Source organism: Amyelois transitella, chromosome 2 (genome assembly GCF_032362555.1).
Source record: "Amyelois transitella isolate CPQ chromosome 2, ilAmyTran1.1, whole genome shotgun sequence".
Lineage (NCBI taxonomy): Eukaryota > Metazoa > Arthropoda > Insecta > Lepidoptera > Pyralidae > Amyelois > Amyelois transitella.
In genome coordinates this window covers 11028397-11090400 of record NC_083505.1, presented here as the reverse complement: position 1 = coordinate 11090400, position 62004 = coordinate 11028397, and the positions used below count along the sequence as shown (strand labels likewise).

Genomic DNA, 62004 nt, shown 5'->3' with positions numbered 1-62004 from the left:
AATTCCAGATTTGCTGACATCTGAGTTTCTTTAGCACTAAAGACTCGTGATATCATGTCGTGCTTGTATCAAATTTCATAAAGATACATTTGATTTATTAAATTAGGTCAGTTTCGATGCTTTAAAATATCTTCGTCAACATATTGTGTGTTCACGTGTTTCTCAATTAATTGTGACACCTGTCAATTAATTTTTTTTTGCAAATTCTTATTTGCCTTTTTCACGATTCAAGTGCTTTCGAAGGAAATGATTGCGTTATTTATTATTGCGCAATTTAATTAAATGTATCAATACTTTGATATAACACTAAGAAGCTGACTACTTTTATTTTAAAAAAATTGTTTGACTTAAATGCTCTCATCTCCCATTTGTTTATAGATAAAAAACTATACATTTATAAATTAAAATAATATAAAGTACTAACTTAAAAAAGAGATTTCCATTGAAGATGAGCCCTAAGTTAAAATATATAGGTAGGTAGGTACTTCGGCATAATAAAATATCTGTTGCCTAAAGATTTATTCGCGTAGAGGTTTCTTAAAATTCTGTTCTGAAAAAATAAAAATACCCAAAAATAAAGTACATAAAATCACGCCTTTTTCGCGGAGACTCCATCTTTCCACTCGCAACGATCTCTGCATACTTCTTTCTTAGAAAGTTCTATAAAGATTTTAATTCGTATTTTGTTTGTTTTTATTAATTTTGCTTAGTTATTATACTAGTTATTTGGTTTTATTAATTTTTGTTATATACCTACCCAGCGATATCTACCTAAATTATCTAAGGTTATTATTGCGCTCGTTGAGTATCAACGGGATGTCCAAAGATAGCGTCGGAAGTTTAATATCAATAGAGTTATCATTTCTCTATAGTCATGACACAGGGCGCATAATCATGCAATTTATCAATTACTAGCTCTTGCGCCGTCGCTTCCCCGAGAAAATCCAGAAATAAGTAGCTTCCCGAAGATATATTATTAGTGTGGATTAAGCAAAAATAATTATATGTAGGTATGTATAATTTAATGTAAAAAATGTATCGTAGTAATTATATGCACTGAGTGCAATGCACTCAGGTAATAAGTATTTAACTTGTAACTGTTTTTTTAGCTGGCAACTAAGTGAAAAATGGTATGCAAACAGTTATGCAGGTAATAGAGTCGACAATCTTGAAAAGACTGTAACGCCATGTACAACTGTAGAAATGGTTTAATGGCGAAAATGTATAGAATAGAATAATTAATTTGCATGATTCACATAGTTTTTACATATAAATCAACCTGCATGCAGGCGCGCAAATATTAATGATAGGTATAAACTCAAAATTAGGATTGAATTTGTAATTCAATTAAGTAATGACATGTTGCTAGTCCATTCCCTACAAGAAGAAACCCACCTTTACTAGCCTAACTTTAGTCGCCTTTTACAACATCAATGGGAAAGATATGCAGTGGTTTTATTCTTAAGTGCTGGGAACCAACGGCACTGAAAAAAAAATTGAAATGAAGTCACATTATAAATGAAAACTGTATTTATTAAATAAACTATTTCCGTTCTTCGTTCGGCCTAAGATAGTTGTGCCCTATGACGTCGGCTGGCGGCTTGCAACTCTTCCAATGCTCGGCGCTTATTGTGAAAGGACCCTCGCCTGATAATGTTACTGTAACAAAAATTAAATTAACAAACCTACATGTTTTATGTATGTGTGGCGACATTTATATGCCACAAGTCACAACAGCTAATTACGCGACGCTATCAGCCAATAACAACGAAGAGTCTAAATCGCGCAAGCAAAGATTTCACGGATTGGAACATAACTGTAACGGGAGCGACGTTCCGGGCCCTTAGTCGTGTGTACTGTCGGGGTCACGCCTACCCAGACATAGTACAGACGACTAAAGGAGATATAGGAGCCACCTTACATAGGTACATCAATCAATGCGAGGTAGCAACTAGCGGATCTACTTCTCAAAATTAATTTCTACTAAGTAAAGGGGTACCTTTGTATAACAAGTTTTCTCAAAAATAAATCCGATTTGTCAGTTTCTACAAATAAACAGACGAGCATTTTTTTTTAATTCTTAGAACGTTACGTACTACTCTTAACTAGATTTGTAAATTGACGTCCAGTGAAAATGCTGCAGTGTAGTTTGTTCTGCCGCTTCTTCTACACATGCGCTTTGGAAGCGGTAGTGTAGATATGATCAAATTATGTGATGACGTCACATAAATTAAATTTGATCATATCTAAGTGATATTTTGTATCGAATTTTGAAAAATATCTATACTATTCGCTGGTACCTAGATATTTGTAAAGACGTAGAGCAATTTTGCTATAATCATTTCCAAGGCGTAAGAAATACAATTTTTTTTTTGTTTTTTTTTTTGTGATATAAACTAAATCTTAGGAATATTTTTGAAACATTTTATCTTACCCGACATTTTCGGCACTAACGTTGTGTTGTATTTGCCGTCGTACAACCGCAAACTCCAATCGTCCCCTAGTGACGTCACCGTCAACGACGTCCCAGCCTCAACAATATCTAAAGTTAAGTTTGCACCCAAATACTTGATGCCTGAAAACAATCATAAATTATATCTATAAAATATATTTGTTAATGCTAATGACATATACATGTATAATCATGTCTATATCCTTAGCGGGGTAGATAGAGGCAAGTCAGGTACAGCTGTATGGCTTAGAGATTTTAATAGTGACAGGTGGCTAGCCTTTGTAGAAGAATTCCAAGCTAATTAAATAAAGTATTATATTACTGAAAAAAATCCGTCCTATTGACATCTCGCCTCGTTTATACCCTGGCCCATTTACACTTTGACCCATATATGTATATTAAAATATTATTATTTTCATAAGTAAAACTTAAATATGTGTTTTTTAAAAGTTAAATATTTGTTCTTTAAAAGTTAAATATGTCTTATTTATAAGTCAAATATGACTTGTTTAACTTTTACTTATGAAATTGAATCTCTCCTTTTAGTAATTTTAATTTTTGATTGACATGCTAATTACTCAGTCAGGTTACAATAATTATTAAACTTTGATTTGACGACAAAATTATGTTATAATGTGTGGTAGGTACCATTGCAAGGTGTAAATTATTTTTTTTTATAATAAAAATTATACCTTTAATCTTAAGCCTGCTCGTATTATTAGGTAGCTGGGGACGATATATCTGCAGTCTGTCAAGATGGATGCTAACACCTGCATAGCCAAAGACTAGAGCTTGAAGAAACCCGCCCATACCAGTGAGGAAGTTCACTGCCCCTATGTTGGGACGACGGTTTTCACTCCAAATCTACAAGAAAATACTTACTGAATACGTAATTTATACATATGTATATACATAAAATCATGTCTCTTTCCCGGAGGGTAGGCAGAGACTATTTATCGTGTAGCTACATCTTTCCACTTGCCACCATCTGTGCATACTTCTTTTGCTTCATTTACATTCATAACTCTCTTCATGCAAGCTCGGCGGTTTGTGACCTTGACCTGACCCTTTTAATTCATATACGTAGGTATTAAAAAAAATTAATCAAATATTGGTTTAATAAATTAACCAAAAAAAAAAACTAAGTCCTCTTATGTATCTATTAGAAATGTGGATAGTTTGGTTCTTTATTTATGATTTTCGAACATCGAAAGAAATATCGTTTTTTTTATTTATTCTAATTGATACCAGTTTTAAAGTTTTGAGAAATAAAACAAAAAGTTTAATTGGATACCTAACAAGAGGTTATTAAAAGCTTATGGGAAGAGGTTTGGGAAGTATCACATAACTTTTCATTGAAGGAAGTTTGAAAATAGAATCTTCGCAATTAGATACATCACAAAGAGATAATTTGTTCATTATTTATTTTGCAACTTAGACTTAGACTAACCTTAAACGGTTCTCTGACATATCCCTCATAACTCTTGTTGAACATTTTGGCAGCTTTACTATTCTCCATGAGCTGTAGATGACCAACCGTGTGCATGCTCCAAGTCATGGCCGGCCCGCTGGATCTCGTTACGGACGCGTAATATGACAGATCATTGGATTTTGTTGACCTGAAAAAGGAAATGACAAGATATGACAAATATTAAGTGATATTGAAGTGTCCCATAATCACTACATAGTATAAAACAAAGTCGCTATTTTAGTCTGTTTGCCTGTATGCTTAAATCTTTAAAATTACGCAACGGATTTTGATGCGGTTATTTGTAACAGGTAGAGTGATTCAAGAGGAAGGTTTTTATGTATAATTTTTTACGAATTTTGCACCCGTGCGAAGCCGGGGCGGGTCGCTAGTCTTTAATAAAACTGTAACTGAACTTTGTCTGTACATTGAAGATATTTAAGAAAAAAAATTATAAGGAGTCTATCTTAGGGTATTAACCCTAAGATAGACTCCTTATAATTTTTTTGATTTGACTCTCGCGACTTTAATTCACTCAGGCCGGTTTCATGGCAAGTAAAACAAGGGTGGCCGGTTGGGGGAAAACCAGGCGATGTTATACGTGAAGTCGTGGTAATTTGTTAAGGGAACGGTCAAAGACATGCCATTTGTAATATAAATAAAATGTAACATAATCACATTACTCTTTATATTACATAATTATTGCTAGATTCTAAAATTATTGATGGTGATACACAGAAGGCGATTATAACTATTTGGGTCTCGCTGTTAAATAATCGGGTCTATATACAACGAGTTGTTTTAAGGGATGTACAACCAAATGGAAAAAAGAAACACTTATCTATGAAAATATTACAAAAGTATGACTGGTTACAATAATTTAATTTTGTTTGTTCAAAAAAAAGGTTATGAAAGATCTATGACAATTTTACTATTATATAGAAAATACTTTGTGAATAAAAGGCAATCAGTTGTTATTTTATCATAATGTTCAACTACATACATTAACAACATACAATGTTTGTGATGAGGTCCCATAAATAAATTCAATTCAAAGATACAGATAGCATCGCTAAGTGTCTATCTGTTTGTTACAAGGTAGATAGTGACATGCGTTAATCTTAATAAACCTATCCTATTGATCTCGTTTCAAATGCAAGATGGTTAAGCAAAATTTATTATTCTCGATATGAGCAGATGATAACTTATGGACCTTCCATGCAAATTAAAGAACAAACATTTTACTTGTAGATTCAATCAACGGTATTGCACCATTCTCTCTCCCTCTTCTTTTTACTGCAACTTGCTGCTTGTTTCAATGATCTTATCTATAGTAAATTTGTGCAGGGCTTGCGGAAAAGCGTATGAATTTAAAAATTACTTAGTATTGAGTTTTTTTTAAGTAGTCCAGAGCCTAGATAAAGCACCTATATAAATGTTATCCCTAGATACCTTCTGTAAGTACAGACGTAGACCAGTTATAATTTTATTACAACTATAGAAACAGCTCTCGACGTATATGCAGAAAGCTGCAATATAACATTGACTGGACTGCATTCCTTGCGATCCACAAGTAGTTTAGCGGATGGACAACGGGTCTTGGACCTTACAATGACTCGTATCTTGTTTCTTGATGATGGGAATCATGTAAGTAAAAAAGACATTAACGCAATTCCTAGAATGAATGAATAAAAGTGTTGAATTTGAATTTGAAATGCATATGAATTTATATTTTTTACAATTACAAAAACAGTCTTTGTAAGTTATAAACTATTCGTTCCGTTATAATTTCAAGCTCGTCATAAGAACTTAAATATTTTATAGTCTTTTATTCCATTTTGGTAATTATTTATATTTGAGCTATCCATTAACTTAATCGGTTAATCAAACAATGTCGTTCATTCGTTTTAAAGATGTGGAGAAATCTTTCATGTAAATACCTAGTTAAGAATAATTCACCTTGACATTGTTCAAGATTTCGTTTTATTTCGTTATAATAATGCTACTGATACACTCATTTTACCTACAAAAGCGGAATAGAATAGAAAATAATAGAATTACAAAGTGCATGTGTAGAAGAAGCGGCGGAACAAACTGCACTGCAGCACTACAATAAAAAAAGTAAACGAAAATACTTACGCATTCATAGGATACTGCAATGGGAATCCTAACAACACAACATCAGCTTGTTTGATCGTCTCCCCTCTCTTATAGCCCTGGAATTGAGGATGATAGTCCAGGGTCTTATCATAAGGTAAGGCCAGGCTGAAAGCTATGTCTGCCCAGTGGTCAGGGTCTTCGGTGTGGTAGTAAGACTTGCATAGGCAGGCAACGTATCTGAAATTGATATTTCTGTTGTGAAATTAGGATAATTATGTTTAGAGTGGTTTAAATAAATAATTTGCAGGGTGATATGTATGTATGAATTGAGACTTGCGTAAACGAACAGTGTATCAGACCGCTTATACGAAATTGAAGTACAAGTATAGATGTCGTAAAATACGACTAATAAACTTGGGATTCTTATTGTTACGCTGGCAACCTGTCACTATTTGAATTCTGTGGCCTTCAGTCTTTTCAAGATCTCTCTTGGCTCTGTTTACCCACGACTTGATTTAGATGTATATAAAAACATCTGATTAGTACTGTAGCAAGCAATTCACAAATTGTCCCATATTTACCACCCGCCCCATATAACCAATGTTTTACATATTTGCAGCTTGTTGGATAAATACACTTGACAGTTCAAAAGATAACCGTTTATATAAATCTAATTGCAATGGCCTACCTGAATATTGATTAAAAAGGTAGATAGATAAACTCTTTATTCCACAAGTTACACAAAAAATAAAGTAAAATGATTACTTAATCATTCTTCTCGCTTATGAATCGTTGAAAAAAATAGTTTAAGTTTTTGGGATATATTCTTAGGATATATAAAATAGTATTTCACGGGTAAGGTATTTTCATAAGAGAAACAAGAAATAAATAATTGCTGTTAGAAAAGTCGGAAAATTGATTAGGTTAGATTAATTAATTAAAATTAATTAGATTTACAATAAGTCATATTTATTTTTATTTATAGTTTATATTATTTCATTGTACGATAGAAAAATATAGTAAGAAAGCAATTGTTAAAAATAAAATAAAGGTAGATAAATATACTTAGAGCAAATAATATTATCATTATTTTATTACATTTTCTACTTACTGTGCCAAATATAGTGAATATCCCGCCACGACGTTAGTGAAAGCTGAATTAGTCACATTGCTATGGTCTTCGTCAGGGCCCATTACATCTAGGAAATATAAAAAAAAAAACATGTTAATCTCTCCGAAATACGTAAATATTCTATGAGATTCTTGTTATTACTCTTGTGGGTGATGGGCTAGCAACCGGTCACTATTTGAATCTCAATTCCATCATTAATGCCACTCAGCTGACCATGGCTTTTCAGTCTTTTTCTCAGAATGTTGGCTCTGTCTACCCCGCAAGGGCTATAGTCGTGACTATAATATGTATGTTTGACTATTTATGTGTCTATGAGATCGTTCTTGATCGATTAACCTACTTGAAATATCATAAAGTCCTGTTTCGTAATTGATGAGAGCTCTAGAAGCCCAGAAGTCAGCAATATAGGAGACGAGGGGACAGCCGCCGTGCTGAAAAAAAAATGATTTTTATCATTGAAATAAAAACACATTGTCTAGAGAAGGATTGTTGCGGATACCGATTTTACCACACCCGCGGATGTGAATGCGGATGCGGATTTGAATAATAAATTTGAATTTGGATTACGGAAGTTTTCTTTTAAGTTGAGGAATAAAAACAATGATAAAATAAGTATTAACATTTTATTAATGTAAAGGAATATTTTCGTATAGGTATACAGTATATATAGTAAGTTAAAAATAATAGCATTAGACTTAATTAAAAGTAATATTGCCAATTTTTGTGATACAAGGTAGTTACGCAGGGATTCATTAATTAAATCAGCGCTACTAAAACTCGTAACGTGTATTACATCCTCATCCGAATTAAAAAAAACGCGATTACGGAAGCAAAGTGTCTTAAATGTAATGTAAAATATTATAGTGTTGGCCTGCTAGAAGAAAATTCTCTAGAAATAATAGCCCAAGAGCCCGTGAACGCCAGACATACCTTATTTTGTAAAAGCTGAAAGTTTCTGTAAATATGCCTCTAGTACAGGTAGGAACGATCCCCACCTATGGTACTCAGGCAGTGGTTGCTTTGGCAGGTAGCAGGTAATAAAGGTATACTTTTTTCAACCTGAAGTTCGTTAATTTGTAAAGCTCAATTTTTTGATATTTTATCCGTAATAATACACAAACTCGCGTTACTCATTGCCAGACACGTACTATGGTTGCAACCCCTTGCCAGACATCCCTAAACTATAATATTTTGTAACTCTACTTACGTCATTTTGTAAAATCTGAATTTAATACATATTTTTTGGGGAATTATTCAAACAAAGTTTCTGAAGTAGCCAGACATTTTTGAAGGTTCTATTATCCTGCCAGACGCATTGGAGTGAGCAAAAGATGCAAGAGTGCGGAGTATATGTAGTAACTGGATCGAGTGGGACAGTTTACTATGCGTATATAACCGTCCGTTGAACAATACAAAATAAACTAGGGATGGCGATCTAAGATCGATTAATCGAAAAATCGATTATTTGGAGCGAAAAAATCGATCTTTTTAATCGATCGTATACATTAAATCGATCTCGTGAATCGATCTCAGACATTCTAAAATCGAGATACGATTTTTTCTGTTTTGGTTTAAACCATACAATTAATTGAAGGGCCGTATTACAAGAGTGCTGCCGGTTGATTACTCAAAACCTCGCAAGATGGCTGTATGTGTAGTCTCCTTCGCCTCACTTCTCATCAATAAACTTGTTACGTTTATAAATTATAATCATATTCTTTAACCTATATGCGCCACCACCGTAATCTGCTGTGGCGCACATTTGGGCCGACCGTCCGAGACAACTTAAAACTCGATTTTAAGCTTAACATACATATCGTTATGGTTTAAAATTGTTTAATTTACATCCCAAACATACTTAGCAACCACAGACAACAGAAATTAATCTATTACTTTGAATAAAGGAATATGGGATTTCCACAAGTTGCTTGTCAAAAAGCAACTTTCTATGTATAATGCACTTGCACAGGAAACTTAGGGTTTAAATGACGAACTTAAACATTATTTATCACAGGCAGTCGTGGACCTGAAATATGATCCTATACATTACTGGCACGAGCTAAAAAACCATCAATAGCCATGACGTATATGACTATTGTGGCATCATCCGTTCCTTGTGAGCGCCTGTTTTCAGTTGCTGGAAACATAGCAAATGATGAGCGGAACCGCTTGGATCCCGGTAGATTGTTGTTTTTAAAAAGGTAAGGTATTAATCATTGGGAACTTTAAGTCAAATTATCTTATTGTTTTTGATTAAAAAAGATTTGAAAATAAATGTTTTGTTTTCTACCTGATTTGTTAAAAGAATTTGATAAAAAGATCGTTAATTCTAACATTTGTCTTGTTTTTTATGAATTTGATTTATACTTACAGTGAAAAAAACATTTTGGAAAAATATAGAATTTTTGAGGATTGATTCATCAGGTCACATCCCTAAAATAAACGACAGCTGATGCGCAATGAAACGTCGCAAGAAACCGAACACTCTGTCCCACTCGCTCCAGTTACTACATATACTCCGCACTCTTGCATCTTTTGCTCACTCCAATGCGTCTGGCAGGATAATAGAACCTTCAAAACTGTCTGGCTACTTCAGAAACTTTGTTTGAATAATTCCCCAAAAAATATGTATTAAATTCAGATTTTACAAAATGACGTAAGTAGAGTTACAAAATATTATAGTTTAGGGGTGTCTGGCAAGGGGTTGCAACCATAGTACGTGTCTGGCAATGAGTAACGCGAGTTTGTGTATTATTACGGATAAAATATCAAAAAATTGAGCTTTACAAATTAACGAATTTCAGGTTGAAAAAAGTACACCTTTATTACCTGCTACCTGCCAAAGCAACCACTGCCTGAGTACCATAGGTGGGGATCGTTCCTACCTGTACTAGAGGCATATTTACAGAAACTTTCAGCTTTTACAAAATAAGGTATGTCTGGCGTTCACGGGCTCTTGCTCTATAAGTAGTGCCCTTGTACTGAATTTCTCTTTATTTTAAGTTTTTTTTTCTTATTTTCCTTGATGTACATAAATATATAAATAAATATAAATAAAAGTGTGTACTGACCTCAAGCCATTGTTCGTCTCTAGTAGTCGCCAAGTACTGCCTGGCTGCGAACGATATGCAGCCAGTGATGTGCTGCTCAAATTCAGCTACCTCTGGACAACACGGCTGCGTCACTTCTATCCCGGTGTAAGCACTTTCCCAGGGGAATCTACACGGTAATTATTAATTCTTACAATGTATATAGCGATTGGATTGTTAGTCTTCTCGCTTGTGAAGTAAATGACGCGCTCAGGCATAAGCAGCGAAGAATCTAAATCGCGCAAACAAAGATTTCACGGATTGGAGCATAATCACAACCTGCGTTACCCTCAGGCATAATACCTAGCTTGGCGGAAGATCTTCCCTTTGGTGGCGGTCGAGCCGAATCATTACTCCCGATACAAATCTATACTAATATTATAAAGCTGAAGAGTTTGTTTGTTTGAACGTGCTAATCTCAGTACCTACTGGTTCGTATTGAAAAATTCTTTTTGCGTCGAATAGACCATTTATCAAGGAAGGCTTTAGGCTACATAACATCACGCTGCAACTATAAGGAAATAATGGAAAATGTGAAAAAAACGGGGAAAATTATTCATCCTTGAGGGCTTCAATGATGCCCATAATAACTATTCCAAGCGGACGAAGTCGCGGGCACAGCTAGTATATTGATAAAAATCTAAATAAGTACACATATCACGGTAAAGGTTTCACGATTCATGTTGACACAGTTTCAGAGGTAACTACCTCCTATATAAATTGCTTTAGCAAAATAAATATACAATTACCTATATCCTTTATTACTGGTAATTTTAGCTAGTTCAGCAGCCACGTACGTCGTGTCGAGGCGGTATTGGAGGAGATCGCGAGCGTACTTCGGATAAAGCAGCAGTATCGTTGGGAACATCCAGAACTCTGTGTCCCAGAAGTTATGTCCTGGTAATAATGTCATGGGGATGATAGAGGATCAAGAAAATAAGATTCTTAATAAACACACACACACATAATCACGTCTATATCCCCTGCGGGGTAGGCAGAGCTAACAGTCTTGCAAATTAACAGTCTACATTATAATTAGAGCCAACAACCTCGAGGACTAAAATCTCATGGAAAAATATTTATAAACTTAGGAGTCTTTTAGGCGTTGGAGTAGCTGGCACCATCTGAATCCCAGCAATATGAATATAGTCTTGATAAGAATGAAAGGCCATTTTGAGTTGTGCGGCTTTATGATGGAATTGAGTTTCAAATAGTGACAGGTTGCTAGCCCATCGCCTAAAAGGAGAATCCCAAGTCTATAAGCCTATCCCTTAGTCGCCTTTTACGACATCCATGGGAACGAGATGGAGTGGTCCTGTTCTTTTTTTTTTATTGGTGCCGGAACCGCACGGCACTTTTATAAAAATATGGTTAGAAAATTATTCATTATGCGATCCGCCGAAATTTTGTAGTTCCCTCTGTGTAGGTGTATCCACTACTAATTTAAGAATTTTCAAAACTAATATTTAAAAAAAAAAAACTTTGTCTTTTATTGTAACTGTCACACTTGTGTTTCGTTAATTAAAATAAAATCAATGGATTTTATTTTGCGTTACACTAGTCCCATGGGGCTACTGGGACTAAATCGTTTCATTTGTCCCACCATAGAACTACTCAATGGAACTAAAACGACCCAAGGAAGGTTAAAACAGAATTCAATTTGTAATTGTTACTTCTAAAATTCTTACCACGATACGATTTCGAGATGAGATACTTACCCTCATACATACATACATACATAAAATCACGCCTCTTTCCCGGAGGGGTAGGCAGAGACTACCTCTTTCCACTTGCCACGATCTCTGCATACTTCTTTCGCTTCGTCCACATTCATAACTCTCTTCATGCAAGCTCGGCGGTTTCGGGTACTTTTGACCTGACCCTTCACCAGGACGTCCTTAATTTGATCAAGATACGTTCGTCTAGGTCTTCCCACTCCGAACTTTCCCTCCACACTCTCCTTGTATATCTGCTTAGTCAACCTGCTTTCATTCATCCTCTCCATATGACCTTACACTTACCCTCATAATCGTCAAAATTGGACCCTCCTCTGGCAAGTCCCGTAGGACTCAAGCCGAAAAACTTCTCCGGACGATGATAACTCTCTTCGGAGGGCAAGGAACTTAAGTAGTAGTACCAGATACCGTTTACGATTTTAGACTGGAAATGTAGAAGAGAAAATTGAATTAACCAGTTTATCGTTTATATATTACCTACAAGATTTCCTTGCATACGTCACGTCTACTTTCCTTACGTGGTAGACAAAGTCAACAATAATGGTTTAATGAAATTTTTTTTATCAATAATGGGTTTGCACAGAATCTTAAATGCACAAGAAACCGTTTTACTGTTGTTTTCTTCTCAATAGTAATTTAGTTTAACCATTTTGTAAAGTGCCGTGTGTGTTCCTGGCACCAATACAAAAAAGAATAGGACCACTACATCTTTTTCCCATGGATGTCGTAAAAGGCGACTAAGGGTTAGGCTTACAAACTTGGGATTCTTTTTTAGGCGATGGGCTAGCAACCTGTCACTATTTGAATCTCAATTCTATCATTAAGCCATTACAGCTGAACGTGGCCATTCAGTCTTTTCAAGACTGTTGGCTCTGTCTACCCCGCAAGGGATATAGACGTGACCATATGTATGTAAGTATTTTGTAAAATAGTTTAAATCCTGTCGAAAAAATACGAACACACCAATTTGAGGTTGCCTTCAATTTCCATGCCGGCATGCTGGTAAAGCTTCCGCCAGTGCGCCACGTGTTTCGTGTAAAGGTCTTCTCCATCTTCCTGTAACACTAAAATTTTGTACCATTATAATCTTTATTAAGTATTTATTTATTTTATTTTTATTTATAAGGAAGACATAAAACGTTCAAATTAAGTATAAAACCAAGTTAGGTAATATATGCCTACAGCTCTTCGCTAATAATAACAAAAGCAATAAATAAATCGTTTGTTTTAATAAAATTTAATTTATTATCAGTTTTCTTATCTATGTTAAAAAATACAACTCATAAACCTCAAAATAGTTTTATCTTTATCTAGAATAATTAATGTAGAAGTGAATTTGTTATCCTTTACATCCAGACCTATTTTTAGTATGCTTATAGAAAAACCATTATTATGGAAAACTAACAAATAAAGATTGTAATACCACATAAACTATGTATATAAATATATCTTTTTCTAAACTAATAAAATTTTCAACACAATCAATTTAAATCATAAAAATACGAACTAACCTTTAATCAGTTCATCTCTCGCAACGGTTCTGTTGTGGTCCACGGTCATAGCAAACGTTATCACCCTTGACCCATGTTGGGGCACAACTAGGTGATCCGGCACTGAAGTCCAATACGCACATACCTGGAAATTAATCCGAGGTAAGAAATACATTTATATTTTACTTTAGTTCAAAAAGACTTCTCGTATTTTTAATTTGGACCAAGGATTTTCATCATTTTATCATCCAACAACTCTATCTCTTCCTCAGGTTTCATCAAACATTAGGTAAGTGTCTCATCATGTCTTTAACATTCTGTTGTCCATAGCACAAAAATGGTAAACTATTATGACAAAATAATTCATCAGAAATATATAAATATTTAGGGATTTAATTTTATCGGCACTGAGGAAAGAACTAAGAGTAGTTAGAACGGAGATATTAAGTTTCAAAAATTTGTACATTTATTAATTTGTGTATTTATTGTTTGAAACGACAAAGGCTTTCCTTCGAGATTTGTTTGTATGTAAACTCGTTATTGCATATAAAAAGAAACATAAAAAAATACAAAACAGGCATTGAATTTAGAAGAATATGTATAATGGCGAACTTATCCCAATCGGGATTTCTTCCAGTCAACCAAATTTCTTAGGTAAGGCATTTATTGGGACATGTTGCGAAATCGGGACGAGTTATAAATTTTTTGTCTGGATAATATCTAATTATCTCAGCAATTTGTAGTAATATTAAGGAACATTTATATGACAGCTATTTTGTCGGTATAAAATAGTAAAATCGATCAAGGGCATGAGGAAAAAGTGCTAGTAGGTAATCTGTGATTTTTTCAGCAGGTTAAATTTAACCTCTTCAGGGTTAGCAAAGGTTGCAGAGTTCAGAGATCAAATGGGTGTCGATTTATGTAAAAACCTGACGTATGTACCTAATCCATGATCCAAGGTCAAAGTCATACCCCGGGCTCCTCTCCAGAGTGGTGGATAATAACCAGGACTTAAACTAGGAGAAAGAAGACCAAGAACTACATTAAAAAACAAAACTATGTTATGTGACCTTACTGACCTCTACAGGATACTTCTGGTACTCATAATCTTCAGGTTCCCTGGTCTTCCCACAGGTGCTCCACAAGGTCCTACCTTCGAAGATCTCAGGGGTGTGGGGTTCAAACGCTATGTCCTCACTGTCGGGGCCCGGCATTTGTTTGATGGCTATCCAGATTTCGTGGTGCATAAAATTTGGGTCTAAAATGGAATAAGTATATTAAATGGCATTTAATTTTTGAATAGGGATGTTAAATTTAAACAAAGTAAAGCAGGTACTTAGGACAAATACGGACTACAAACAGCCATACATACATACATGTAATAGTCAATATCCCTTGCGAGGTAGACAGAGCCAACAGTCTTGAAAAGACTGAAAGGCCACGTTTAAATGTATGGAATCTATTGATTTAAATATAGTATCATTACAAACTAATTTAAACAAACTAAAACTAAATACAATTAAACCTAATCTAAGAAAAAGAAAACGAAACAAATTACGTTTAACTAGAGGCTGCCCGCGACTTCGTCCGCGTGGATTCAATCCCACGGGAACTCCGGGACAAAAGTAGCTTATGTGTTATTCGGGTCTGCAGCTACCTACATACCATATTTCACCGTAATCGGTTCAGTAGTATTTGCGTGAAAGAGTAACAAACATTCATAAATACATACTCACAAACTTTGACAATTAAAATCATTTCAAAGCATTCGTAGCGCATTACACGCCTAAAAGAATATTCACAGCAAAATTACCTGTATGCGGTTTTGCGACCACCTGAATCTGATTGACAATGGCTCTCGTGTAAAACCTGTGCGCGTATATCCTTTGCGTGACAATTGACCTATCTCTGTCCACTTGGACTTTAAAGACACCTTCTTTGGTATCCAAACTATAAACTGGACTGTACGGGAAATGTGTTAAAGTTGAATTCAGTCTGATATTCGCCCACCCAGGTATCCTCGCTCGGTGACTTTCACCTTTTCGTCCATTGTACACTCCGTTCATATAAACGGTGTCACTGAAAATGTTTGTTGCTATGTGACCGTTACCAATTGAAGGCATGAGACGGTCGTCAGCTGGTAGCCTGAAAGGTGATAATACCTTATATTACTGTACCTACCTAATATAATATAACTTTAATCATAAGTAATATAATAATAATTAAAATAAAGGTGTATTTTTGTGCCGTGTGGTTCCCGGCACCAATAGAGAAGAATCAAAAAGAAACCAAAAGAATATGACCACTCCTTCTCTTTCCCATGGATGTCATAAAAGGCGACTAATGCATAGAATTATTAACTTGGGATTCTTCTTTTATGTGATGGGCTAGCAACCTGTCACTATTTGAATCTCAATTCTATTAATAAGCCAAGCAGTTCAACGTGACCTTTCAGTCTTTTGATGATTGGTGGCTCTGTCTACCCCGCAGGGGATACAGACGTGACTATATTTAAAACATATTTGAAATGGTCCATTTCAAATTATTACTTTACTTAGCAAGTTGCTAAGAACATGTTAAAGCCTTTATTTTGTCATCGTGATCATCACCAATTTAGTGTTTCTACGTACGACATTTTTGCTGTAAGTATTTGGTAAGGTACTTAGAAGCACCTGGTTAGTATATGCATTGAAATTACTAATAGATGCGTAATTGTTTGTTGGCTACAGCTTTTACTAATTACTTTTAGTAGAATCGCCTTATAAGCATGTTTTCAAAAATATTTCAAAAACATTGATTTTGTACTTACTTGTCGAAAAAGTGTTGAGTCATTTATACTAGGTACTTACGCTAGTTACATTAGGTACATAAATTAATGTTAACACGAAAAATGTTAACTCGAATGTGCATGTCATCCAAAAAAAACATAATAAAAAGTATAATTTTAAACCGAGTAGGTTTACACTAATACCTAATGATTGTGATAACGAAAATTATTATTATTACAATCTGAGATTTTTCCCGGTCACATTCTAGGTTGTCTTCTACCTAGGCTCTGAAAGTAGCTCTAGTGGTTTTTTTTTACAAAGAGCGACAATTTCGAGGGCTAAATGCAAAAAAAAGCCTAATGTCTTTCCTAGTCGCGTCTTACGATGTTCAGAAATAGATTTGGGTTGGTTTCATTCAACTCTTTCGGAAATAATAAGTAATAGTAACGTAAGATACGTTTGTAACTAACCTGTGTGCGGAAAATACATGAGGATCTGTGCTGATATCGTCCGGTTCCTCAGATTTGTATCTATTGTGTTCTCTTCTTGCAGCTGTACTCGCAACCACCAAGGCAACGATTGCTGCGACCACTAAAATCCCCAACATCACAGCAATTTGTCGATTTCGCGCCAAAAACTGCCACATTTATATTTCTGTTGTCTATTATTTTGTTTTTAATTTAAATCATTCACTCACTCCATCCGCGTCGTTTTGGATTCACTCGCGTTATTTGAAAATGGAACATTAATAGGTATATCTAATATATTTTTTAAATTGTTTATGATCAATAAAATTTGTTTTTTTTTTAATTGATTATCACTGTAATAAATTTTGACGATTATAATTTTGCTCAATAATTATATACAATTAGACTCGTGCGCCGCCCAGAGAGTCATCGTTTAGATTACACGCTGACCTGTGTGAGTGTGACATACTTTATTGTCCTTTAACAATGATACTTATTATACTCTAGGGATGTGTTTGTTTGAATATCCTGTTTCAATAAATGAAAAAGATATAAGTGATGATAATAACGTAATGCAGCTGATAACATTTCATCCTATTACGATTTATTAATTCCAAAAAGAACCTGCAATTTATTTTACTTTTTTAATTCTCACCAACCTCGGTTGGCTTTTTTACATAAAAAAAGCCACAAAAAGAGGTGTGAATTTCCAATGAATTGTAAATAATAAAATTGCCCAAAAAAGTATCTGTAAATTAAATCAAGAAATTAACTCTCTTACAAACAGTTCAGAAGTTCAGAGGGCCAAAATACTGGAATATAAAAAGTTCATGGTAACCCGACTGTAGAAGTTGTAAAGACCAGCACGAAATAAATGTTAAAGAAAAAAAAAGTTTATCTTATTATTTAAACTCTTTCTATAACGATGCAACCCTAAAAATAGGTAGCTAGAGTCATCTCGTGGGCTCTAATTCAATTGTCGTTTCCTGATTGTATTAACTAGGGCCGCTGCTTAACATATAAGACAAGACAATACCAGGATCTTGAGATCAAGTGAATTAATTACTATGAAGTAGTGCGTTCACCTCCTTCGGATACATTATGTTTTTGAGTTAAAACAACGAGAATTTAGAACATACAAGGGCTCATTTCTTAAGTTACGGCTTTTTGGCGGGAACACAAACTGTTAGGCACCCAGAGCTAGAACATAATATTATAATTGTAAAGTTTATTATTTTTGGCGAGGGCTGACAAAAAATTCACACTGAAATTAATAAGCATGAAAATGAAAAAAGTGTTGATTGTGCTTTATACATATTTTTCTCAACAATTTTGTATCTCATTTTCTAGGTTATGCTTAAAAGTGTGGATTAATATTCATTACATAGGTAAATAAGTATTCGACGTGTATGACCATATTATCCGGATTTAATTACTTTTGGTGTGGTCCCTATAGGTCTTGAAGGCGGAGTGAATCTTTCAATGCCTCAGCGATGCACTTGTTTTGATCGAAGTCGGGGGCATCAGAGCATATAGTCATGCTCTGTTGCGCCTCATAATTTTATATGTTAGTGAACATATTTCGTTAATGAGAATAAGTAAGTTAAAAAATGGTCCTTTTAAAAAATCTTGCCACGAAAACAAACGAGTAGTTGAGAGGTACTAGGTGAGAGGAGATAATTTACTCTTTCGTATGTTATGTTATGTCAACTCTCGAGGGAAGGTAAAATTGAGACACCGCCGGAATGATGATGACTGAGTGAACTGCACTAAAACTTGGTGCTCTATTACGGTTGGCGTCGTGATGACTCAATCATGATGTCATTGTATAGAAGTGTAGCAACCCGTATCTAATTATAATAGTTTGGGTATTGTGCCTTAGCTTTTGGTGGTTACAAACTAGAAATGAATAGGTTTTTTTATTTGATGCCTTTATAAGTGTATAAAAGAGGAAACTGACTGACTGACATAACGACTCAAAACTCAACCCAATCAAAACTCTTGAGGTTACAAATTTCAGATTCTGAAAATTCCCGCAGTTTAGGTACTCAAGTTTTTTTATAAAAAAATAAATGATACTAACAGTCATATTAAGGCACGAATCACAACCCAATCCTGTGGCCCAAACGCTGACACTAAAAATTTAGTAATTAGATTCCATTGAACGTTGTAAACAACCTTTTTTTTTTTTTTTTTTACGAAGGGGAAATCCATTTACGGACGACCCCCCGGGTCTTCACCCGGGAGAGTGTGGGACTCCTGGCACCGAGTGTGCCAGACTACCGCACTAAAACCCCTCCGGCGCTTCCTTCCTGCCATTTCGAAGGCATCATGGGATCGGCTATGCATTCTACCATGATGCCCTCTGGCTCCTCGGTGCGGCTTTACCGAGGATCTTGCTTTATTGGGCGACTAGTAAGTTGCTAGTCGCCCATACTGCCCAGGATTAGTGGTCCTGTTGGGGGAGTAGGTGAGCACGGTAACGAGCTCGCCTTCTGCCACCCCGTCCACGTCTATGTGAGGGCGCGTTTGGATCTTCCTCCCGCGCCCTCTCAGCAGCCTCCTTCTGCGAGATGACGGTCTCACAGAAGGAAGCAACCGCCACCCAGTTCCTCTCGCTGCATAACATCCTGTCAACGACGTTATGCAGCGAAAGGTCGCCATCCCCCAAAACCTCCACCAGCTCTTGCCGCTGCGCCGACCACCTTGAGCAGTCTGCCAGAGTGTGTTGGGCCGTGTCGTCCGGCTCTCCACACTCATGGCAGACCTCGCTGCCCTCTTTCCCAATACGGTACAGGTAATGACCGAAGCAACCATGCCCGGTCATTACCTGTGCCAGCCTGTACGACACCTGGCCGTGGCGTCGATCCAGCCATTTGTCCAGCGATGGAAGGAGTGCCCCGATGGTGCGAACTCCGAATTCGGAGTTTTCGAGGTCACTCCTCCATCGCTCCCGTAACCTAGCCACGACCAGGTCCCACGTCTCCCTGCCTCTGCCGTCCACTTCTCTTTCGGCGGCAGGCAGAGCCCGCCACCTTGCCCTCTCCTTGTAGGCCTCCATGTGGGCCAGCGCGTCCAGTTCCCACGGTGGGGTGCCAGCTAAGGCGCAGGCTGCCGCCCACGCCACCGTTATGTAGGCCCTGCATATTCGGATGGCTACCACTCTTTGTGGCCGCCGAAGCAGGGCCTTGTTGGCAGCTGAGAGCCTATCCGCCCATATCGGTGCCCCGTACAGTGCCATGCTGCGAGTGACATTCGCGTACAGGCGACGGCACGGGGCACCCGGCCCTCCTACGTTGGGCAGCAGTCGGCTGAGTGCTGACGCTGCACCAACGATTCGGGGAGCCATTCGCCTAAAGTGCTCCCCGAAGTCCCACCGTGGGTCCAGTATGATGCCGAGATATTTGATGTTCGGCATCATCCGGACTCTTTCTCCATCTACAAGAATGGACGCGCCAGCCGGAGGCCTCCAACCTCTTCCGCCGAAGGCAATGGCCTCAGTTTTGTTGAGGGCCACCCTCAGTCCCAGCAGCCTGATGCGGTAAACCATCAGGTCTGCCGCGACTGCCGCTCTGCGTAGGGTCCCCTCCAATTCTTCGCCCCAGACAGCGACCAACGTGTCATCCGCGTAGCAGATGACCGCCATCCGGGGCAAAAGGACCCCGCGGATGGCCCAGTCATAGCCGATGTTCCACAGCAGGGGTCCAAGCACCGACCCCTGGGGAACACCGCAGACCATTGCCCTCGACGTTATCCTGCCATCTTTATTCTCGTAGAGCACTACCCTCGCCGTAAGGTAGTGCTCCACGGTCCTCCGTAGATAAAGGGGCACCCCGTGGAACCGAAGTGCCTCCTTTATCACCTCAAAGGGGATGGAGCCGAAGGCGTTGGCGATGTCAAGGGACACAGCCACGGCCCCACCCCCCCTCTCAGTTGCCCTCTCCGAGAAATCCCTCAATGCCCCGATCGCGTCGATGGTAGACCGCCCAGTCCGGAACCCGAACTGGCGGTCCGAGATGTCCGGCCCCCTGTTTTCAAGATGCCGGATGATCCGGGATGCTATTACTCGTTCGAGCATCTTTCCGGATTCATCCAGCATTACAAGGGGCCTCCATCCACTGGGGGAGTCCTCTGGCCGACCCTCTTTCCTCAGAAGGCAGAGCCGGCCTTCCTTCCATACCCCTGGGAACCGCCCTGTTTGGAGACAATCTTCAAATAAGTCCCTCAGGCGAAACGTTGTAAACAACCTTAAGGTTTACATATTATTATTATGTTTATTGATTTGAATAGCGAATGCCTAAAGTCCCACTAAAAGCGTACTAAAAAGTCTTCATTGTAAAAAAAAAACAAAGAAGTTAGAGAAGAAAAAGGAAATTGCTTTATTCTCTCTTTCTATAATTCTAATTTTCTCGTAAAATTTAACAGAAGGTAGTGGAAAATCAAGTAATAAGGCCCACGGCTTCGTTCCCTTTATAGTTCTTCATATCTCCTATTACGATTACATCTGTAATAATTACAGGTGTAATCTTAGTGAGATATGATTGACTCCAGTGTCGTTACCCTGTGGCCAGCCGAGCGTGGAGCCCCTCCGCCTCGCTCGGTTGCCCCTCGGTCAGCCACCTGAGGCTTGCCATTAAGACATGGGTTTTATGGCCATCTTTTGACTGAAATGTGTCTATGCCATGTTGAAGTTACAAAACTAGATAGGTATACGTTCTATCACTACAACTGTGTGTATCAAAACAGAAAGTCCTGTGGTCCCTGGTATTTTAGAATAGGATCATTGTCTGTAAAGGATAGGCTAATAAACTTATGATTTTTATATTTGGCGATGGGCTAGCAACCTTTCACTATCTGGATCCCAACTACATCATTAAACCATACAGCTGAACGTGGCTTTTTCAGTATTTGCTGGCTCTGTCTATCCCGAAAGGGATTAAGACTTAATTTATATGTAGGTATGTATCAAAACTATGATTTATGTCATCAATGTAAATCAATCAAGCTTAACAAATGTAATAAAACGGCAAAAATCATATTGGAGTGTTGACACCCTGATGAACCCTAAAAGATCAGCTATTAACTTATGATAAAGTCATTCAGCCTGATAAGCATTTTCTGGTTGACGCATAAACGCGTGACAAGTTGCAGGTAACAACTAGTTAAGAAATAAAACTTTTTGTTTAACTCTAAATGCACGAGTGGAGTATACAATTTTTATTTAATACATAAACGCTTTAGGTAGTATCTAGTAGGTAATACAAGTCTCGAACTTACTTGGAGGCTACCTCAATATGAGTAATTTGTTCCATATATATACATATATATGGAACAAATATTTATATATAAATTGTTGTTGAGGGTTTTCAATAACAATGTAGTTGTATGATCTACATTAGGCTTCATTTGAAACAAGCTCAACAAATAACAAGTATCGTAAACCAGGGTTATGTTCGGTAGTAAAGATACGTAATTGGTCTGAAATACAGCCTATTATTGTCAAGAGCCGTGGGCAAGACCAGCAAAGGTAGACTTTAGACCTACTTACAGCAAAAGTAATGTTTAACTTTGTTCATCCACAAATATAAAGGAAAGATGTCTGGTCTTCTGTCTGATACCGTTTCAAGAGTTCAACTTGCGGTTAAATACGCTTTCGATAAACCTCTCGGTGGTCGAACAGTTTAGGCACGAACATAGAAAAGTGTATGTAATGCGCAGGTTTAAATCCTAACAATTATTATCTTTTCTGGACATTAGTTCGACGGACCTGGATTGCTAACCTAGATTGCGCTTATGAGGTGAGTGAAAACATTGTAAATAAACCTACCAATGCACATTGAGAGGTAACTTAATACGTATTATATGTAACCATTATCTAATTATACTGGCAAGGTTACCCTGAAAAGGTTAAGGAGTTCGTATGGAGTTGCTTCGTGTCAAAACATGACTCACTCCATCCCGGATCGTGGTCACTGACTCCCAGCTCTTCTCCAGAGGTGAGGACGGAACCAGGAAGATGATGAGCTTGAGCTTTGCCGAAATCATTAATCGAAAGAAACTGAAAAGTATGTTTGAATATCTTAACGCTTAGGGAGGTGGGGAAGCACTAGAGAGTATTTATTACCTGAAATTACATCGTAACTTAGAGATTACATCAGTGAATTTCTAGAAAAGCGAAGCTCTGGGTAGAAGCTACTTAAATACAAGTTAACAATCTAATCACCCCAGTACATGTACTAGGATTCTCGGACTTACTATTAACGGAGATCACGCTCGGCCGCGCCGCCGCCATGCTCCACGAAGCATGCTGTTCTGACCACGTAAAGTACAGGTGCAATATGCGTCGACAGGTTTTTACTCCAAAATTCGTTGAAATCTGAATAATATAGTTAAGATTTCTTCTTCTCTTCCTCCTCCATTCTCACCTCTCTGGAGAGGAGCTCTTTGAACATGATCCTGATTTTAGTTTAATCATTATTTCACCATAAAAGATACAGGAAAACAAAGAAGAATAATACAAAAGTCAAGTTTCCAGGCAACCAAAAATAATTGATTTTTTATTTAGAAAAAAAAATGCTTTTCATAATTAGAATTCAGTACTAATCTTAAAGCACCAATGTTGAGTTCAGTCTTCGTAATGGTCCAGCTCTACGACTTTTTTTCCTTTTCCTAGGTAAAGTATTTTGGTAAAAAGAGATCGTGACACATCGAGTACCTTCTCCTTTTTCATTTTAGTTATACATTTTTATGTGTAAGAATATTTCCTATAGGAAGATGAATAATTATTCTGCATTCTTCAAATAGCATATGCAAGTACTATGTAAGTTTAAAGTTTGCTCTACAGGGGGTGTTAATTTTTCGCTTCCTCTTACACCGCCGCCCGCGCAACGTTTTGTTCGGCGGATATCCTTGTGGAAAAATCCCGTCGATTGAAGTTGATTTGATATGCAAAAGAATGACGACACGGACACTAGCTTTCGCGATGAATACATACATACAATCACATCCCCATCCCTCGCGGAATTCAGAATTCGGAAGCGAATTTACCCGTGAAATAACCTAACATTCCCTAAGTCTTAAAGCCATAATGCTTTATAGCCTTTTCCCCAGGGAACACGCAAACGGAAGCTAGGAGAGTGATTATAATAATGTTACAATTACAGTACGTTTGACAATATGACCTGTCATTACGGTGCTATGTAATAGGCGGCCATACAGCACGGCACGTGTGCGTTCGCGCAGTTCGTTATGGATCCGTAATGAGGCGGCAAAATTTACGACCCTATCTAAAGCTGGACCGATATCATATGTTCTGTAATACTAAAAAGTGATATGTCTGATTATATTAAATTGTATAGGGTTTCATATGTAAAATACTAGATACCTCAGCTTTACTCCTTACAGCTTCTAGTCTTCTAGCTTCTATAGTGTCGATTGTATATCGTCTGTCAATGTCTTATAGACTTTTTGACATAAGACTTTTTGTTAATTTTGTTAAGTATAAATATTCATATGAAGTAAGGATAAAGTATTCAGAAGCCAAACAACTGAACGTGGCTTGTCAATCTTACAAAGGCTGTTAGCTCTGTCTACCCCGCAAGAGATATAGACGTGATCATATAAATGTACGTAGTACATACAATCTATGGTATGGACATTGGATGTACATAAACTGGATTACGCCCACGGCATTGAAGCTTATACCATAGTGTTCCCTATTTATTGCTACTCGTTTAAGTTTGTTCTCATTATAAAAGCAGACCACCTTCGACGGCCATTTTGGTTTTCATATTGTAGTTAATTAATGTTAGAATTTAATCGACAAGTTAAGTGTAAATCGTATTATATTTCTTAATTGCTTGTTGATTAGATATTGAATTATTTATAAGTATAGATGTGAATATATACTTATAAATAATTCAATATCTATAGGTGTGAATGTAAATTTATTAAATACTAGGTAACGCAAAAAATATTGGAAAGTTATTAAAACAATTATTGTAATAATTTCTAGGGAAAGACCCAAAGTTCACTTTGATGAGGTCAAGTCTTTAAATTAGATATATACCTTTCTGTTAAAAAAATTGCATTAAGGGGCCATACATACTCAAATTTTTAGTAGCAGTTACGTATTTGTGTGTAGGTAAGTACCTTATAGCTTTACCAAGCTGGTGGTATTGATAATGTAGCCATTATCTTGGCAGAGACCTTATTGCGTGATGGGAATCAAGCTAAAGATTTGCTGAACGACCGGAATTTCAGGCCTGCACTCTATATAACTTCGAATCGAAAACTGATCGTAAAAATTTAGGTGAGTAAATTAAGGGACATTTTAAACAATGATAATTATTTTGTTCTTAATTTAACAGTGTTTTTCATTTGAACACGTCTCATTTCCGCAGAAAATATTCTTAGCACTCTCATGGATCCAATCCAAATGGTAGGACACGTTCGTGTAGGCGACCAGAGAGTAGTCAGCCTCCCTGAACGAGACTATGCCGATTTGGATGTAGTTGTAGATCACGAGGGCACTGCCTGAGTCACCGCTGAAACGAAGAATTACGCCTTTATTTTAAGAGTAGCTTACGTCTTAAGGAATCAAAATAATGATGTGTTATTTTCTATTAGTCTTTGTTGCCAATCTAACCTACGCCTCATGAAGAAGACAGAGCCAGATCTTAGCTGAATGATAGTTTGAGATTCTAATAGTAGACTAAAAGTGGTCGCCAGCACATCGCTTAAAAAATAATCCTAAATTTTTTGCCTTTCCCTTGATCAACTTTCCATATTTTTTTGATAGATTGAAAATGAAGATGGTACATTACAAAACACATACATTGATGCTGCCCCGTATCCTGAGATGGGTCCCGCGCAGAACACCCCAGCAGGTAACCAACCCATGCGTAGACATACTTGCGAACTCTGAACCAAAGTATCCACATGTTTTAGCGATGATTGTTCCTGCAGGTTCTCCTGTTAAAATTTACTAATAATTAAAATACATTTAATAATTATAAATCATAATAAAGCAAACTGCAAATCGTCAGTCACATGCTTACAAAAATTCAGACTAAGAGAGATTAGATCAGGTGACAGGTAAAATTGGAAAAGCATTTTAACTTTCCTTACTCCAACGCTTTAAGAATTGCGTTCGTTGTAAGTGCTTTTCACTTAGTTGCCTGTGATATCCTCATGTCATTCAAGTTGTTGATCCTCAATGGACAAGGTGCTGGAAGAAATCTGACAAAGATGACATATCATCGAACACAATGGGCCTTCTTACTAGTTCAAATTTGCTTGTATATAATTTAATACTTAGTACCTATGGCTCAAAATCACCTAATAGCTTCACCAAGCTGGTGGTATTACCAATACAGCTTGGTAAATTGCATGAAACCAACTAATCTTATTAATGAATATTATATTAGGGAATCACCCTAAACTTTTACTGGCAATTTCAGGCCTCTATTATTAAACTTTATTATGAAAATGTATCTTACATCAAATCCCCATCCAGCAACTGACGCGTCTTTCACTCTAGGCGGTGATCTCATCAAAATTATCCTTTTCACAGTTTTCAGTGGTATCACATTCTCTGTCAAAATAATGCCTAAATCGTTTGTCAATTCATTTTCATCATATTCCGGATGAATAGTAAATTTCTTCATAAGTGTCCAGTTCATGTGCTTAATCTTCTTGTTTCCGTATTTTATGAACAATTTGTATGTTGTTTTCTTTAAGCAAGTTTCTAAACAATGTGCAGCTGTCAGAACAATGTTCTGGTTTAGCACCGAGCCGCCGCATGTGGCTCTGCCTATACAAAAATTAAGTAAAAGTGCAGAATGTGGGTACTGTTCATATTCTGCATAACTACCACCAGTGATGTAAGGTACTATGTCACTTATAAGGTGGGTAATGTTATACACTATGAAGACATAACATACCCTTAAACTATACTTCATATTGTACAAGTAATAGGTAAAATACAAGGAATAAAATCACAACGCGTTTTCGAGAAAGTGCCGTTTTAAAAAGGCAATGTTTGTGTGGCTGTAATTACGAACATTTTATTGCTCCATCTCAATTTCATGGAACTTTCAGTCAGAATAATGAAAATTGTTAAAAAAGGCACCAAAACTTTACCAAAGGACGGTAACTTATGGTACGTTGGTAGTATTTTGGTTTTGGTGTAATTTTCAGGAAAGAAGAATAGGATGCCCTTGTTTTTATCTCCCTCTAAAATGTCATAGGAAACGACTTAAAGAGTCAACCGTAAATAGTGATAAAATTAAACATCGTACAAAAATGAATCTTTTGCCTGAATGATGACCAAACGTCAGGTCATGGTTATAAAAAATAGAATCATACAGTGGATTTGAAATTAAGAGATTCTCTGTGACACAAGGTAACTTAGGAGTTTAGCTGAGAACAATTAGCTTATGCTAAATTGAATTTGGAGAGTTGGAACCAATTACAAAAACAAATGTATCGTATTTGCAAAATTATTTTTTAATTTTAATGCGTTAGTCGTAGAACGATATCGTGTTGAATTTGAATCAGCCAAACAAATTTCATTTTTGTTCTTCACAATTTTTTTCTATTCTGTATACCTCTGAAGAACCGAAAAGCTTACATGTAGAGAGTTATGAATGTAGATGAAGCGAAGGAAATTTGAAGGGATCGTGGCAAATGGAAAGATCTCTGCCTACCCCTCCTAAAAAGAGGCGTGATATTATATATATGTGTATCTCTGAGAACACTTCTACTAATAATAAATTTGTAAATCAGTTAATTCCATTCCTCCCCAGGGATGCAAATGAAAAATTTTCAGGAAAGTGTTTATTAGAAATAAAACCAAAACAACATACAACATTTTTATTTCAGGAACAAAAAAGTGCCAATGCATTTTCATGTATCCAGTCCCAATAATATGTAACGTTTGTGTAGGCAACCAATGTTTTATCAGGTATTCTGAATGACACAATGCCAATCTGTATGCAACCATTGATAACCAAGGCACCTCCGGAATCACCACTGAAATATAATGTAATACAGGGTTTAACAATCAGTTACGATACGATGCAACTCAACCACATCGATAAATTGTAGAATATTTGGTTGGTCCTGTTATGGCATAAATTTTTGGGCACTTCAGTTGGGAACCAACCACGCATGGTTCAAGCAAAACGTAGAAATTGCCATGAAATTTAGTCTAGGAAAAAGTAAGAATAGAACTTAAACTAAAGAAAATATGTAGTACAAGGGTACTACTTATTCTAGAGAAATTTCTTCCAATAAGCCCAATTAAAGTATATGCTGGACAATTTATGTTGCCATTATGGCTATTGAACTATAAAATTTTAATAAGCTTAGTACTACTTATGAGTTATGAATCTTTACCGATCTGCTGCCCCTATTCCGCTGAGAGGTCCGGCGCAGAAAACTCCCTTAGGCATGAACGACATATTTTCCTCACATGCTTGTTGGCTTTGGATCAACGCCTTCGTGTGCTTCAATAATCCAGATCGTTTCTTGAATTCCTACAAATATATGATTTTCGGAGTGGTACAAGTGTATAAAAAATATGTTCGTTCTTAATAAATAGCAATTGCTTCTTATACGAGTATTATACGATTACGGATATAATGTAGGGTAACCACTATGATTACTTGATAAGAAAATGTCTGTAAAAATCCATTTAATATAACTAACCAATATGCCGATTGCATTTCCCAAAGATCGTGTTAAATTACTGAAATGAATTTCTGGCTTCAGACAACGACCACCCGACATATAAAATTAGCAAAAGGCAAAAAGTGTTGCATTTAACTGCAACTTAATTTACCAAAATACTGAGATTTCTATAATATAAAAAATGAATTAATTTACTAGAATGTGCATCAAATGTAACACTCACATCAAGTCCCCACCCGGCAACATATGCATTTCTCTCATTAGGTGGATACCTCATTATTATAACTCTCTTCACATTATCATTCAAAGGAATTCTCTCCTTTGTTCTCACTAACGCTATATCGTTGCTAACTAAAAACCGATCATATTGTTCGTGTATTACAAATTTCTTCAAAAATGTCTTACTCATTCGATCAATTTTCTTGTGCCCATATCGTACCTGGACTTTAGGCTCTTGCTTTCCAACACAATCTTCTAAGCAATGAGCAGCAGTTAGAACTAACTCCTGGTTCAGCACTGAGCCACCGCATACAAAACTCTTTTCACATACATTAATAATAAATAAAGAATGTGGATATTCATTATATTCTACAAAATCTCCACCGTTGACGAAAGCTTCCAAGGCACACTTGACAAATTTGTTCAGTGCTAAAAATGAAAAAAATAAATTACACATCATTATATCATGACCTCTGCCTGATTTCGTAGCCGTCGATGAAGCTATTATAAAATAGAACGAATATTTGGTTTAGATTGGCTGCTATTTTTATTGTGCCATATATTTTATCAAACATCCAGTCGTTAATTAAACTAGACTTTACATAACTCACGGCAACGATGCCTAGATCTAGAATATGAATAATTGTAATCATAAATAAGTATACTCATTTAAAATATAGTGTTGGTGGCACATGCATGAAAATGTTGAACAGAGAAATGCACAAACAGATGGTAAGAAACAGTATAGAAAAGAGAGATTTGCATTTGGTTTCAGGAGAAAAGAACGCTTAATGGTAATAGAGACAAAGAAATTTGACCATTTCATCAAGATAAACAAGTTAAAGATGGGTTATGGAATATATATCTATATTGATAATGTATGTACGAGTATATAAAAACATGAGTAGGACCTGGATGTTTATATTTTACTCGAATGAAAAATTGGTCAGTAAATTTAGCTGGTGAACAAAAGCCACCCTGCATTGCAAACATACCTAGTAGTGTATTGAAATTTTCCTATTACCAAGTCAATATTGAGGTACAACTCGTGTTAACATACTGGAAGTGGAAATATTTAATGGAAAACTAGACGTATATTGTAGAGGAAAATTTGAACAATGTACAAACTTTATAAAATACCTGAAGAATATTTTAATCATCAAACCGATATCTATTATTAGATACGATCTATTTAGTTCTTAATATTCTAATGTTTAAAGCATCACCAACGCTTTTGCTTTGTTTAAATTTGCAGTATATTTTAATACTAGATGGTTTTTGTTTATTACTTTTACCAAGTCTAAAAGCCATGATCCAAGCAGTGCTTTGGTTCCTCTTGTCAACACGGTCACGGAGGGAGTCTGTTTTACTTCAGAAACACTAGTAAGATTTTCTTTTTTTGTTACCGACTGCTATGACTAGCTGTTTTCGACTCCACTTTCAACAAGATTACTCAATCTTATAGGTGACTAAAAAGCAGTTTCATTTAACACAACTAGTTTGCTATCGAAGAAAAATATTTCTCATTCTAGCTGCTTTTCTGCACAAGCAGATTGTTAAAGACAACAAGGGAAACGCTTATGAACATCTCTATCCCATGGATATCGTAAAAGGCGATTAATAAACTTGGGATTCATTTAGGCAATGACCTAGCAACCCGTCATTATCTGAATCGCGATTCCATCATTTAGCCTTGACGAAAGTCAACTTCGAGTTCTAAACTTGACATTCTTCTTTTTGGCGATAAGATATCAATCTGTTACCACTTCATCTCATTTCCATAGTAAATCTTACTAAACACGGTCTTGTGACTATTGGCACTATCTCCTCGGAGCTGTAGATATGCGTGTGTTTTTCGTATATACAGCAGGCTCTGTAATACGGCTACTCTGACTCCGAAAGCATATCAGTTTGGAGCCTGTCACTGATCGTGTGAACCTAGCATTAAACTAGCCATGCTGCTTTGAATCATCTCGTTTGATGGATAGTAACGTTCAGGACACGACTTCCAGGATTATTTATACTTACGTCTCTTTGTTTGTCGACAGAAACAAGCTAATATATTTTTTGAATAAGCTGCCTTAATTTATTTTAAGGACTACTGGTACGCAGAGAATGATTTAGCATTAAGTTTATATATACATACATATTATAATCTCTTACCGAGTAGATAGAACCATTTTTTTTTTTCAAAACTGAAAGGCCTCTTATAGCTGTATGGTTTAATGATAGATTGAGTGACGGGTTGCTAGCCCATGACCTGAAGGCTGAATTTCACGTTTATTAGCCTATTCCTTAGCCGCCTTTTACGATATCTATAGGGAAGATAGACTTATCCTTCCTAAAGAGCCGGGAACTATAACAAGTTCATTTTTCGTAGAATAAAGGCTCAATAAATTTTTAAATCTCAATATCATTATTTTTGACTGCCTTTTGCCTCTCTGGAGGAGGCCTGGGTCCGCCTGGGACTGAGATGTTTGACTTGACTTCCAGGACCTTGCAGGGGTATCTTACATGTCTCATACAATATATCTAAATAATTATATCTGTTATAGCTTAACTAGCACAAGCCTCGAACTAATTGGTGGAAGCTTAGGTTTCTAGTGACACTGGTTTCACAAAGCTCCGAACATAAATTTTATTTATGAGGTTATTGACAGCATTATTTAAAAAGTGGAGTATTTTTTTTTTCAATTCGCCGATTCAGTTTCGTTGTAACAGAAAAGTTCTACAGAATTGACCTGTATCCAATCCATGAAGTAGGACACATTTGTATAAGTTACTAAAGTGTAGTCTTTAAGTTTGTATGACACGATACCAATTTGAATGTACTTGTTGATTACGAGAGCACTACCGGAATCACCACTGAAAATAATTAATATAAGTAAAGAACTGAAATAACAAACATTTAAATTACACATTCAAGACGCAAGGCAATCAGAAAAGATTTCTTTCTATTACAACCTGATCGTCAGATCATCTGCACCAAAAAGGCCTATCATCAATTAAAGTCAGTAAATTTTGACCCGATTTTGACTTTAAAGCGCGTGATTATCCATTTTTTTGTAGCTACCTTCTAAATCTGAATTGAGTCACAGATTGTGACAGTGACTGGTTGCTAGCCCATCGATAGGAAGATAATCTGGGACACACTATGTTTTATCTTCGTCAAATACGCCAGTGTACATACATACTTACATTTAATTATGTCTTTAACCCTTACGTGGTAATCAGAGCCAAAAGTCTCTTAAAGATTGAAAGGCCATGTTCAGCTATATGGCTTAAGAAAAAAAAAGGATAGATTGCTAGTCTTCGCCTTAAATCAGAATCCCCAGAAATGTATTATCCCTTCCCTTGATTGACTTTTGTAATATGCACGAAAGTAATGCAAAATTCTTACCGATTTGCCGCACCGATTCCTGTAATGGGTCCCGCACAAAATGTGCCATCAGGAATCGAACCCATTACTTGTACGCATGTTTTTACATCTCGCACTAATGCGGTTGTGTGTTTTAATGCATGTGATACCACATTGTATTCCTATTAAAAAAAATATATTATTATGACTTTAATTTTAAGTGTGCATCAGCATTTCGATTGATACGATAAAATACTAATAATTTCATTTATACTCCTCTTGAAAATTTGATAATAGATAGACTAGGCCCTTACATTAAACAAAGGTTTAAATACTAAGCTATCCAATACTAAAAAGTAGTAAATGCATTAACCTTTTAGTCGTCTTCTACTACTTTGTGAAATGTAATTTTCTATTTTCCTCTACCAATAACATCTAATTTATTACTTTTCTGCAATTGGCAGCTTTTAAAAATAAACAGAAATATTTGTAAATTACACAACAGAACGAAATCTAAACACTAACGTTTGCTAGCGTCAACCTATGCATTACATTAGTAGGAACATCACCAATCACAAATCTCCTGCCGTACGTTGTCTATAAATCATCAGTCACTCAGTAATGTGACTTAAATATTTAGATACTATTTCGTTCGCTACTTACGTCCACTCCCCATCCCGAAACGTAGGCATCTGTTACTACAGGTGGCGATTTCATTAGTATGACTCTCTTTACAACGCTATCCAATGGTATTCTTTCCTTAGTCAATACTAGTGCTATATCATTCAACATATAGAAATCATCGTAATCTTCATGATGAACCGTTTTCTTTGTTGATGTTTGTTTCATTTCATAAATCATTTTATTGCCATATTTTACAAGTATATTGTCCTCTTCTATACAATCATCGACGCAGTGCGCTGCTGTCAGTACCAAGTTCTGGTTCAGTATGGACCCACCGCACATGGCATCTTTATGGCAATATATGACAAGAAGCACAGAATGAGGGTATTGATCATATTCCGCAAACTCACCACCGGTAATGAATGATACTAAATCACTTTTGGCAAATTTGTATGCAACGATGAGAGTAAAAATTCCCAAATAATTCATTTCTTACTTGGCTTATAGGTGGCCTAATTGGTTTTTACAAATGTTATCAAAGAAAACAAAACCAAATTGAACATGCGAAAATTATGAAATTATAAATATTCATGATTACTTTTAATGTTGTCGAAATGCGTTGTTGTTCATAGAAATGTTGTACATTGCATTCGCATTGATAAGAGATTAATTTTACACCGTTATTCTCCCTTTGCTTTCCAATTAGGTTTAATCAAAATGAATTATTATGACATTATGGGCAGTTAAACGTAAAAGTACTTACTTAAGGCTCGACTTTTATTTTATTTTGCTGATTTGCTCAAATATGTCATCATTTTGGTCATTAAAAGTTTTATTTTCATAATAATACTCGTAGCTTTTACCAGGCGACATAGATATTTCTAGAAAAAAGTAACCTATTTTGGACCCAAACAATAAATATTGGGTTAGATATTGAAAGCGTAACAGACAGAAGTCCGGATGGTCAGATTTTTGGGTGTATTTTTTTTAAATGTACCTATCTGTCAATAACCCAGTAGTGACCCATTACTTATTTCTACGTATTTACGATACATATCAACCTTTGAACAATTTAGGACTCACTATTTAACTTTTCAGTTACCAATGAAACATACATTCATAAAATTCCTTACCTCAGACAGAGATTATTAATTAACGTCATTAACTAAAAGGATTTGGATGGAACTTTACAGCAATAATAACTTACAGGATAACACATACTAGCATACGACTACTACTAATATAATTGCGTTCAAAGCCGGAGGTGGAAGCTAGTGCGATATAAAGTTAGAAGAAACAGTGCAATTGTAGATTTTATGATACCTATTCTTGATTTATGAAGTTAGCAAATGGCCGCCGGGGGACAGTTACGACTACCGCAGCACTAATGACTTCATTTCATGTATATTTATTGTACAAATAGGAAATAGGTTATAACAAATTATTATTAAACAGATCTGGGTTAGTATCTTCAGAGATATTCAAGAACTTACTAGCAATAACATATATACATATAGGCACGTCTATATCCCTTGCGGGGTAGACAGAGCCGACAGTCTTGAAATTACTGACAGGCCATGTTCAGCTGTGTCGCTTCATGATAGTATTAGATGGCAACCTGTCCCTATTGGAAACTCAATTCCATCTTTAAGCTATTAATATATCTGAAAGTGGCCTTTTAGTCAGTCGGAAGTGCTGGCTCTGTCTACCGTATAGATAAAGACGTGATTACATGTATATATATATATGTTTTCTTAAAAAGAAACCGCAAGAGAGTGCCTAATTCTCGTAATAAAACAAGTAAGTAATTAGGCATGATAAGTGCGCTTTTAAATCCACGTCCACTCATAATGTAAAGTTATTTCGTTGAACTTAACATGTATAATTCCGGAATATTATATTTATGTTTAGTGTTTAAAATCGTTAGATGCGAATTAAACCCTTTCATAACCGGCGGGAATTTCGTCAAATACAATAAGTACCCACACTCCGTGTATATAGTTTTTGCTTGTAATTTCAGATTTTTATGTGGGGGCTCTGTGTTGAACCAAGCAATAATATTAACTTCAGCCCACTGCTTCGAGGGGTGTGATGTAAAGAAATATGAAAAAGTTGAAGTCAAATATGGTCACGAAAAAATAACGAACATGAAATCTGTAAATATGAAGAAGTTTGTACTTCACGAGAAGTTTGATGACTCATCATTGATACACGATGTAAGCTTACTGTTGACAGTTAAGAATATACCGTTGAGTAATTCAGTGAAAAGGGTGGTTCTTATGAAGAGACCGCCTACAGCAGAGTACGCTTATGTTTCTGGATGGGGCATGGATGTAAGTATCAATATAAGGTAAAGTAAGGTATAACAATTGACGGCCTCTGTGGCGCAGCGGTAGTACGCTTGTCTGTGACACCGGAGGTCCCGGGTTCGAATCCCGGCCAGGGCATGATGAGAAAAGAACTTTCTCTGATTGGCCTGGGTCTTGGATGTTTATCTATATAAGTATTTATTATAAAATATAGTATCGTTGAGTTAGCATCTCGTAACACAAGTCTCGAACTTACTTCGAGGCTAACTCAATCAGTGTAATTTGACTCGTATATATTTATTATTTATAAGTACATATCCCTGAATACTCCTTTCGCTACATTCACATTAACTCCTTTCATGCAAACTCGTCGGTTTCGGGTACTCTTGACCAAACTTTTCGCCAGGACGTCCCTGATTTGATTAAAGTATAAAAGTCTAGCCTATTGTGTTCAACTATTTAATGAATTTTGTAAACAGAAAACCGCCTCCAATCCTTCGTCGGTAAAATTACTAATATCTTTTCCAAACACTTCAAAGGCGGTTAAAAATAATCTTTTTACAGGAAAAAAATAAACTGCAAGCGGCGATGAAGCACACATATGCCAGGATTCAGAAGACAGAGGTGTGTAAAAGCATGGGTTCGCTGCCGTGGGGCGTCTTCTGTGCAGGGCCCTTGACGGGAGTCGGCGCCGCTGATGAGTAAGTTCTTTCTAAGTACAACCATCACTACATATTATAAACTAACGTTGTTTTCTGTGTTTGTATGTTGCTATACTAATCTCGGAAAGTTGTGGACGGATTTTGTTCCAGTTTTAAAAAGGTTTTCTAGGAAGGTTTATATCAATAAATGTTACCCGGGCGAAGCCGAGACAGGTCGCCAATATTAAATAAAAATCAAATACAACATGAAATCTTGCGAGTGATTTATTCTTTGATTATCGATATGATGCGACAGAATTTTCAATAATAGAAGATTATAGAAAATACTGGTGAATGTGCCGTCGCAACTGTGAATTTGACAATACCTATATCGACTTATTTACAACTGCGTAGAGAACTGAATGCGATGCAAGAAGTCGACGCATTATTCCTTTAGTTAAAAAATATATGGCATTTCTATTGTGTGTATATAGTATGCGTAAATTTTCTTATGTCTTTCAGGGGTGACTCAGGCGGCGCTCTCGTCGTCAACGACTGCATACAAATCGGCCTAGTGTCATACAAAGTGAGGAAATTGAGTTTGGTCGCGTATACTAATGTTTCTCTATATTTGGATTGGATAAAAAAGCATGCAAGAGCATTAAGATGTAGTGGTTAATGATAATAAAATAAACAAAACAAAAATCTCTTTATTTCTTATTTATATTTTTTATATTTTTATAAGAATTTAAGAAAAGAACCACTTCATATCTTTCCCATCGATTTCATAAAAGGCGAATAGGGATAAGCTTATAAACTTGGGATTCCTCTTGTAGGCGATGGGCTAGCAACCTGTCACTATTTGAATCTCAAGTCCATCATAAAGCCGCACAACTCAAAATGGCCTTTCATTCTTATCAAGACTATATTCATATTGATGTGATTCAGATGGTGCCAGCTAGTCCAACGCCTAAAAGACTCCTAAGTTTATAAATATTTTTCCATGAGATTTCAGTCCTCGAGGTTGTTAGCTCTAATTATATGTAGGTATGTAAGCTCTAACGTTTTTTTTTATTTAAAAACAGCAATCATCTATTTACGAGGATGAAAAATCAAAGAATAGAAAAATCCTACTTGTTTATTTTTTTACCTATTTACCATTAGGTATAAGTATATTTAAAATATATATATATATGTATATTATAAATGTCGAAATGCTTTTTTGATGACATTTTGTTAAAGTCTACTTTTTTCAATCGTTTTCTTTCATTTCTTCCGAAGGGTGCGAAGCCGGCAAAAGCTCGTTCATTTATAGTTAATCTTCAAAATAATGGTGAAAAAACAAATGGGTAAAAAAACCACCAAGTGCTTACTCGTGTATTTTTAACTAAGTATACTAGGTAGAACCACAGCGACAACATAATTAATTCAACTCTATTCTTTAATAAAACAATTAAAAGCTACTTACACTTTGACTGATTAATGAATTGGAAAATGAGAACGTGGAGCCATAAAAGTTAAACGAAGAAAGACGTTTTCTTATCCGAACCACGCAGAAGTCATAATGATTTTCTATTTGGTCGCTTTATATTTACTTACATTGGTCAAAATTAGCACGGGCGGCTTAGATCCATTCATCACTGGCGGAGAATTCACAAAATACAATAAGTATCCTCATGCTGTTTTTTTAAATATCAGAACTCCATTTGAAATAGTTTGTGGTGGATCTGTCATTAACCAGGAAATCATTTTGACCGCTGCTCATTGTATGGATGATTGTCATAGAAGAGGCACAACAGTCAACGTGAAATATGGACATGAAGATATTTACCAAATGAAGTATGTGCGTATGAAGCAGTTCATAATACACGGTGACTATGATGAATCGAAATTGTTAAACGACATAGCCCTGTTATCGACGATGAGGAAAATACCACTGAATGTGGTAAAGAGGGTAATACTGATGAAAAGTCCTCCACGAGTGAAGTACGCGTATGTGTCCGGGTGGGGTAATGATGTAAGTTTTTCATTGTAGCGTATTCCTAACAAATCTTAACTGTTTTACTTAGAGCCTTTTTAGTTTGGCGTAATGAGATACAGGCTCTGCTTAGTTCAGACTCCAGTCTCTCACACTTTAATTGAATTTATAAAACTATACCTTACAATATAGATTGCTATCAGGATACTATCAAAAAATGTACTCGTATATTGCACGATTATATGGAATACCTGCTCAACAATTTTTGTCGGTGAAGTCCCACAGTTTAATGGAGAATTTTAAAAGTAGGGTATTGATAGTATCTATACCGAATTTCTACTCGGACTGCATCTTTAAGTTATTACCTTACAAACACCAACATGATTAAAGTAAAAATTTCAGGAATTCGATCAACTGCAGTTGACATTAAAGCACACGAATGCTTTGATGCAGACTGAGAACGTCTGCAAGACGATGGGTTGGTTGCCACCTGGCGTCTTTTGTGCGGGGCCAGTGACAGGCATAGGGGCAGCAGAAGTGTAAGTTTTATTATTTTCATGTCATTTCTTCGTCTTGGTTACTACATCCTCACCGCTCTGGAGAGAAGTCCGGGCTCCATTAGGATGATGATCCCGGATTGGGTAAGTCACATTAAGACGCTCATAATGAGAGAGAAATAATTTCAGTTTCCACTCGCTTCTAAAGTAAACTTGCAGTTAATGATGGAAGATGCCAAGAGATATCAATTGAAGATGGCAATAGCAAGATAGAAATAGTAGATGCGATTGTTACGTTATTTCTATGTTGATAAATCTCATGTCTTGCTCTAATCGTTCAAAAATGTCGGCACGGAAGATCATAGCCATACCTTCTGTGTGTTCATACGGCTTAGCTGAAGTAGACAAGTCTCTTTATCAGATTCCTTTTAATTCCAGAATGAGTTTATTTTCTATCGGTTTAGGTAACAATCAAATTTACTTAGTACAAACTTTATCTTGATACCAAATTTTCTATCTATTTGCCTTTTCCTAAAATTTGATGAGAAGATAATGCTTTCAATATTTAATTCACCTGTTTGTAACTCAATAAAGATTTAAATAATTAATATAACAATTTTTGTCGCACGCAGTCATTTTGTTGTTATTTTTTACAGCGGCGACTCAGGCGGCGCCCTTATTATCAATGGTATCATACAGATTGGTTTAGTATCATACAAAATGGATAGTAAAAGTTTGGTCGGCTATACTAACGTGTCATACTTTTTGGACTGGATAAGAAGGAATTCTAAGCGACTCTATTGTGTGGGTTAGACAAATACTTAATTTGATTAAAAAACAAATCTGTATTTCTATTCTACCAGTATATAGCTATATACCAGAATATTATATACGTATAAAACATTAAACAACTTCGTTTTATTAATGTTATTTATATTCAATTACTTTTTCTGTGTATTCTGTGAATGGGAGAGAGAGAACAATAAAGCTTTAAATAAACACCTTGAAAATTAATGCATTACCGTCGTTGTAAGATCATGCTCCAGAGCACTTAGTTAATAAAGATACAAGGTAGACGCCGACGTAGTGCCAAATAGAAGATTTCCATTAAGAAAATGTTGATAAGATCATAAACATTTACAATAAGAATATTAAGAACAACAAATGTCGATTTGTATTATAAATATTTATAATGAACATTTTTAACAAATTTTGGAGATCAAAATATGATTTTTTCTCGATCGTACACTTTATGTAAAATAATATACGATGTCTACTAATACTTGTTGTCTATTGCTATGTAAATTTATATCCTTACACAGAATTTTGCCTTTAATATAATATTATTTATTATATAAGATTAGAATAAAGAGTCTCATCTTCCTTCCTTACTCGTTCAACCATTAAAACAGAATTTCATTGAAATTCATACAAAAATGTGGTGATATTTTTTTTTTGTGAGAGAGGTTTTAATTTACTCGTTCATAACCAGAAGAATGTTGAATAAAAGTTAATTAATCAGAACAGCTTGTAATGGCGCTATAAAATCAATGGCAATACCGATTCCTAATAGCTTTTCACAATCCGTTCATCGCTTTACTTTACTGATGAATTCACCGTTGGCTTTGCTTTATGTTTTTGTTTCAATCAAATTGGTGAATTGTGCATTAGAACCGTTCATTACTGGTGGTTCCTTCGCAAGATACAGTCAATATCCTCACGCAGTTTACTTGCATATGAAATGTAAATATGCTTTTGTATGTGGAGGGTCCATTTTAAATTCAGATGTGATACTAACTGCTGCCCATTGCCTGGAAGACTGTGAAGGTGTTAAACATCAAGACGTTGAAATTAGATACGGACACGAAGATATAAAAAAAATGAAGACAACTTATTTGAAAGCGTTTGTACAACATGATGAATATGATGAAATAAGCGTTAAAAATGACATATGCCTATTGTCGCCTAAGCGTAGGATACCATTGAGTGATGTTGTCAAAAGAGTTATCTTGATGAAACACCCGCCTTCAGCGAGTTATGCGTATATAGCTGGATGGGGAAATGATGTAAGTATCATTGTTTTATTCGGTATCACTAATGGGGAACAATTGATAATGATATCTTTGCTTGGAACCATTTTATAGAAAAGTATAATTTACCTATATACTTACCTGATTGGCGAGGGGGAGATGATGAGGTGTTACGCTGTTCTCTCTCATTGGGTAACCGCAAAATATTTTAACCGACTTAAAAAAGAAAGAGGTTCTCAATCAGACCTTCTTTTAAAATCTATTTCTCTGAGACATTGAGCAGCTTCTTCTCCTATCTGTATATGAGCTTACAAGATGTTAGGAATCATTTCAATTTATCTGCCTTCAAATAAATCTCGCAACATTTATCCACAGGAATACGGGCATTTAAAGACTGCGTTGAAGCACACAAGTGCAAAGCTACAGAACCTAGCCGTCTGTAAAAGTATGGGCTGGTTACCAGTGGGGACATTCTGCGCTGGTCCAGTCACTGGGTTGGGAGCAGCTAATGAGTAAGCGATTGATAGAAGAAAGATCATTTAATTTCACAATGCCACTCAAAAAGAGGATTGATACTTCTTTTATTGTGTTTTCTGCTCTCTGTGATCTTTGCGTGGCCTCAGTTCCACCTTACGTCGCTATGCTTCGAGACCTGGAATCTCTCCGGCCTGCAGTGTCTTCAGTTTTAAGATCATTTTAAGTATTTTCTGTTTTAAAACTAACAAAAAACCTTTTGACCTTGTTTTAATTCTTCTTTCTATTTAAACACACAAAGCAATCATGAATTCGTATCTTATGATCTCGTAAGTCTATGTCAGAAAACACTAATCAGAAGACAAAACAGAAGATTCAGATATAGTGACACGTTACTTGTGTAAGGGCAGTATTTTGTCTTAGAGCACTCTAATAAAAGCAGCTTATAAGAACATGTTAGATATATAAGAAATACCTTTTCATTTCGAATTTCCTGCCCATGAATATACTTGTTCTCTTTTATGACTACTTATTTGTTTTTTAATGTTTCTTTTTTTTTCATTTGCGTGAACAAAATTTGTTAACATATAGTACTTACTATTTCTAATTAAATGCGATGATTTATTTTTCTTTTCAGAGGTGACTCAGGTAGTGCTCTTGTGGTCCACAACTTCATACAAATCGGTGTATTGTCCTTCAAAGTGGACGAATACAGCTTGGTAGCCTACACGAATGTCTCGTACTTTTTAGAACGGATTACTAAGAACTCTAAACGACTATATTGTTCGAAAAAATGAAAGTTTTTAAATTTATAACATGTTGTTTTTATGTAATGTTTAATTTTGTTTTCGAATTAAATTTGTTAAAGTTGACTTTTTGTTCTACTTTTTTATTCTCAGCTTCAATTCGATCTGATTCAAGTGATACAGCTAAATAGTATAGGTGAGTCTTCGCTTAGCTGACTATTGGCTTTACCTACCCTTGTAAAGGATAAATGCATGGTATACTGACAAAAAATATGTTTAATTGAGGCAAGGTGGTTATTAAATCTTTAATAATTCTATAATAGAAAGAATTCCCTGGTTTATATTCGTCAAGACAGAATTCTATGAATTTCACATTTCTTCTTTGTTGTTTGATGGGTTAACATTGAACATACATTGTAGTGGCTTTCCATTATTCCATAATGCATGACAACATGTACATGCAAACACATTGAGTGGCCACAACGCGCACTATGTACACTCTAGTTTTTACTACGCTTTTATTAGCTTGGGTTGTATGTATGTATGTATGTATGTATGTAACGGAATCTTTGAGCTTAATTTTCACTGATTTCTAAACGTCTGATCAACTTGGAACTTTGCACACGTATCAAGGACCGATGACAATGCAATATTTTGATAAGAGTTTCTCATTATCCTTATTAAAACCGCCAGGATTAATAAATTCATTTTTAGATCCTTCGTATGAGAGTAAGAGAGACAGAGATAGCACCAGTGCCAGTAATCTCCATACAAGAAACCAAGAAGTTCTGACGTATAATGAGTCAAAAAGAGATGTAATATATTTCCATATAATGTTACTATTAACCTGAGGCTTCTTTATTTCATCGCATTGCTCCATTTAGAATTACCATTAGAAACCATAGTAGAATTAGTAGAATATTTTAAAACAATAAAAAATATATAAGTAATAAAACAAAAGTAATAAATGAAAATTGAACAACTAAATTTACAAAAATACAAGAATAAAGTTACTACCTACAGAACTTTGCGATATTTAATACGTATTTAACATATTAATGCAATTCTTGAATTAACATTAGGTATCTTTTGCCTATTTATAATAGCAACACTGTAATACTCGTTTGGAAAATGAGTGACAGTTTTTTATGTCAAATAAGTTTTGCAGTAAGTTTTGATTGAATTCGATTCGAACACCTGTAAACTTTCTTTCTGTTGTTTTTTACCGGTGCCTGTGTATTTACCTATTTGCACTTTGTTTTGTGCTGATAACTTGTCGTTATTTGGAGTTTGGAATCTTCCGTTGAGTCGAGCTTTGTTCTTCCGGATATTCGTGTGATTTTATCATCTGAGATTGGACTCTGACTGTGTTTACTGTGTTGTGCAGATATTTTGAGATAGGACTCCTGTAAAAAGTACCTTATTATTTGAGATAGGAGTCCCAAGTTTGTGTTTGTTTTTGTGAAAGACAGATTTTACAACAAAAGTGCCACGATGTCTTCAGATAAACTTTGTTGCGTTCCTGGTTGTAAAGGCAGTGGAGGTATGTTTGAAATATTTTTGTTCCTGTATCAATCTGCCTCTTAATCTTGTGGTTTGATTCCTGGCAAGGCCACAATCGAAAATTATTACGTTTGCTGGATAGTCAAAAATATTATTAACAGTGATTTATCACTATAAAATTCTTTTCAACTGGGTTTAACAATCATCATACATTCATATAATCACGTCTATATCCCTTGCGGGGTAGACAGAGCCAACAGTCTTGTAAAGACTGATAGGCCACGTTCAGCTATTTGGCTTTAAGATAGAATTGAGATTCAAATAGTGACAGGTTGCAAGCCCATCGCCTTAAAAAGAATCATGATGATGAGAATATTATGAGATTTAATCCAATCAGGCCACATATAACTTTAAGAAAGTTAGTTGTGAAAACCTCCGGCGATGGGCGCATGGTTGCGAAAGTCTTTTCTAGTAAGATAGTTATACCAGAAGTGTTAACTTCCAAAAAATAATTGTATAAAAAAACTAGAAAACTACCCGTTTTATTGCAAATCGAACTAAAAAATAGAAAATAAATAATAGTTTAAAAAAAACTAAAAAACTACGCTTTTATTGCTAATCAAACTAAAAAATAGAAAATAAAAATTAATGACAAAGGAATTCAGTAGTAGCAAGTCGAACAATCAGTTATAGTCAGTTGTAGTAGTAATTACCTCGGATTAAAATTATAACAAAATTAAATTTATAAACAAAACAATTTAAATCAGAGTAAAAAGCGTGGGGTGCATTTTACTTCATTTTCATAACTCTCTTGTCATAAATATATGCTTATAGAATGATTTTAATAATTACTACATCAGGCACCCCACGCTTTTTACTCTGATTTAAATTGTTTTGTTTATAAATTTAATTTTGTTATAATTTTAATCCGAGGTAATTACTACTACAACTGACTATAACTGATTGTTCGACTTGCTACTACTGAATTCCTTTGTCATTAATTTTTATTTTCTATTTTTTTTTACATTATATTTTGTTATGTAATAAATAGTAACTTGTATTTTGCAATAACTTTTGTTAAGTATTTAATAATACTTATAACTTAGTTAAAAATTCAGACGCCAATTGAATAACTAAACCTTTTCTTACAAATCACTTACATATTTTGTTTCTTCAAGAAAATGTTAAACAGCTCCCATATTTTTTTCAGTAGTAGTGTAATATTTTCTCTCATAAGTTTTTATTTATAAATAAATCTATTCTGTCGATGTCCGCGTCATAGTCCAAACAGTTTTCAAGCATCACAAAGCGATGATAAGACACAAAATATTGATAAGACACAATGCAATTATTAGGGTAAAAGATACAATTTCCTACCATGAACTTATAATTTCATAGTTTACAATGTTCTTTAGCTTTTTTTTAATATTTAGGCAATTTCTTCCCAAATACGAAACATTCTGCAAAGTCGTGCGGGTGACTAAATCATTAGGACATTTCTACATCAGAAAAAACGTGTCACAAGTGTATCCAGTATGTCCCATGCCTAGTAGGCCATTCATAACTCAGTCCATTGACGCAGGCATTCATTCATTGTTCCGTATTTGTAGGCCTCCAGAGAATGCCAGGCTTCAGGGAATAGACGCTTTTGGGAAACAGGAAATACTAACCCTTTGGACTGTTTCTGTTTTGGATAAGAAAGTGTACTGAGTGAAGTACCTACGTAACATTAGGCCATGATTATCATAACGATGGTATAAAAAAATTGAGAACAAGCGGTATTTGCATTATTCTTAAGACATTTGGCGTTTGTACCGTTAATTTAATATCTGTGATTTGCACTCTAGTGTCGCCAAAGCATGCGAAGTTCTTGTCTACTTAAAATATTAAAAAAGTTAAAATTTTCATCCATGGAAATCATTTATGTATATCTTCAGATTTCATCAAGGTGTAAACATTTCCTTTCAGTTGAGATCTACTAAGCTTGATTTGGGTAATAAAGCTCTACCATGCTGGCCTAAATAATATGTTCTCGCAAACAGCGTAATTGTTTAACCTTTTTTGTCTACCTATAATGGTAAAACAAGTGTCACTTCATCCATAAAATCCGTTTCTTTAGACAAACTTCAGACTTTCTCACAGTGTCATCACTACCTTTCAGTCTAGATCTGCTAAGCTTGATTTGTGTAATAAAGCCTAACCGTACTGGCCTATAAATAACACGTTATCGCAAGTGGGCCTTGTTAACACGCGTCCAGCGGATCGGTAAATGAGCGATTGAAATGGCCGCGAAAGTTCGACACGTGTCCACTGCGAGTACTAACTGTTGTTAATTTGCGCCTGTATGTGTTGGTAAGGGTTGACCACACAGTGTTAAACTTGTGGTTTGTAATATAATAAATTGAAAAACAAAAAAAAATGTAAAACTGCACCTCTCCTAGTATGCTAAATTTCAAATCTCTAGACTCAGGGGTGTCCTCTTTTTATATATTTAAATAGTACCTAAATTCGAAATCAAATACGGGCATTTTTTTAAGAATTTCCCGGGAATCGATTAAAAAGATAGTACATTATATAATTAAATTATGAATGCCAAAGTATGCTTTGCATTAGCATAAAACGAAACGAGGGACAAATGAGATCTTTTGGAGACACTTTTTCAGCGTAAAGTGCTCTGTTTCACAGTTTCAAGTTTTGGCAACCTTGATTGCTTTCTACGTACCCGCACTATCTACAAGATCGACTGATTATCCCTTGTATTCTCTACTGTCATTGATAGGAAAACGCATTGGAACCTTTAGGCGTCACCGTAATGGCTCGCCCATTTAGATCCAGCGTTTGTTGTCAGAAGCTGTACAGATTTGTGTATTCAGATAGTGTTTAGTCACTTTGAATAAGTTTTGAGCTAAGTTTACGTGAATTCGACAAGTGAATTTATTAATGTTTTTGTTTTCGACATCTGGCCTGATTGAGACAAAATTTTATTCAATTTTTAGTGCACCAAACTTACCTCATTTATTGTTTTGCAACACTCATTGTTTGGTTTGAAGTAATTAACCGTAAATAAAATTGGTACCGCTTATAAGTAGATTATTAGGTAGTAAGAAAATTTTACAGATTTTAGGAAATTTTTAAATGTGTTAAAATTTTGTGAACTGTAATAAACAAGTATGTATTCAAACAAATTACTATACAAGACTAATTCACGTTTGTTATTATTATATTCTTAGTCCAGTTACACATAACTTAAATTATATTCTACCACAGCTTTCATTTTATCAAATAGCTACTGTTCTTACTAAACTCATATAATTTAACAATCTCAACCACTAACCAACGTTAGAATCTCAACAAAAACTGCAAAAAGCTTTCTTGGCCTGAATCATAACGGTGTCTTATAATGGCCCAACAGTTTGCCGCGCCGTGTCATTGGATCTTGAGAAAGAACGCTTCTTTTCATCAAAGTCGATTTCACCAGCACAAAAAACTAATCGATTTGAAAATGGAAGCCTAAAAAAATCTCCGCTGCTTTGGAAAATAGAAAAAGTGGCAGATAACGAGGTACTTGTTTAAGTTTTTGTGATTGGTCATTTTGTATTACTTGAACACAATGATATTTAAAAAACGATACTTTTCGTAAAAATTAAATAGATTTAAAATATAAAATAAAACACTAAAAAAATTCAAGAAATAAAGAATAACAGAAAATCAGACGATGCCGTAAAAAGTTGACAGTAAAAACTATGAACGCTTCTTAAGCTACTTTCTACAAGTAACTGGGCCAACGTTGCAGCATATAATTGAAGAGATTGCCCAGCAACCACGCCGAAGACTCACTGCTATTATAGAGTAAGTACATTTAGAGTCTATAATATAAAATAAAGAACGCTCCATCACCTACTTTCATCTAAAAAGGATCATCTATTTTATGTCCGCCGAAATAAGTGAACGGATTTAGGTGAAATTTGGTAATGACGATTCAGTGCATCATTTTCGCTGAAATTTTATATGATTGCTGCATCTTATAGTATCTTCCGATCGAGGCTTCGCCCTCGTGAAAAGTACCTTCTGTCCTTCCATACTTCATACTATGTATATATTTCATAGTGACCGATATATATATCATAACTTACTTTCACATTACAGTATATTATAAGTTGGATTGGAATAACATATTTTAAATATATTAACTTTCTCAACCAACTATCAACGTTAGGTATTCAACACAAGTGAAATTATTGATTTTGTATTGGAATTATTATAGTTTTTGTCTTCATTGTTTTTTTTTCATGTTAACAATTTCTTCAGTTTCAGTAGAGTCGCCCAGCACTAGTGATGCCACTAAGAGACCACGGGAATATTTAAATGAACCCGTGAATTCTTCCAGTGCCATTGCCTGTGCATGGTGCGATGTGTTCATTCTTCAAGTTATCTCCTTTTTCAAGTTTCCAATCTTCCTTCTTCTCAAAGTATCTTGTTTTCTACGGCGTCTGTCTTTCTTGTTCCCGATTCTTGATTAATTCTTCTTTGTAACGTGGGTATACTAAAGATATTTACTAAAAAATAATTATCCTTAATTAACTTGCTTAATTCCATTACCAACTTATAAATTACTGACATTAGTTTAGATACAAATAAAACAATAATATTTGACATTGCTGTGGTAGGTGTCTTCAAATCCTCGACTTACTAGTTTTGCCGAAAAGCATAGCCTACTTGTTGTGTGAGTATGAAGACATCCTAGCTAGCGACATGGCTGATAGACAAACTGACAAAAGGAGCGGCGCGCTGTGTGCACTGTGAACTGCTACATATACGAGTATGTATGTGTGTACTCGTATGTATTTTACACGAAAGTTGCGAATACAAGGTGTTATATTTTCGCAAATTTGTACTTTAAAATTATGGTTGGAAGATTATTCTAAAGGGGAATGGTCATCACTACTTTAAGTATATGTTAACGAACTAATAAAATTATTATAAATCATATAAACATACTAAATTGGCTTTAAGGAAATTTCACATTCATCACATTGGTATTCAGTGAGGTTTATTCATAGAAAGCAGGTGTGCAAAGGGTATATTAATAGGCCACTGATGGAGAGCCTATTCGCTTAGTGTAAAATCTTAATACCGACTTTATAAGGCCCTCGTGAATTTCTACGACAGGTGTGGCGTGGCGGCTGCAGTATGTTCAAAGCACGTGTGATCTAGAATCTACATTTGAAATTCTTGAAAAAAGATTGCGTTCATTTGATGTATCACATAGTACTATCAGCAAAGTAAATAGTATGGTACATTATTATAATATAACTTATAGTGAGTACATTAATTTAGTTACTTCACACTGTTTAAAAACTTCGTTTTGAAAAAAATATGAGTTCCATTCTTTCAATCATATAATAACACACGCAATTTTGCTTGCAGGTATATTTCAAAATTATCAACTTGATGACTTTCTATGAAAAATTCTAAACCGACGCACAAGTCGCAAAAGGGCTATTATTTTTATTTAAAGTAAACAAACATTTATTTCAGGTAATTACAAATTTTAATTAGTAAATTATAAGCAATACGTTAAAAAAGAGACACACTTATACGCTACAACAGACAAAGTAAAAAAAAAAAATATCAACAACATAAATCACCGTGTAAATATATTTTCCACCGGATACCCAGCAGCTGGTCTGCGAAGTAAGGACCAGAGGTTCTACAATGTACGCCCGGCCAGGTTGAGGATTCATTAGGAGATGGCAATCGGCCGGCCACAGCTGCGCAATTAAAATTAATGAATAGTACGAAAGCTGGAGAAGACATCTACGAGTACTCGCTGGATAAAAGTAAATAAGAAATAATAAGCTACATCATAATCACTAGGGTCTTTAAATGTTAATTAAAAAAATATTTTATTTGCCATAAAATAATTAAAATATCAATCGCATTATAACTTGCATTATGTATTTTTTAAACCGATTTTGCACAAAATTTCGGCTCTCTGTCCCGTTGATAACAAGCGCCTGAAGTCGTTAATTGCGTCTACAATAACCAATCATGTTGTCTAGAAAATTTTGTAGAGAAATCATAATAATACTTTGAATAACTTAATGCAGTTTAGCTCTGTAATTAAAATTTGCACCTTCTACATTTTGTAGAGACTGAATTTAAAATATTTTATTTATACATTCCGATGAATTTTGTCTCATCTGAGATTCTCTCGTTCAACAGATAACAAACAGCCAATATTTTTAACAATCTTTTTTCGATGAAAAATTCTATCCAGTGCACATATTTAGAGAGATCTATGTACGGATGACTCGGCACGTACCACGATATGTGATTCTGTTACTCAAATACCAGTTCCAAGTCACTTAATTGAACAAGATGTCATCGTATGGATAATCCACTGAACGTATACAAGCGATAATAGTAATAGTAAGCATGTATTAATACTAACGACAGAATAAATTGCAATATTAATGAGTTAACGCGATTAAGCGCATTAGGCGCTGTAGTCGAGTGCTTATTTCTTAATATATCGGTCTACTTTTTTGGAGAAATCTTTCCAGGTTCAGGCTGTGAGGCTCTGGAATGCTCTTCCTGAAATGATTAGGAGAGCTCCTAGTCGCTCTGCGTTCAAACATGCTGTGAAGGGGTTCTTTCTTCGGCAGATTAATGATGGGTCATCCTAATTATATATGTTATATATTTTATGTATGTATATGTATTTATAGTGTATATTATGTATCTTGTATGTATTTACGCATTTTTTTTTTTGTAATGTATGTATTTTGTCAGTATGCATGTGCACTTTATCGCACCACCAACTTAGTTTTTTCTGTTTGATCAGCTGGTTGACTGGTAGAGAATGCCAAGCGGCATTAAGTCCGCCTTTTGTACATTTTTGTTTTTGTGCAATAAAGTTTAAATAAATAAATAAATATAATAATTAAAAGTAATGAGACTATTTATAAAGAAAATAGTGAAGATAGTCGTCTTTTGGAAACTCAACGTAATGTATATAATAAAGGAGTCGGCAAAGAGAGATAGCATTAAAAAGAAGATATTTTGAATTAAAATACGTTCATCATCTGATGTTTGTTACCTACCTTGAAGGGTAAACCTTCAATAACAGCTCAAGTGATGTGCATTGGTGGAAACTCATACAGTTTGCATTCAATGCTACTTAATATTGCCAAGTTGTTACACCGTCCATTCATTTTCTGGCATTCATAAGAAGTCTAGAAACGCGATCGTACCTCCAACACTGCGCGTACGCACAGTACATGCAACGCCTTATAATTAGCAGGTGGCCAACTACGGGGCACAGTATACGAGCCTTTTGAATATACAGAGCATTTAAAATATACCTTCAATTTTGTATTATATATATAAATTGTCTCAGGTTTAATTGAAACAGACACTGATAATGATGATGGCTAAAATATTGTTCTGAATTATACTTAAAAGGAAAAGATATTACGCCCAAATAATATATAACAAGATATATTGTAAAAATATATTTACAATATATCCTGTTATATATTAGAGACCACTTACAATAAGGACTAGATTATACGCAAAAAAAGGAATTAACGACCAACCGGGCATGAATGCCAAACTTGATAAAATTTGCAATTTTCTTGCAAAGCAAGAACCTATATTAGAGTACAAAAATTATCAATTATAAGTATTCTGAATAAAAAGTTTATGCTTATTCACTTTAAGAATTTTGGGTGATCAAAATTTTAATGTGATGTGAATCAATTAAGACTGAAAGCGTTCGTATATCGTGTGATGCGTCTCTGCATTATAATCAGTCAGTCGGACGATAAAATCTCTTCCATTTAAATGCCTTCACGCGACAAAACGTCCGAACCCGACCACCGACACACATTAAATTATTTGGTATCAAGAATGGTGTGAATCTTAATTAATTTGGTATTTTAACAAACCAAAGTATTGTACCACAATAGTTGTGATAGGTAACCAGGTATATCATAATTCTCTTAATATTAGTGTAATTGAATCCTTTTCCACCTCTGAAATACTGATAATTTGAGATCATAACTAGATTTCTACTCTATATATAAACATAAATTCAATACTAATATTTTCCTTTCCATAAGTAATTTTTAATTTTCCCAGGGTTTTCGACACTTTCGTGCTATAAAACCAACAGATTTTACGGTTGCTTTTTGCGTAGCATCATCATTCTATGAAGATAAATTTAATGCTTAACATCTTATACTCAATGTCATGATACGATGAAAAGACGGTGCTTTCGATCTTATCAAAGAAATCAATTTGATTTATCTTAAACTCGATTTCACTTTGAAATTAAATCATGCAATAAGATCTAGAAGCAGTGATTCAGTCCTCTATTTATTTAATAATACTCGTGATTTCCGTTGAAACCTATATCGATCTGTTTATTGGAAAACCTATTTTATAGAAAACTTATCGGTGCATCTATAAATAACATGTGTTAGATGTAAGATACAACGCGGACGTCGCTGTTAGCGCGGTTTGACATAAATCCAGCAAAGTTTATCCTGTCGTACACCTATTTAATCTAGACGATCAGCATCATTAACATTTTGTACTATTATATTATTCTCATGAAAGTTAACTTAAAATAAACACATGTAGTTTTGCTAAAATCTTTTAATTATGACAGACAGATATTTAGCCAGTATTCAGGTAAACAATAATCAAAATTGCCACCTTGTTGATGTTAGTTTGTGTGCCTGAGACGAAAAGACTAGAAATCCTTTTTACCATTGCAAACATTCTATAAATATCTTATAATAACAATCATTTGGGTCTAAGAAATTATTTTATGGAGTTTAGTCCGGGTCGATATTTAATGCAAAATAGCCATTGATATAAATTTAAGAGAAACATCGTTAGTGGACGTAATTTAAATGGACACTGGGAACGATCCCATGGCGAATCACTTGCACAGCACACAAATTAAAGCGAATTACAGACAAATTCGCATAATTGACACAGAAACTTTTAATTTAAAAAATTCTTCTTTAAGTTGATGACATTATAATAAGAAGGCACAGATAATGTATTTAAAGTTGCAGATTAAGAAGAATTAAAAAAACAATTAAAAATTTATTTTAAAATTTAAGCATGATATAAGTTCTAAAATTAGCTTGCTAGCTACATTATAACATGTTGTCTTAAAAACAAAATAGGAATTTATTTTGCTTTATGCATGAACTCGAACGTAGGTTACTATCGGGATAGCTCAGTTCAATCTGTGTGAGTTTTTTTTTTAGTTGAGTTTTTGTTTTGTATTTAAGTATGTACTTCTGTTCCCTAGTACTTCAATATTAGACTAATGGAGGTTTCGCAACACGGACCGCTGAGATTTAATGCTCAGCGAACTCACGATTGCTCCAAAGGTACAGTACATTGGTTTGGTAATAATTTCGTTCGCTGGTATACTGAATCCAAGGAAACGTGACCTTCAAGTTTTGTGACTATTGTCTTTGTCTACACATTAAGGCGTTAATATGTTGAACTTCTGAAATCCTCTCCCATTTTTATTAATCTCTTTTTCCCATCATCGATGTTGGTCAGAAGTCCGCTCCATTTTTATTATTATTTTTATTTTTTATTATTCTATTATTATCTTCACTTCATTTTGTAAAGATTTGATAAGTAAATAAATAATTTTAAGAAATCGCGCTTAACAAAATTCTGAACGAAATTTTAAAAAGGCTTTTTCGGAAATTTTAATAGCCAACGTTCCAAACTGCAACGCATAGAAGTTGTTAATTTATCTTTATTTTTAGTAGAACATAGAAACTAAATACGCATCTATTAACGTATGACAATACACAAAATTGCTATCAATTGAATACAGTATGCAAATTGCATTGCATCGAATCGTTTAGGCGGAGACCAATAAATTTAGTCTTATCGGCGACTACAGTGATAAATCTAGTTATCTGATAATAGCTTTATTTATCTGCGTGTCTCATCACTCGCATAATAACGAATATAATGGGAAATCATGACAGTGCTGATAAGAAATGAGAACCACGAGTTTTGATAGATTTTATTAGGCGGTAACTTCAATTCAATCATATTTATAAGTTCTTAAATCCAAAATATTTCATCATCAAAATTTTCGTCATGATATTTTTTTAAAATACTGCTCTACGATACCAATAATCATTGTTTTTGATAAACTAATTTAATAGATAATTCTGAAGTGATTGATAGCCTAACTTGATTTTAATTTATGATAATTTTGTAAAAGCGACTTTTTTAAACAATCTAGACGTCTTTTTCAGGTTTTCTTTTCAATAAAAACTAGGTATTTAGCATAGTTATTTTCTGTTCATTCTATAGTTTAAAAAAAGTGAACTTATTTTTTTTTATTTTCCGTTTATCAAATTTCTTTTAGATCTGATGGAAGGCCATCACAAAACTCTTCGTCGAGCTAATAAATCCAAGCCACCAGATGTAAGCACGTAAAATTTAATGAGAGATCATTAGAATTAACTGTTCACGACACTCGCTGTCTTGGAGGTAAAGTATACGCTTGGATTCCGGATGTGACTGAAGAATTATTGATACTGTTTTACAAGTGATAAAATTGATCGCCTCGGCTGCATGTTCAGAGAAAACGTGTTATTTCTACTGAATGCACTTGTGTTTTATTTGATAAAAAGACCAGTGGCTCTACTTACTGACATTGATGTGGTATGTTTTATCTCTCTTTCCAACTTTGGTTTGACCCCGAGTTAAAAGAGGATAAATTATAAATATGCTTACCGCTTTTTATGCACTGACGCTTTGGAAGCTGCAGAAAACTTAGTTTTAAGTAATTTATTTGACGTCAACCAATGTTGTGAAACATAAAGATATTATGACAATTATTAAGTGATATGAAGTGTCCCATAATAAAGAATAAAATTTTTGAATTTGAATGTGACTTGGTAACAGTCGTGAATGACTACATAGATTCACGATTTAGTACCTCTTTGACCTATTTGTAGCTTTTTTAATATAAAATATAAATTTAGATTAAGCTTAATGTTAATGTGGAAACTGTTAATTATACACTTTTAAATAGTAATGAAAAATCAGTCTTATTCACTTAAATCTATTATTACACTCATAATATTTTCTAATGCAAATTTTCAATAACACTGCACTGATCTTTATAATATACAATTATCTTAATTGTAATTAAATGTCATTCTAAGAATTTTACAACCGTAAACCGTAAAATCAGTTAGTTGTATAATAACTTAAATTTCAACCGTAAATAAATGCAAATAGCGGCCACTCTACGAGTGCTAAAACATCTGTTCCAGAGACTACATACATAATAGACTTGCATTAAATTTAAATTTGTACTGTGGGGTACCCGGCATTTTAAAATAGGACCACTTCACATCTTACCCATATACGTCTAAGGGAAAGGCTAATAAACTTGGAATTATTCTCGTATATTAGAATATCAATTTAATCAGTAAACCATACAGCTAAACGTGGCCTTTCAGTTATTCCAAGACTGTTGGCTCTGTTTACCCCGCAAGGGATAAAGACGTGCCTATTTGTATTAAAATTTTGAGACAAGAAAGCGAGATAACATTATCATACGTCATGTGCATGAATAAATCTCGAATATCTAATTAAGGTTGTCGAGAAACGTGCTTCTGCTAACAGAATTAACGATGTGTTCGGAGGTGCAAGTTCATGCTACTTTATTATATAGATGGCAAGCCATGAAAACATAATATTTGTAATTTATTTCATTTAGGTTCATATGGTAGCTACACTTTGATTTAATATTAAGATTTATTTTAGAGGAAATAAACGCAAACAATTTCAATTTATACTTAATGTTACAGATACTATGTTCAATGAAAAACTTAAAATAATTCAAACAATTTAGTTTTTTGTCCGTATATAAATTTCAGTGAATTAAGAATTATCTCAATCTTTAGAAGACTGAATCTTCTTAAGCTTCGTATTGTCTCAAACTTAAGCACTCCTACTGTTAATAAGTGCAATAGTCCAAGACTTGAAATAATTATATGGGAGAAGAGAAAATATTTCCATTTAACTGACATTTAATGATAATACTAATATTTCCAATTTTATACGCATAACATTTATCTATCTACTATAATTGACCTTTCCAACATCTACTAACTAAGTGGTCTACATGAATGAGTAATGTTCTGCAGAATATATGATGTTCTGATAGCTCCACCGATTTATTTTCCGCTCAGCGGGGCTAGCTACTGGTTTGAAACCATACCGAATCACTAGTTGATAATCATTACTTGATAACTCATACTGTAATCACCTCGAAGCAGTAGTAATCTGTATATTTAATACCATTTTACTAGTTAAAACAGTGCTGGCTGAAAGGCCGTTGATCTAAATCTGTTTGATTAGATGTCGTAAGGTACAGATTTTGATCTATGTTTCAGTAACTTTGCTACCTCAGCTGAGCTTATGAGTCCAAGATTCGAATCAGACTTTTTTCTTGACAGTCTCCAGACGTTTGTTTACGTTTTGATTGCATACGATTTTTGTTACGGTAACTGAAATTTATTTGTATTATTTATTCAACAATACATATATTTTTCTGCTATAAATACGTCTATTATTTATCTAATTAAATATTATGCGGGGAAATATTATATTAATATATTCTAGAAAAGTCCCAAAGGTATATTCTATATCTGTGCCAAATCTTGTTAAAATCAGTCCAGTAGTTTTTGAATTTATTCGTTTCAAACATAAAACTACGAAACAAAACATTTTCCCTTTATTAGTAATGTGCTTGGATTAATTATAGTGATAACTGATATATCACACTGATTTAACTTTTTTACCGCTGCTTATCGATAAAATCTATTCAGAACAACACTACACACGTTATACCTTCCTCGTTTTGGTAACTTACTTTACTTTCTCGATCTCCTTAGTAATTATATTACTTCACACTCAATAACTTTCAATTATAGTAAACGGCCATTTTGTTTCCAAATGGTCCAATTGGCGACATGCTCATTAACGTTGATCTTATTTTAAAAGGTTGACAGAGATTCAGGTCTATAAAACTTTCTCTTGCGCATCAGACAATAGTCAGGTTTACGATCACGCCAACCACCAACAATTTGTTGGCTATTGGATTTGATTCGTTCTGCTATGCACTAAATACTAAACCTATGTTATGTCGAATAGCGCGCAAGATTTCTCCATGATTGATTTTCATATTGAGTTTCGAATACAACAACGAGATATCTTTTGAAATATACTTTATATAAATTTCTGTCCCAGTCCTTAAATAAATCATATAAATTGTAAAAGTCAATCAAGGGCTTATAAACTAGAGATTCTTTATTTTGGCTACGGGTTAGTAACCTGTCACAATTCGAATCTCAATTCTATTAAGTCATGCAGAACGTGGCCTTTCAGTTTTTTCAAGACTGCTGGCTTTGTCTACCACGTGAAGGATGAAGACATCATTATATGTATGTGTGTGTACGGAGTATCTTTCAATAACAAACATCGTGACATAAGATTTTTATATAGCTAAATGGCAGGCTTCCTTCAGAGCAGAGTGGAAGGAACCTCTCGAGCTGGTTCATAAAAATCGTAGAGCACGCCAAACGGGTTGCCCACAACTGGTTTAGTATTCACCGAGCGATGCCCCGGCGATGACATAATGATCTCAAATAGATTTATTGTCTCTCCCGTCATTTATCGGTTCAGTTTATAGATTTTTTTAATGTGATTTTAATAGAGAATTATACGAATGTTGTAATAGTTATTGTTTTTTTTTTTATATTAATGGTATTTTTTGCTTAGTTATTGCACTGTAATGTTGTACTTAGTAGTAAGTTATACTAAATGATATATAGATATCTTTTGTGTTTATGAATATCTTTTAACGTGCTATCTTGCACGTAGATAAACTTTTTAATCTTCTCATATTTCTAAACAAATTTTATAGATTCCTGTTATTTTTTTTTTGTAGTAATTACTTTACAATTGCATTGAAATCACATTTAAATGTAGAAACAACAACAACAACGTATGAAATTATTTATGACAAAATATATAAGTCAATGTTTATGTCATTATTACGATTTCTATAAGTCAAATTTATATGTTTGAATTTGATGTAGACAATAAATTACCTAGACATTCATATTATTTTTATGAAACAGAAACTATTATATCCATTTTAATCTTCAAGAACCCATTATAAAGTCATCATGTTGGATTGAGCCATTGAAACCAAAATTTAATCCCTAGTAAATTGCGGACAGATTTAGTGTCGCTATACGAGTACAGTCGACAAGAGAGGTGGAACTATAAGTTTAAATTGAATGGCTTATGTTGTATAGAAATATATGGTCTGGGCAACAAGAAAACTATAAAGACTAAAAGGGCATTTGGAAACATATTAATTTATTTAGAATCCACATCTTGGATAACAAAAGAACAGCTCTATCCGTTTGACACCGCATCTACCTACTATACTACATCCACATAAGGAAATCGAATGCATTTTCGTATATTTAATTTACGAGTGTAAAAAATTATATGTAAGGATTGAAGTTGAATATATTATTTACAAATATTTGTATTGAAATAAGAGATTATAACAATTATGTTTATTAAAATATATTACTGATATTAATAGATTTTGATGCTTGCAACTTGCAATTACTCCGACCAATGCATGTTGATCTTTTTCAAATCTATATGATCAAGATTCGAGATAAAGTTCTCTAAAAATATAGTTAGCACTGGAATATTTAATCCATTTGCTCTTGTTATTTACTTTAGGCAGAATAATTTATTTACTTGATTAAATTTAAAAAAATAAAAATATTTTGTTTTAAAGCATCTGTCTCAACTGTCAACGACTGTACTAGCATGACCGTAAATAGTCTAGTACTTGTCCGTTCACAGCTATATTTCGCAAAGCATGTGTTCTTGCCACGGGTTTCCTTGTACGTGACCATTATAAACATAAGCTGCTTACTCTCAAGACAGAATAATCTCGATTTATGAACAGAAAATTGAGATAGGCCTGTGGTTAGATTTTCTTTGAGTCCCGGAGAGAATAATAGAGGATTTCCTTAAATAGGTTAAATACTGACGCACGTGAGTGTGCATGAGTCGTTAACGAAAAAGGTTGAGTAAGCTACCGTACTTATACTATAAGATATCGTGACATATAATTTTGAATATTGCAACTCTATACGACTTTACTTCGAAATTTTTAACTGCATACTGACAAAGCATGTTGATACGTTTTTAATCGTATCAAAATTCTTTAAGCACCACCACGTCTGAAGTTAATAAGGGCATTTTGAAAGCCGTTAACTGAAATACCACCTCGATACAAATTTATTTCTTAATATCATCAAAGCTTATTCATAATTTTTAAAATATATACTATTATACGACCAATCATTTTCTTAGCTTGCATAACGTGACATAGATATTATTATACTAAGAAAGATTGTGATTTAATGTAAAATAAAGATTCGATCTAACGTAAATCTTAGTTTGCCACTATTACATTTGTCAGAAAGAACGGGCCCGGGTATATCCACTTAATACATTAGTAATCCTTCGCCAAAAAAGGAGTTAAAAACACAGCACTCAAATGCACGACTACAGAAGCGACTTTTTGCGACACTAAACCGAATTAATAAAAAGAGGTATGTAATTGCCGCTTCTTTCGAACTGAGTTGTTTCTTGTTGAAAATACGGTTTCTGGTTTCTACATATACTCGTAACCGAGGCACTTTTTTTATTTCGCTCAAAAGGCAAAGCTTTTTCACTGCAGGATTTATCGCTCGAAATAAGTTGCACTTTTAGTTGAATTTAAAAATGAAAGAAGTCTAGCGCTTCATAACTCAACTATAAGTATTAAGATATCTTTGATTATTTTTCAGCTTTACAAAAAGGAGTACATTGATCCAACGAACTGTTTCTGATATGAACTACATAATATCATTACATGCCGCATTAAAATTACAACATTTGTAACAATTATAAATATCCAATCAATTCACAGTGTAAACACGCGTTTAATTACATATTTTCAGGGTCACGCGCCAGCTTCGCCTGGAGGTGTGAACACAGCCTAGAAACGGTTCTCGCTAGAGTATGACTCACGCGCACATGGGCAGTTGCCATGAACGGAGTTACGTGATAACCTTCTATTCTATACGTTACGTACATGGACTCAACTTGCGCATGCGCATTATGCGACAAATCGATTCATCACAGCTCAAAAGGAAATTTCGAAACTGATTTTTGCCAGTGAAAATACATATCTGCAACGGTTGTGCATCGCTAATCTATTGATGATTTTTTTAGCTGTTGTTTATTTCAATAAAACTTTTGAAATAACTGCAAACTATTTGCAAGAGTTATGCCGCGTTGTTAACCTTTCGCAATTTGATAAATAACAAACTGTTAATTAGTCAAATTGTGCTAGTCACTTGCTTTTTGCTTATTTTTGGTAAATTAGATAAATTTGATATTGAAAAAAGCGAAATTAAAAATCATTAATCAGCTATCCGTGTAAAAGCCGCACTCAAAGTACTTACATGAATTAAGTGGTCTTAGATTCTTTGAGCCTCGGATTGCAGAAATCAGCCAAGCTCAGCTTCCAGGCATAACTTGACTCGACAGCCTGCACTGGTCCTCAATTAGGGGTCCCTCACCTGAAAGACACGTATTTTATTGTTATTTTTATAATAATATAAAAAAAAAAAGATCTAGAACATTTCCAAAATACCTCTAAGCGATGCTGTTAATATTTCAAAATTTCTTTGACCAACTAACAGCTCATGATCAAGACAAATAAAAATATTACGTAACATCTTTGCAATAGATTAAGTATATATATATATATATATTGAATAAAAAAAATCATAAGGCCCGTGATGAATGTCAAAATGAAATACTTTTCGAAATATATTTGCGCGCTATAATAAAAGTCTCCACTCGATCTCATGCCATAAAAGGTATACCTACTTACTCTCAACAGTAATTCAATACAAAATTATCGACACGAAAGCTTAAAACCTTAAAAAGTGGTACGAAAAAAGGTGCGAAGCGAGAAAATTACTGATCAAATTAGTCGCCTTACTGCCGAGCAAATGGAGTCAAATTTATTCGGCAGAGCCGTAATGGCCTGTTTAACATGTCAATAACAAATGGCGGGGCTGCGCATGCGACCCGAAACAAGAAGCACCTAATCTGTTGATTCCTGGAGGATTGACTTTACAGGTAATATAATTTCTCATTTTCTCAAACACTGAACAAAGGTTTAGTTGTGTTAAGGCCTAAGGTCGGCCTCAATTTCAACATTAATCTTTGTTTTGTCTATTTATAAGTATGTATTAAAAACTAAACTAAACTATAATAATCTTACATCGACCCTGTGCATTGACAGTTTTGTATCAACATGTAACATTGTCATACTTCGCCAACAAGATCTCAATAAAAATCAAATTACGCTTCTAACGTTTCATTCTGAATATTTTAAAAAAATACTGTCGGGCCAAGTAAATGTTGCCATAAACATTTTTGCTGCTTCCATTGACGTTAAACTTCTTGGCCTAAAGCGAAGCCATGCTGCGAGGTAGCGCCAACAAAACCGATACCCCATTCAAAGCCAAATTGGACACTTATAGCTAATTTAATTTATAAATTGTCGCCGACATAAATTAAGCGTGTTATTAACTCGTTTTCAATTTACTGAGCGGAAGGTAATATTTTCCACTATATTACTTGGCATGCAAAGATTTATTTTCATATCGCAGATATTTACAATAATTAAAATGCATTTAAATGTACTCTTTATGACTGGATTATTATAAATTAAATTTTTCACTAAAGACAAATACAAACATTTAGCAAATCTCGCAAACAACCGGTTTCTAAATTATTTTTCCAACGGAAAACCAAACTGTAAAGATATTGTTGTAATTGTTGTTCTGTTCAGTAACAAAAGCATTAGCTGTTATTTCTGAGGATGTTAATAAATTCCTACAGAAATTAAACACTGAGCAAAAGAGTAAAAAATGCATGTATTTGAATGTCGTCGCTTTTTCATTTGTAAAATAATAACCTACTCCATCTACATACACACAAAATGATTACTTATCTACCTAATTGTGTACTCTAAGTCAGACCATATTTCGTGCGTCATAATTCAAGACACGAAGTCATAAGATCAAGAATAATGTTTTGGTTCCCCGAAAGGCGAACGGAGTCAGCGTGAGAAATACCAGAAATGTTACAAATTGGACTGGACGCAGTGCATTAATTCATTCCACACACCTCTCTTATGAAACCTGTAGATTTATGGTTTATTTTAGCAGAAAAGTCCCGCTTTCTAGCCACTTGTCAGAATTATTGTGGCTTACAATTGTTGGTCTTGCTGCCTGTAGCCTGTCAGAATTATTGCGACAGAAATGCATACTTATTAGTAATTTACAAATTTTAAAACGAGAATAACTATCTGTCTGACATTAAGGACTTTATACAGAATCGGATAATACGGATGAACTCATGTTTCAACAACAACAAATTTTATTACTCAACCTTTCATCAAATTAACAAACATTTTACCACGGTAACCGCATTGTCTATGAAGTTTAAAGATACTATACCCATTACAGATATATTTAAATTTTACAGATATATTTATACACTTTTTTACCAGGCACACATGAAATGACTATTAAAGGAGTTTTATTAAAAACAATGAAGTGAATATAACTCAAACGGGTTAATAAGGGAAAGAAGTGAGCACGTAGTCAATCTTATTATAATATAGGTTAGGACGGGGTCAGCATGCTTGCACTGCACGTGACTCCTGTAACACGAAGCTCACTTTGTTGTAGGTACTTGTAGTTAAGGACTAGTGAAGTGGCGAGTACAATCGACAGTCTTTCATGCATTCGTTTTGCATAAGTTCTTCCGCTTTTGCGTATACATATAATGATCAAACAATGCCTCAAATCTCTCAATTTTTGGCGTCATACACACGTTTCTGTTAGCTAAGGGATATGGTGTCGTGTATTTCTAACTAGAGTATTGAGAGGGAGAGAACAATAACATTTTGGGCAATCTAATTCAAGATAAAAAGTGAATCCTTAACCGTTGAGCTTACATGAAGAGAAATTTATGTGGATGTGTAT

At 34.7% G+C, this 62004-nt stretch overlaps 4 protein-coding genes across 4 annotated transcripts; 2 read left to right on the top strand and 2 right to left on the bottom strand.

Annotated features, from left to right (window-relative positions):
• Positions 1-1543: 1543 nt before the first annotated feature.
• On the bottom strand, positions 1544-16944 carry LOC106143611 (protein-glucosylgalactosylhydroxylysine glucosidase). Its single transcript, XM_013345739.2, has 15 exons — positions 16706-16944; positions 15281-15612; positions 14547-14725; positions 13489-13612; positions 12941-13041; positions 12263-12401; positions 10991-11138; positions 10224-10371; positions 7493-7583; positions 7132-7219; positions 6060-6257; positions 3903-4071; positions 3145-3316; positions 2435-2575; positions 1544-1659 (listed from the first exon to the last, which is right to left on the bottom strand). Exons 1-15 carry the CDS (start codon positions 16879-16881, stop codon positions 1544-1546), a joined length of 2322 nt encoding a protein of 773 aa, XP_013201193.2. The 5' UTR covers positions 16882-16944.
• Positions 16945-31305: 14361 nt separating this feature from the next.
• Positions 31306-32939, bottom strand: LOC106143607 (trypsin eta-like). Its single transcript, XM_013345736.2, has 3 exons — positions 32637-32939; positions 32016-32155; positions 31306-31480 (listed from the first exon to the last, which is right to left on the bottom strand). The coding sequence occupies exons 1-3, from the start codon at positions 32937-32939 to the stop codon at positions 31306-31308; spliced, it is 618 nt and encodes a 205-aa protein (XP_013201190.2).
• Positions 32940-32948: 9 nt separating this feature from the next.
• Positions 32949-36226, top strand: LOC132904361 (trypsin Tyr p 3.0101-like). The gene is made up of 4 exons (XM_060954503.1): positions 32949-33012; positions 34509-34930; positions 35471-35607; positions 36070-36226. Exons 1-4 carry the CDS (start codon positions 32949-32951, stop codon positions 36224-36226), a joined length of 780 nt encoding a protein of 259 aa, XP_060810486.1.
• Positions 36227-37381: 1155 nt separating this feature from the next.
• On the top strand, positions 37382-40568 carry LOC106143606 (mast cell protease 1A-like). Its single transcript, XM_013345735.2, has 4 exons — positions 37382-37564; positions 37928-38064; positions 38679-38826; positions 40428-40568. The coding sequence occupies exons 1-4, from the start codon at positions 37382-37384 to the stop codon at positions 40566-40568; spliced, it is 609 nt and encodes a 202-aa protein (XP_013201189.2).
• The last annotated feature ends 21436 nt before the right edge of the window (positions 40569-62004 follow it).

Bases quoted from the DNA above. Each gene is read 5' to 3' on its own strand.
- LOC132904361 (XM_060954503.1), top strand. From the start codon at position 32,949: ATGGCAATATATGACAAGAAGCACAGAATGAGGGTATTGATCATATTC. The intron at 34,931-35,470 runs GTAAGTATCAAT...ATCTTTTTACAG, and splicing joins TTTCTGGATGGGGCATGGAT to GAAAAAAATAAACTGCAAGC. The intron at 35,608-36,069 runs GTAAGTTCTTTC...TATGTCTTTCAG, and splicing joins GGAGTCGGCGCCGCTGATGA to GGGTGACTCAGGCGGCGCTC.
- LOC106143606 (XM_013345735.2), top strand. From the start codon at position 37,382: ATGAAGTATGTGCGTATGAAGCAGTTCATAATACACGGTGACTATGAT. The intron at 37,565-37,927 runs GTAAGTTTTTCA...TAAAAATTTCAG, and splicing joins TGTCCGGGTGGGGTAATGAT to GAATTCGATCAACTGCAGTT. The intron at 38,065-38,678 runs GTAAGTTTTATT...TATTTTTTACAG, and splicing joins GGCATAGGGGCAGCAGAAGT to CGGCGACTCAGGCGGCGCCC.
- LOC106143611 (XM_013345739.2), bottom strand. From the start codon at position 16,881: ATGTGGCAGTTTTTGGCGCGAAATCGACAAATTGCTGTGATGTTGGGG. The intron at 14,726-15,280 runs GTAATTTTGCTG...ATTCCATTTTAG, and splicing joins GGTCGCAAAACCGCATACAG to ACCCAAATTTTATGCACCAC. The intron at 1,660-2,434 runs GTAAGATAAAAT...TTTTTGTTACAG, and splicing joins GTTAGTGCCGAAAATGTCGG to TAACATTATCAGGCGAGGGT.
- LOC106143607 (XM_013345736.2), bottom strand. From the start codon at position 32,939: ATGTGCGGTGGGTCCATACTGAACCAGAACTTGGTACTGACAGCAGCG. The intron at 32,156-32,636 runs GTAAGTAGCGAA...TTTTTTTAATAG, and splicing joins TTTCGGGATGGGGAGTGGAC to GAATACAATGTGGTATCACA. The intron at 31,481-32,015 runs GTAAGAATTTTG...AATTATTTTCAG, and splicing joins GGAATCGGTGCGGCAAATCG to TGGTGATTCCGGTAGTGCTC.